The 72,089-nt window shown below is 36.0% G+C and overlaps 2 protein-coding genes across 2 annotated transcripts; both read left to right on the top strand.

The window, feature by feature from the left end:
- Positions 1 to 16,598: 16,598 nt before the first annotated feature.
- LOC120620553 (olfactory receptor 2L8) lies at positions 16,599 to 17,537 on the top strand. Its single transcript, XM_039885612.1, has one exon. It carries the CDS (start codon positions 16,599 to 16,601, stop codon positions 17,535 to 17,537), a length of 939 nt encoding a protein of 312 aa, XP_039741546.1.
- Positions 17,538 to 41,554: 24,017 nt separating this feature from the next.
- LOC120620521 (olfactory receptor 2L3-like) lies at positions 41,555 to 42,508 on the top strand. Its single transcript, XM_039885586.1, has one exon. The coding sequence runs from the start codon at positions 41,555 to 41,557 to the stop codon at positions 42,506 to 42,508; it is 954 nt and encodes a 317-aa protein (XP_039741520.1).
- The last annotated feature ends 29,581 nt before the right edge of the window (positions 42,509 to 72,089 follow it).

The following is a 72,089-nucleotide window of genomic DNA, read 5'->3' on the forward strand; positions in this document are numbered from 1 at the left end:
ACTCCCAAACTTCATTTAAATGTAACCTTTGCCAAACAAAAAGGAAAATACTTCACTCCTACTCTCTCTAGACATACTATTCCTTTCTGAGAGGGAGAAAGAAAAGCCTCTTTCAAAAATGTAGCTGGAAAATTGAAAAGCCACATGCAGAAAAATGAAACTAGACTGCTATCTATCACCATGCATCAAAATTAACACAAAATGGATCAAAGACCTGAATATTAGACCTGAATCAATAAATTACTTAGAAAAGAAAAATGCTATCAATTAAAAACTTGAAAAAAAAATTGAAAATCATGGAATAAAGAAAAAAAGAATGGTTAAATAAAACCTTTTATTTTTCTTATACTTGAACGATGTAGTTGATCACAACTTCTTCAAAGTAATAATAGCAACAGTGTAATATTTTATATATGATTTTGTATATATCAGGTATATACATATGTATGCTTATATGTAAGTGAAAACAATAGTATCAATAATATAAAGATGGGAGGGAAAAATTATAATTATTTTCTTATCATAAAGTGCCCACACTATTTTTGAAGTGGTATAGTGTTATTTGAAAGTGAACTTGGATTAATTATAAATGTATTTTGCAAATGCTAAGACAACAAAAAGAAAAAATTAATTGAAAAATTATGACTGGTATGCTAAAAAAGAAAAATGAGATAATAATAGCGCTCACTAAAAATGAAACATATCCAATTAAAAAATGGGGTTAGGACTTGAATAGATGCTTCTCCCAAGAAGACTTACAAACGTCCAACAGAGATATGAAAAGATGGTCGACTTCAGTCGCTATAAGGAAAATGCAAATGAAAACCACAATGAAATACCATCTCACACACATTAGAATGGATATCATCAACAGCCCACGTAATAACAAGGGTTGAAGAGGTTGTGAGGAAAAAGAAATGCTCATACACTGCTGGTAGGAATGTAAATTAGTACAGCCACTATGGAACACAGTATGGAGGTTCCTTAAAAATCAAAGAATGAATTACCATGTGAATCAGCAATCCCTCTTCTGGGTATCTACTCCCCAAATTTAAAGACATTTATCCACAAAGATATATGCACCCTGATGTTCATTGCACAATTATTCACAGTAGCCAAGACACGGAAATGACTACAGTGCCTTTCCACAGATGATTTGATAAAGAAGATGTGATACATTATACAACTAAATATTAGTTAGCCATGAAAATAGATAAAATACTGCCATTTGTGACAATATGGATGAATCTAGAAATTATCATGCTAAGCAAAATAAGTCAGACAAAAAAAATTGAGAACCATGATTTTACTCATATGTGGGACATAAAACTGAAAGCAACAAATGAACAAGAAAAACGGAAACTCACAGACACAGACCAGAGTGTAGTGGTTACCAAGGGAAAAGGGAGAAGAGAGAGTTAGATAAGGATAAAGGGATCAAATATATGGTCACAGAAGATGTGACTTCGTGTGGTGAACACACAATGCAATATGCATAATGATGTATTATTGACTTGTATGCTTAGACCCTATATGATTTTATTAACTAATGTCACTCCAGTAAATCTGAATAAAAGCCATTGCAATGATGGAAATAAAATTGACCAATTCCTTGAAAAACACAATTTTTCAAAACTCACACAAGCAGTGAACTATCTGAATAGGCCTACATCTACTAAGTAAATCTAATTAATAATTAATAAAACCTTCCAAAACAGAAATTACTGGCCTATTTCACTTCACTAAAATCACATCAGACTTTTAAGAAAGAAATTACACCAATTATACACACTATCATTCAGATGATAAAAGGAATATTTCCTAACACTTTCTATAGGGCTATAACTACCTTAATACCAAAATCAGACAAAGGCATTATAATAAGAGAAATTCTCTCTTATAAACATAGATAAAAAATCAAAATATTAATAACAAATAGATGCAATATTATATAAAAGTAATTATATATTGCAACCAAGGGCTATTAACTTCAGGTGTGAGGCTTGTTAAACCTTCAAAAATTAATAAATTTAGTCTATCACATCAATAGGTTGAAAAGTAAAATCACATAATCATAGCAGTAGATATACAAAAAGCATTCAACAAAATCCAACACCTCTTCATACTTAAAACTCCCAGTAAACTAGGAATGAGAAAATTTATTAACCTAATTTACAAAACACCTATAAATTATAACTAAATTATAGAATGATCAACCTGGAGAACCATCTGAAGACTAACTGAACAAAGTCCTCTAACTAAGGATATAAAGAAGAAACCATGTCAAGACAGGTAGGAGAGGTGAAGATGTGAAACAGCTTAACCCCACACCCATGTGTGGTGGTTGAGAATCAGTAGGGATATTTTGGATGCTGAGATCCTCTGCTGAGGAGGGAAGGTCCCAGCCAAGAGCTCCAGGACCAGGAAGAGGAGCCCCCACAACATCTGGCTGTGAAAACCAGGAATTCAGTCCATCTGGGTGAGATGGAGAGCAGCGTCCTCTAAAAGGGCTCGCACACAGACTCACTGGCTTGCAGGCACTCACCCTGGACTCCAGTGGAAGGATGAGGATGTGAGGATTGACAGAGACATATGGGGGAATTTGAATTGTGTGGCTTTAGGGCGAGGGCTGGAGGAATAGCAGTCAGTCTCCCACTGTTAAGTTCTCCTCTGACATGGCCAAATCTGAATCTGCATTGACTTGGTGAACACCACTCACCCCACCCTGGTGACTCCCTGAAACCCCCAACTCACCCAACTCGCACATCCCCGGAGGACAGTTCAGCAGCAGGCAGCTGGCATTCACCAGTGCTGCAGTCTTTCTGAAAAAAATTATCAAAGTTCTATAGTCCACAAGTGGATGATGATGGCCTCTGTGTGCCTTAAGCATTTTGCTGAGTGTCCTCTGGTTCAGCATTGGCACCACTATATTTTTTAAATCAACAATTACTTTATTTTTTTAATGTTTACTTTTTAATTAAAGTTGACATTTAACATTATTTTGTGTTAGTTTTAAATATACAGCATAGTAGTTAGACATTTACATAATTTCCGAAGTGATCCTCAAATTAATCTAGTGCCCACCTGGCCCCTTGCATAGTTGTTACAGTATTATTGACTATATTATTCATGCCATACTGTACATCCCATGACTATTTTGTAACTGACAATTTGTACTTCTTAACCCCTTCCCTTTTTTCACTCAGCCCCTCAACACTCCCTCCCATCTGACAATAACCAGTTTGTTCTCTGTATCTATGAGTTTGTTTTAATTTTCTTTCTTTGTTTTGTTCTTAAATTCCACATATAAGTGAAATCATATATTTGGCTTTGTCTTTCTGACTAATGTCACATGGCCTTGTACCCTTTATGTTCAAAATGTTGTCACAAATGAAAGCTTACTTTTTTTTAACACTGAGTAACATTTCATCATATATATGAACCATAACTTCTTTATTCAGTTGTCTACTGATGGGCGCTTAGGTTGCTTCCATTGGCTATTGCAAATAGCGCTGCTGTGGACATAGAGGTGCATAGATCTTCATGAATTATTGTTCTGCTTTTCTTTGGATGAATACCCAGAAGTAGAATTGCTGGGTCATAAATAGTTTTATTTTTAATTCTTTGAGGAACCTCTCAACTATTCTCCATAGTAGCTGCCCCAATTTGCATTCTCACCAACTCTACATAAGAATGCCCCTTTCTTTACATTCTCTCAAATTCTTGTTTTCCAATATTACTGATGATAACAATTCTAACAGGGATGAGGTGATATGTATTTGTGCCTTTAATTTGCATTTCTCTGATGATTAGTGACCTTGAACATAGTTTAATATGTCCATCAGCTATCTCTATATCCCCGTTTAGAGATGCCTATCCAGGTCCTCTGCTCATTTGTTAATTGGATTGTTTGCTTTACTGGTGTTGCATTCTATGAGTTCTTTATTTTGGGTTTCTTATTTAATTTATATTAGCTTTAAGTACAATGTTTAGACATTTCTATTATTTATAAAGTTATCCCCCGACTACTCTGGCACCATCCGGCACTACACTCTATTACAATAATATTGATTATATTCCCTATGTTGTATTCTATATCTTCATGATTGTCTTGGAACTACCAATTCATACTTCATCCCTTCATCTTTTTCAAAACAACTCCCCATCCCAACCCCCACTAGCAATCACCACATTGTCCTATGTATCTGTAAGTCTATTTTAGTTATTTTGTTCATTTCTTTTGTTCCTTGGATTCTGCATATAAATGAAATCGTATGGTGTTTTTCTTTCTCTGTCTGACTTATTTCACTCAGTATAATATTTTCTAGGAACTAAATGTCACAAATTTGTTTGTGTGGTGTATCTCATTAATAGATCTGCATACATTGAACCATCCCTGCATTCCTGAGATGAAGCCCACTTGATTGTGGTGTATAATCTTTTTAATATGTTGCTATATTCCATTCGTTATATCTTATTTAGGATTTTTGCATCTGTACTCGTGAGAGATATCGGTGTGTAGTTTTCTTTTTTTGTGTTATCTTTACCTGATTTTGGTATCAGGGTAATATTGGCTTCATAAAATGAATTAGGAAGTATTGCCTCCTCTTCGATATTTTTGGGGGAGAATTTGAGAATAGGTATTAAATCTTTGAATGTTTGATAGAATTCACTGGTGAAGCCGTCTGATTCTGGACTTTTATTTTTTGGTAAGTTTTTGATGATTATTTCAGTTTCCATACTGCTAATTGGTCTATTTAGATTTTATAGTTCTTCTTCATTCAGTCTAGGAAGGTTGTATTTTTCTAAGTACTGGTCCATTTTTTTAGGATATTAAATTTGACGTTATATACTTTTTCATTGTATTCCTATAAGATCCTTTGTATTTCTGTGGTGTCTGTCATTTATCTTCTTTCATCTCTGATTTTGTTTATTCGTGTCCTTTATCTCTTTTTTTAAAAATGAGTTTAGCCAGGGGTTTAGCCAGAAAGTCAATTTTATTAACCTTCTCAAAGAACCAGCTCTGTGTTGTATTTATTTTTTTCTACTGTTTTTTTGTTTGTTTATTTTCAATTTCATTTATTTCTGCTCTAATTTTGATTATATCTTTTCTTCCGCTGACTTTAGGCTTCATTTGTTCTTTATTTTCTAGTTTTCTAAGATGAAGCGTTAGGGTGTTTATTTGGGCTCATTTTTATTTTTTGAGATAGGCAGGTAATCATATGAACTTTCCTCTTATAACCACTTTTGCTGTGTCCCAAAAGTTTTGATATGTTGTATTATCATTATCATTTGTTTCTATGTATGTCTTGATCTCTCTTTTTATTTCTTCTCTGACCCAGTCATTATTCAGTAGCATATTGTTTAATCTCCATGCATTTGTGGTTATTCCTGATTTCTTTCTGCAGTTGATCTCTAGTTTCAAGGCATTATGACCAGAGAATATGGTTGGTATGATTTCAACCTTCTTATATCTGCTGAGGCTATCTCTGTGTGGTTAATCCTTGAGAATGTTCCATGTGCACTAGAGAAGAATGTATAAGCAGCTGGTTTGGCATGAAAGGCTCTGTAATGTCAATTAGGTTCAGTTGATCTAATATGTCATTTAAAGATGTTATTTCCTTATTAATTTTCTGTTTGGATGATCTGTCCATATCCGACAGTGGAGTATTTAGGTCCTCTACTATGACAGAGTTTTGGTCTGTTTCTCCCTTTAGTTCTCTTAGTAATTGCTTTATATATTTCGTGGCTCCCTGATTGAGAGCATAGATATTAATAAGTGTTATGTCTTCTTGGTGTATGATTCCCTTTATCATTATGAAGTGTCCCTCACTATCTTTCTCTACCTTTTTTATTTTGAAGTCTATTTCATCCGATATTAGTACCACTAGTCCTGCTTTTCTCTGAATGTCATTTGCTTGAAATATCATTTTCCACCCTTTCACTTTGAATCTATTTTGTCTTTGGAACTGAGATATGTCTTCTGGTGGCAGCATATGATTTAGTTTTGTTTTTTGATCCAATCTGCAACTCTGTGCCTTTGTATTAGTGAGTTCAGTTCATTTACATTTAGGGTGATTATTGAAATACGATGCTTTTCTATAACCATTTTATGTTTTGCTTTCTCATGGCTCAGTGTTTCATTGCTTCCTTGTCCTTGTGTGTCTGTTTTTTTAGTTTGGTTGGGTTTTATGGATTGTCCCTCTGATCTTTCTTGTTTTATGTTATATACTTCAATTCTGAATCATTGGTGTGTGATTACCATTACAAATATGTAGAGGATAGTTAAATATATGTACTAGTCCATTTTCTTCTGCAGGTGCCTTATCTCCATTCCCCTTTGCAAATTTGGATCTGAATCCTCCCTTTTTCAGTCATTGTTGTCTCAATTTGTCCCTACGTTTGCTGAACGTTCATTACTATCTTGCTATAGCAAATCTCTTCTTATTTAAACTTATAATGCCGTATTCTTAATAAGGGTTGTACTCCTCTGTTTCTATTTGCCTGGTAGTCACCTTAATACTAGTTATGATTTTTTTTTTCATTTTGTTTTAGGTGAACTGACTCCTTTCAGTATTTCCTGTAACACAGGACTTGTAGTGGAGAATTCCCTCAATTTTTGTATGTCTGGAAAGGTCTTTATTTCTCTGTCATATCTAAAGGAGAGTTTTGCTGGATACATTATTCTTGAATATTAGTTCCTTTCATTTAATAGTTTGAATATTCGATTCCATTTCTTTCTGGCTTGTAAGGTTTGTGCTGAGAAGTCCGACGTTAATCTAATTTTTTTATAGGTTACCATCTTTTCCCTGGCTGCCCTGAGAATTCTTTCTTTATTTTTATTTTTGATAATTTTAATATATTGTGTCTTAGTGAAGGCCTTTCGGGTTGAGATCATTGGATATTCTGTTCACTTCTTGAATTCCAAGCTCCAGCTCATTCCTTAGATTGGAAAATTCTCATTAACTATTTGTCTGAAAATGCTTTCTAATTTCTTCTCCTTTTCCTCCTCTTCGAGAATGCCTATTATTCTTGTTTCTTCTCCTGATGGTATCAGCTAATTCTTGTATTTCTCTTTCATTATTTTTCATTCTTTGGTTTCTATCTTCTTCATTCTGATTTATTTGTAGATTTCTGTTTCGTATATCACTGATCTTTTCCTCCATTTGGTCGACTATTACTCAAGTTTGATATTACATTTTTCATCTCTTGCAATGTGATCTTCTCCAGAAGTTCTTTTTGGTTTATTCTACCTTTTGCTTGGAGCACTTAATTCTTTTCCATTTGAGGTACTTGTTAATAGGAAGTAGTTATTACCATTCTTTATTTCTATTTTTGATACATATTTTTCTTCTTAAAGAAGTCCCTGCTACATTTCCTATAATACTGGCTTGGTGTTGATAAATTCTCTTAGCTTATTTTTGTCTGGGTAGTTCTTTATCTCTGCTTTAACTCTAAATGATATCTTTGCTGGATAAAGAATTCTTAGTTGTAGATCCTGGGTTTTCATCACATCGAATATTTTATGCCAAGCCCTTCTGTCCTACATAGTTTCTTTTGAGAAATCAGCTGCCAGTCTTATGGGTGCTCTCTAGTAGGTAACTAATTGCTTTTCTCTTGCTGTTTTTAAGATTCTATCTTTGTATTAAACTTTGGCATTTTAATTATGATGTGTCTTGGTGTGGGCCTCTTTGGATTCCTGATTTTTGGAATTTTCTGAGCTTCCTGGGGTTTTATGTCTATTTCCTTCACAAGGTTAGGGAAGTTTTCCATCAATATTTCTTCAAATATGTATTCAACATTTTCCCCTCCCTCTTCAGGTACCCCTGTGACATGGATTTGTTACTCTTAATTTTGTCCCATAGGCTCCATAAATTATTATTATATTCTTGATTACTTTTTTTCCTGCTGGGTTTCCTTGTCTTCCCCATCCTCTGTATCAGTGGTTCAATCTTCTTCTTCCTCCATGCTCTTGATTCTCTCTAATGTACTCTTCATCTCGAATAATATATTCTTCATTTCTGACTGATTCCCTTTTATAATTTCCATTTCCATTTTTATGTTTTTTTACTCTTTGTTAAAATTCTCACTGAGTTTATCTACATTTCTCTTAATTTCTTTGAATGTCTATATAACCAGTGTTCTGAACTCTGCATCTATTAGATTGCTTGACTCCATTACTCCTGGATCTCTGTTCTATTCTCTCATATGTTTTCTGCTTCTTTGTCTTCCCATTTTGGCTGCCTTTTTGTGTCTGTTTCTATGTACTAAGCAAAGCTCCTAAGTCTCCAAGTCTAATTACCGTAACTTTGTGTAGTAGGTGTCCAGCAACACAATCCTGAGAGGGTTTCAGCTGCAGGCCAAGTTTAGCCCCAGCTTGTGCCCCTCCGGGGTGACCTGTTAAGATTCAGCAAGCAATCCACAGATGCTGTGCTTATAGTTGCTTCAAGAAGGCATACCAGATGCTGAGATCAGCAGCCTACAGCATAACTCTTGGTGCTGCTAAGCAAATGGCACAGGACTTGCCAAGGACACAATTGAATGTGCCTTGAGTGGGGCTGTGAGTTGGGGAAGGCAGAATTTTGGGTAGCCTCTGGATGGAGCGACCTCTGTTATCCAGTTTGCTGACATCTCAGCTATGGCGGCACTGTGTCCATGCACTGGGAGGCTGGAGAGCTCTACACAGGAGCAATGGGTACTGCCCAAACTTCTTCCTGGTAGAAATCCTTGCCTCTGGCACTCTCTCCTACAACCCAGTGCCCCCCTGTAAGTCCCTGGCATCAGCCGAGCAGCCTGCCTAGCACTGGTGTTCAGAGTAAGAAAGTCTGTCACCGTGAAAGTCCGGTTGCTTACACGGCCCCTTTAAAGGTGTCTACAGCTTCTGTCCCACTCAGCTGCTTGGGACAAGGCAGCCTCACCTCTTCTCCCCTCCTCTCTTCAACCATTGCAGGGTGTTTTCTTATTTCTCTCCCTGGTTGTAGGGTTTCTGTTCATATAGACCTCCAGGTGACTATGCTTGCTCTTTGCTCCATGTTTCCATCTCAACTTTGATGTGGTCTCAAAAGAGGAAGAGCAAAGTGACTATTATGTATGGCATTTTTCTCAGTCTCCCTCTATTAATATTTTTAGTGTTTCACGTCAAAGTAGCCAAATATATATTTTTGTTCAAAAGTGCATGAAACATTTCCCAAGATAGACCCCATGGTAGGCCACAAAACAAGTTTCATTAAATTTATGAAAACTCAGGAGTGATGTCAGAAACATATAGGAATCTTGTTTTCTTATCCATTTAGCCACTCTATCTTTTGGTTGGAGCGCTTAATTCTTTTCCATTTGAGGCGCTTGTTATAGCGTTGTGTCCAGAATAACCAGACCCAACTTGAGTGCTCTTAACCAGGAGACAGTTTATTAGCCGGCGGCTGTCCTTGCAAAGGAGCAGCCTCGAAATGCCAAGATACAAGGTTTTTAAGCCCCAAATCCCATTCCTCATTCTGTCTTAAACACAAAGGTCCATCTTTCTCCTATTCACTACCTGTCAACCCACTGGTCAGGTATGCAAGCGGGAAGTACAGAAGCAGAAAGCTTGTGTTAGAATGTTATGTTCCTATGGGTGATTGCCTACGTTCCCATGGACAATAGCCAGTGTTCCCAAGGGCGATGGCCAAACAGTAATTTTCAGCTTATATACAATTGATTATTTTTCATGCCACGCAAGCAAGCAGGGTTACACAGGCTAAAATTGGCAGTTAGCGTATGAGCTCATTGTTGCAAGTTTCATGATTAACAGAATGTGGTTAGGGGTTCCAGAAACTAGGCCTAAGTTATAGACTTCCTTTGTCCAGTTTCAGGTTTTAATTATTCTTTAACCCTTTCACATTTCAGCAGGCCATTACAATAGGAAGGTAGCATATAAATGTGTGTGAATATGTAAATATATGTGTAAAATGATGTTTCTAATAAAATTCATCCCATTTTATGTTAATACATGTTTTGGTAAATTTAATAAAATGTACACAATTAATTAGTATGTGTGGGTGCAGTGTATCTATGTACTTAGTGGAAAGTAATATATAAATTATAAAAACGTAGAAAACCTCAACAAAATAATTCTTTCAAAAAATAAAATGTTAAAATAAATATCAGTTGTTTTTTAGTAGCTACCTCTCTTCTGGATATCTACACAAAAACTAGGAAACAATTATCCTTAAAGACATATGCACCCTGATGATCATAGCAGCAGTATTCACCATAACCAAGATTTAGAGATTACCTAAGTGCCCTTCCATAGATGACTAGATAAAGAAGATGTGGTACATATATACAATGGAATATTACTTAGCCAAAAGAAAGATAAAATGATGTTCATTTGTGACAACATGGATGGATCTTGAGATTATCATGCTGAGCAAAATAAGTCAGACAGAAAAAGTTGAGAACCATATGATTCACCCATATGTAGGACATAAAACTGGAAGCAACCAATAAGCAGTATAAAGCAGAGACTCATGGACACAGAACACACTTTAGTGCTTACCAGAGATGAGGAGTGAGAGGAAAGGTAGATAAGGATATAAAGGGTCAAATATATGATGATGAAAGGAAATTTAACTTTGGGTGGTGAACATGCAATGTAATGTACATAATACATATTATTGAATTCTCCATTGAAACCTATATAATTTTATTAAATAATGTCACCAAAATAAATATTTAAAAAATTAAAGAAAGAAAACATATGAATAACATTTGGCTTTTTCTCCAAGGACCGGGAGAAAACTGGGAGTTTTCTGTGGCCCTCCTCCAGGCTAGCCTGAGGTCACTCTGCTTTATTAATGACTTTCTCTTCATTATTCTAGTCTCAGAGGACATTCTCCAATGAACACCAATCAAACAACAAGTATTAGAAATAACATCCTCGAATTGAAACCTAGAGCGAAGGCTGCAGATGTATCTAAAATGAAAAGAATAGATTTGAGAGGTGAGTTTGCACTTTCATTAGAATATACTCATGGAAGTTTGATCAAGAGATGTGCAGGGCACTGCCCAGAATTTAGGAAGACAGAGACCCACTGCACCTAATATGTGTTTTTATCAAGAAGCATGCAAATGCTTTAGGAGCATTTTGATTATAATTAGTAAAGAATTTACCTTTATTAAGTAAAGAGATAAGAAACTGATAAATTCACATCTCATTAACAAGATTTCAAAAGAAAAAGTACATTATTGTTCTACAGTGTATCAAATTGCTATACGTAGATTTCGAAATAAAATTCAAAGAATTAGATGGCTACTTCTGGACATTTTTAAGAAAGTTTTATTTATATCTAAAACGTATATTATCTTCAGTTCTGATAAAATATTTTGTGATCACAAATATTATACACTAGACGAAAGGTGAAAAATGGTAAAGTGTTGATGTTATATGGGAATTTCTTCCTTGAATTGTGGGTACAGCACACAGCCCTCTCTCAGGGTTGCCACATTCATGAAATGTAGGCACTGGGAGCATAATGATATCAGGTGATGGATGTGAAAATAATAGAACAGGGGAACTAAGATGAAACCACAGACAGCAGGAGAATTTGTGTGTCCTGACTGACCAAAGGACCATATATAATAGGGTGTGATTAACAGGAGACTTAAAGTGTAAGACAGATTTAGTATATAAGACAATGAAGGAGAGAGGTCTCCAAGACCAAGGGAAAGGGTTTTTTTTTTTTTTTACAACTTTTTAAATAGGCTTCTAATAATAATGTTGCGATCGTATTGATCATGCTATCTTACTACTTTATTTAGTAATAATTTTCAAGTTTCTATATATACTATATGTTATACTTTTAATTACTGAAAAATATTCATGCTTATGTTTTGTGAGTAGTATGATGAAGCTAGAGCCCGCTACAGAACCTCTGACATAGAGTGGGAGTTGGCAGCAAATGAGAGAATGTGGATGTAATGCTTTAATTCGGACTTTTTACTCTAAGTAGTGGAGGTGTCCACATGTAGCCAGCCACCTTATATAAGAATACGCATTTTAATTACACTTTAAATCATCCTTTTGTTGGTGTGCTTGCATATCTGGAAGGCATGTCGCTGCATTCCAGATTTCAATTCACAGGCAAGTAGAGCTCAGAATTAGATTAGAGGTGGGTGGCAGGTTGGCTGCTTTTTATACCGTGTGGGGCAGAGTGCCTAGAGGACCAGCACAGACAACAGTTTGTTTTTTGTTTAGTTTGTTTTCCAAGCTAATTCACAGACAAGATGTCTAAATTGGAATAGAAATGAATTGAGGGTTAGACTGAGAGTTATTAAAATGTTTTGAGCTTATGCAGTGCTCTTGCAGGTGGGAACTGAATCAACTGGCTGCACAGCTGACCTAGAAGGTCAAGGTCACACCTGGAGCCATCTTCAGTAAAAACCCTGGAGGGTGTGGTTTCCTGAGCGCAGTTGTGCCAGTCAGGGCCGGTGGTCACAGGGTGCCCGGGGCCTTAGCTCAATACTGACTATCCCCCTGCTATTGGCCTTGTGCACTCACTGAACACCCAGAGAATGGATGCATGATGGCAACGCAGGCAACCTGGGACTGCTCTTGTGACTCAAATAGGAGCATAAAAAAAATAATAACACTTTATCATTGCATAGTCTTAGTAGAAGACAATGTGCAAATGATAAAGACAAAGATAAAAACTAATAAGATCAAAGCTATATTAATTTAGAGTTTTTTTAAACAAAACTGAACTTTGGGCCTGATAGTTCTTTGTCTCTGATTGTCCTGTGCATTATGTAATGTTTAGCAGCACCCACTATATGGCATAGTGACAGCCAAACACATCTCCAGACATTGCCCAAAGTACCCTGGAGAGAGGGCCGATTCACCCCTCAGTTAAGAACCACTTGCTTAACTGATAATTTATATATCAAATGGACTTAGCAGTCACCATGTAGTTTCTCATTTAATAATTTTGTACCTGTTCATGTGCAAGCAACAGGAAAGCTTAGAGAATAAAATTCACCAGATCAATGTCACATTCCTACTAAGACACAGTAGCAGACGAATTTCTGGTAAGGATTACTGCTGTTCTGCAAAGTCATACATAAAAGAAAGGAAGCCAAATTTTGAAATTGATTTTTATTCAGGACACAATTCTACATAGAGAATCAGAAAACAGGAATTCTCGAACAGCTATACATGGGGTTGCTGTGTAGTTTTGAAAAATGAATGCAAATTTTTGTGTTTGTGCTTTTTTTTTTTTTTTTTTTTAGGAGAGGCAACCCTTGGTCGACTTCACAGATTGCAAGGACCTTGTCAGTTTACAATCCCTTATTTTTTATTTTTTACACCTGGTCTTCCTAGGTGGTCTCCCATCCAAGTACTAACCAAGCCCACCCTTGCTTAGCTTTCGAGATCAGATAAGATCAGGCTTATTCAGGGTGGCATGGCCATAGACTGTGTTTGTGTTTTTTAACAAATCTGTGTAACAATGCAGGCACATTTTGAATATCTGTACCAACAATAAACACATAAACTTATAACTGAGACGTTTTTCTCAATACAATACTTCCACTCTTTCAAGGAAAGGCATAAGAAAAATGGAGCTATGCAAAGAAAGTAGTTACAGAAAAGTGATATGTGTCACTTTCAAACTTAGGAAACCACCTGAGGATAGAATGTGGGCGTCCGCAGCCCGAGTTACAGAGCCAGGGCGGGTGGTCTTTGGTAATCATAAATTCCTAGATAAGGACACTTTTTGTTTAAAATCAACATATGGTTCAACTTCAGTTAGAGTCCCTGAGGTATTACATATATAAGTGATACTGCGAAGCATGTATTATCCACTTACTAGAAGCTGGTGTGAACTCTTGGGTTGCTACAGCACACCAGTGAAAACACAGCAAGAGCAGAATAACTGAGGAAGTATGTCTCTAGGGAGATGTGAAATATGAAAGCTTTAAACTCTAAAACATTTTTATTGGGGCATAGAATAACTTATTAAATACATTTTCTGTTATCTACTTCCTAGTGTGAATAGAAAATTCATGTGTAAATAGTTTTGGGTGGCTAAAACATGAACCTCACATTTCTGATTCACCACTTCTCATATGGAAAGGGATAAGGATATGTTTTTAGCTTGTGATATAAGGAAAGTCACTTAAATTCTCTGAATATCAGTCAATTCTTTTACAAATATGGATGGTAATACCAAACTCAGAAGCTTGCTGTCAAGTTGGCATAATTCCTGACACTTGTCAGGATGCCAGCAGCAATAGATTCATGTCTGAGTCTTCCCTTACACTTACAAATTGCCCAGGAGCATGGTGTGCCCTTTATCTTACCCAGCGTATAACATCAGATAGCTGTTATCTGTTTTCTCCTGTTGTTGTAAAAAATTCTAATGCATAAGTGTCAACATTTTTAAGGTGAATAAAAGTAATCAATGGAGGTGAAAGTTTCTTTTAAATGAACTTTAAATAAGTTAGTTATTATTATTTAAGTGGCTTGAGGCCGAAAAAAAACCTCATAAAAAATAATCTAATAGTGGTTTCCCTGTCCATTCAATAATTCTCTTCTCTTCAAAATATACATTTAATGGGTATGAATGATCCCTTTATTTTAGTGAAGCCTTTTATTTTAGTGAAGCCTTAGTCTAAAAGGTATAAATAAAAATTGCACGCTCCATGGATGCAGTACCAGGTCTGATGAGTCACCTGCTATTTCCATGACCTCCTTGCATCCTTCACCTTCTTTGGATGTCTGTGATACTATGTTAATCATAATACCTGTTAAATCTTTCCCTGGAAAGTCCTTTTTTAGAAAACGAATGATAAGCAGCGATAGTAAAAGTTATTCCTAACACTGCCTTGGCAATAGGGTAAATAATTCAGACTAATGTAAATGTATCTTGATAGCAGCTTAATATGCTGTGTCTTCTACAGAAAACCAAAGAACATTTTCAGAAAAAAATGTTTGCTTTTTCTCAGTTAGTATATCATGTGTTATCAGAGTGGTTCTCATTTAGTTTGCTGGATTCTGTGAATGCTGTGTCAGTTGTGGCTCAGACTGTTCGATTCTTAGAAATAGTATGATAATTTAAGTCCCTATATTTTTTGTTCACATTTGTAGAAATATCCTAATCATACATAAGTACTCCTAATCAATTTTCTAATTACCAATCTCTTAATTTTTATATTCCTCCTTATTATTATTATAATTTCCTTTTTTACTAGCCTGTTTACATCAAACTTCCTGCAAGAGTTTTTGATATTTATTTTTCAAAATATTGAATGAATCATTTATATTGGCTAATCTTTTAAATTTTTGAGAACACTCATTTTAGTGGATTAATATTATATAGATTTCTAAAGATGTTACGTTTTATTTTTAAATATTTGTGTCTACATTTTTTTCCTTTTGATTTTTTGTTCTACGTATATTTTAATCCCCTCTTTCTTGACTTCTTCAAAAATCTCAGAATATATGGATTTAGAATTCTGTATGAGTCATACGATAATTTGCTCATCCCAGTTTTTCCAGGACTGGGATGAGCAAACGAAAGAACCCTTTTGTTTTGGGCATACCGGGATGATTGGAAGCATGATGTCAACATTTTCCTACCAGTAGATTTTTCTTTGCAATACAATTTCCTCCCATCCCCAAGGTTTATTGGAATGTCAAACCTTTTCCCCATTAATTGAATAACCATTTTTTCATTCAAATCCCTTCATCTAAAATGCGTTAAAATCTTCCATCTGACATTTCTTCCTTTATTTTTTAGTCTTCAGAGAATTAACATTTAATGATTTTGAGACTCTGAATAATGTCAGCTGCAGTGCACATGGCTTACAGGAGATCTGGAGAAGGGTCTCCCTTCCACGAAAGAATGAGCAATTGAAATGGAAGGATAAAAATGACGATAATAGAAGAATCCAATAATCTGAACTATTAATTTGTGCCTGATAGTATTAGGAAATAAACACTGTTTTTTTTCTTAGCTCATGCCACTTACTGACAACTGACTTTCAGGAGGGTTTACTCAACAATGTTAAACACATTCATATCAAAGAGCTAATCTAGCTTCCCAATGTGAGGAAAAAATGTTACAATTATGTTTCAAATGATGAGCAAAAACTAAAATCCTGAATATAGGAAAAAATGTCACCTTCTGTGTATCATTTAATTCACTAGTACAATGGACCAAACACTTATTCATTTAAAATGATATCCATTTGTGCTTATTCTTGGAATAAGAATTATGCTTATGTTTAATTAGAATATTTGCAATTTATGATATAAATTTATGAAGGGCAGACAACCATATCCTATTCAAGTTGGTAGAGATATTTTCCTTTCATTATTTCACGTAGTCTTAAAAAACACTTGGATGTAAATACATATCACATGACCTTATGACTTTGGATAACAGAATGGGATTCATTTTGTTTTTCAAAATAAGAAACTTTGATTATTTATCTAAGGAACTGGATATTTACTGAAATATTTAGAGTTACATTAAAAGCAATAAGTAAAAAGCTAATACACAGTTCACATTTCTTTATTTACAATGCACTCGTGCCTTTGTCTCTTTCAGGAAAGCCAATGAATGGAGAATTACAACCAAACGTCAACTGATTTCATCTTATTAGGGCTGCTCCCACCATCAAAAATCGGGCTGTTCTTCTTCTCTCTCATTGTGCTCATGTTCTTGATGGCTCTGTTTGGCAACCTGTCTATGGTCCTCCTCATTGTGCTGGATGCCCACCTCCACACCCCCATGTACATCTTCTTGAGTCAGCTCTCCCTCATTGATCTGAACTATGTCTCTACCACTGTCCCCAAAATGGCTTTCAACTACCTGCTGGGGAACAAATCTATCTCATTCATTGGATGTGGGGTTCAGAGCTTCTTCTTCTTGACTTTAGCGGGCGCAGAAGCTCTGCTGTTAACATGCATGGCCTATGACCGCTATGTGGCCATTTGCTTTCCTCTCCACTATCCCACTCGGATGAGTAAAAGAGTGTGTGTGCTGATGATAGCAGGATCTTGGATGATGGGCGCTATCAACTCCTGTGCTCACACTGCATACATTCTCCATATTCCCTATTGTCGATCCAGGGCCATCAACCATTTCTTCTGTGATGTCCCAGCCATGGTGATTCTGGCCTGCATGAACACTTGGCTCTATGAGTGTACAGTGTTTGCAAGCACCATCTTTTTTCTTGTGTTGCCTTTCATGGCTATTGTGTGTTCTTATGGCCTCGTTCTCCTTTCTGTTCTCAGCATGCGCTCAGAGGCAGGGAGGAAGAAGGCCTACTGGACCTGCAGTACACACCTCACTGTGGTGGCTTTTTTCTATGCACCCTTTGCGTACACTTACCTACGCTCGAGATCCCTACGATCTCCAACAGAGGACATGGTACTAGCTGTCTTCTACACAATCCTGACCCCAGTGCTCAACCCTGTCATCTATAGTCTGAGAAACAAGGAGGTGATGGGGGCCTTGATGAGAGTGATTCAGAGAATCTACTGTGTGAAAATGTAAACAGTTGCTTTAGTCCTGCAGCCTCACAGGGAGGGCACCACAACATTGTATAGTCACTAGGAAAAATATACTTCCAGGATGAGATCAGAGGCTGAAAATGATCTAGAGTATTAAAGTAGTTGAGATTTGACAAAATAATTGTATTTTCCCAACTACTGCTTTTTTTTTTATTTGTGGTAATATTTCAATGTGCACAAAAAGGCTTAATTTTACTTTAACGTGAGGCTGATAAGGTTTTACTAATATGTAGAAATAAAAATGAAAACTGCCAAACTTTATGTAATCATCGTGCAATAGTTATACTATACTTCATATAGCACACAAATGGCTAAAAAGAGATAAAAGATGACTAAATATTATATCACTGCTCGGTTCATTTGAAAGTATGCATTTGTGTTATTTCTATTATAGTTTTCTCTTAACTGATGCATACTGGTTCTTCAATTTCCTGATTTACAGAAGAGATGATAAATATAGAGATTAGGCAGAGGGCTCTGCAGGAAATTAGAAGTCCTTACTACACTATGAAACAAATACAACAAGTGAATGTCTTTCATAAGAGGGGCCCTGGAAATATATGGGTGAATCCTGAATAAGTAATTTATTTACATGGCAATTCAACCTGCAGAATAAATCATGATGGTTGGCAAAATAAAAAATGGGCTATGGAAGAACGAGAGTCAGTTTATAAAAGGATTCAAGCACACTGCATACTAATTAGTGCGGATTAATTTATCTGAGCTGTTCCCTATTTATCCCTCAAATCACTAAGTTTATATTTCATGTTGCTACTCTTGCCCTTTTATAACATAATTACTGTTGTGATCATTTTCTTCTCCAGTTACTATTCTCATAATTCTACAGAAAAAGTTTTGGGGAGTTGGCTTGGAGTGACCTTCTTAGCACCAGCATCTTTAATAGGTAAACCTGCTCAGTTCCTAGCCTACAGAGACCCTGCCATCACTCTCAGGTTATCTGTACACTTATATACTATGGATGGAGGGTCGTAATTGTCCAGGAGAATATTCTGCTATGTTCTTTATTCTCCGTGGACACATGAAATAAAAAAAAAATATATATAATGAGCATGTAAGAAGCCCTGAATTATCCAATTCCTGACATTGATGGATTACTGATGGATTAAAATTCAAAATGATTATTATTTTTCAAAATAATAGATTCCGTTTTATATGAGATGATATGAATTTGGATGTTTTAAAACTAAAACCAAATGAACATTTAGAGATTTCTTCGGTAACTGAATAAAGTTTGATTTTGAAATGTCAGTTGAGTAAGACTTGATTATGTCCTAATACATGATAGAGATTATTCTCACCAAAAGACACAGTATAATTATATAGCACTATTTTGAAAAGGATGGTTTTCTTGCTCTTAGAAGATGTCCCTCATATTATATAAATTAAGTTTGAAATTTTGAAGGAAAAAAAAAGACATTTACTGCTTAATATCAATGACCAACTATTTTCTAGCATTTTCCAGCAAGGCTTCTCAACTGAATTACAATGGTAACTAGAATATGATAAGGTACTTAGCTGAAGTAAAGGATTCCTTAACAGAAATAATATCAGTATAATTTAAGCAGAAATTATTATATTAAAAAAAATAGTTAGAAGATTATAGAATCTCCAGAAATTGTAGCCAGTCAGGTCTGAATATTCCATAACCATAAGCAAATTTTAACAGGCTCCTAAGAATAATTTGTGCGAGGACACCACAGTTGTCCCTATTGTGTGGCCTTTACAATACCAGTACCACATGATGGGCTCCTCTGGGGACTTGGTGAATTTTTTATTGTTGCAATAAATTCTTATTTATTTTTCTTATGCCAATTTCTTAGTGAACGTGCACATTACTGGCTCTTTTGAGTGATTCATTCTAAATTTAGTCTGGGACCTAACATTTTTAATGCCAAGTACCCTGGTCTTAGCTGAGAGTTAGATAAGTAAGTGAGTATTTTCGTCCTAGTATCTGTCTAAATCAAGTCAAGAGAGAGGTCAGACACAAAAAAATAATAAATGTTTTCAAGACACTCTGCTTAAACACTGTCCTGTTGCTCATTAGTTTTCTATTTGCATCACCAATTACATGTGAGGTTTAGGAAGGTGTGAAAAGTGTCATTTTCAAAATAAGCAAATGTGATTATTCTTGTAAAGAGCTGTGTGATTTCATTAAAAATCTATTTAGACTAAACACAGAAACTAAAAAAAAATATATACACAGAAAAGCTCACTATTATTGTTCAGCTACCAGCTCCTGATTCTTTCCTTAGAACACACCAAATGTCCTGGCTAGGTGCCACGTCCACTACTCTGGTGCCTCCTAGGGAAGGATGCAGTTCTCCATTAACATCCCATGCCACAGTGCTCTTGGGTAATGTAGAGTGCTCTGGGAGGCGTCACTGCTCTGATGGGCTCTCTCAGTACTTCCCTGATTGAACACATGGTCACCACACTCAGACAGGTTGGAATGATAGCTACCAGTGTACCATTGTTAAGCCCTCCTTTGACATGGCCAAATCTGAATCTGCACTGGCCTGGTGAACACCACTCACCCCACCCTGACTTATCCAACTCACATGCCCCTAGAGGACCATTTAGCAGTAGGCAGCCAGCATTCATCAGTGCTGCAGTCTTTCTGAAAAAAAAAACTATCAAAGTTCTACAGTAGACGGTGGATGGCTTCTGTGTGCCTTAAGCTTTTTGTTGAGTGGCTTGAGGTTTAGCCCTGGCACCAATATATATTTTTTTTAAATCAACAATTACTTTATTTTTTAATTTTTATTTTTCTATTAGAGTTGACATTCAACATTATTTTATGTTAGTTTTAGGTATACAGCATAGCAGTTAGACATTTATATAATGTATGAAATGATCCCTCAAAAACTCTAGTATCCACCTGGCCCCATACTTACTTATTACAGTATTATTGACTATATTTCTCATGTCATACTTTTACATACCATGACTATTTTGTAACTGCCATCTAGGACCTCTTAATCCATTTCCATTTTTACCCAATCTCCCAATGCCCGCTCCCATCTGGCAATCACCAGTTTGGTCTCTGTATTTATGAGTTAGTTTCCATTTTGTTTGTTTCTTTGTTTTGTCTTCAAATTCCACATAATAGTGAAATCGTGTGACATTTGGCTTTCTCTTAATTTATGGCACTTAGCATAGTACAATCTAGGTTTAAACTATTGTCACAATTGGTAGGATTTCATTTGTTATGGCTGAGTAACATTTCATTCTGTATATGTACCATGACTTAATCCAGTTGTCTACTGGTAGGCACTTACACCCCTATACACCCCTATGTCCAAGGCAGAGCTTTTGCAAATAGCTCTGCCTTGGACATAGGGGTGTATAGAGCTTCTCAAATTTTTTTTTCGATTAATATCCAAGAATGGAATTGTTGGGTTGTAAGTAGTTTTATGTTTAATTTTTTGAGGAACCTCCAAACTTTTCCCATAGTAGCTGCACCAGTTTGCAGTCTCACCAACAGTACATCAGAATTCCCTTTTATTCACTTTCTCTCAACCACTTCTTTTTTTCTGATTTATTGATAATAACAATTCTCACAAGCATGAGGTGGTATCAGATTGAGGTTTTAATTTGCATTTATCTCAGAATTAGTGACCTTGAGCATATTTTCATGTCTATTGGCTATCTGTATGTCTTCTTTGCAGAGATGTCTATTCAGGTCTACTGTTCATTTGTTAATTAGATTTTTTATTTTATCATTGTTGAGTTGTATGAGTTATTATAGATTTTGTTTACTTTTAAATTTTATTTTATATTAGCTTCTGATATACAGTAAAATGGTTAGTGATGATATAATTTATAAAGTGATTCCCTGATTACTCTAGCACCCATGTGACACTACATAAAACTGTTACAATAATATTGACTATATTCCGTATGCTATACTCTACATCCCCCTAACTGTTGTGTAACTACTAATTTGTACTTCATTCCTTAGCCTTATTCACACAGCACCCCACACCTCACCCCTCTAGCAATCATGACATTGTCCTCTGTATCTGTGAGTTTGTTTTCATTTAATTTTTTCATTTCTTTTGCTTCTTAGATTCCACATATAAGTGAAATAATATTGTACTTATGTTTCTCTGTCTTACTTATTTCACTCAGCATAGCAACCTCTAGGTAGAAAATGTCACAATGTTAAAGTTTATTTTATTTATTGCTGAGTAAGATCCCATTGTAAAAATGTACCATAATTTTTTTATCCAATCTTCTACTGATGGGCACTTAGGTTGCTTCCATATCTTGGCTATTGTAAATAGCACTGCCATGGACATAGGGGTGCATAGATCTTCACGAATTAGCGTTTTGGTTTTCTTTGGATAAATACCCAGAAGTGGAGTTGCTGGGTGATAAGTAGTTTTATTTTTAATTTTTTAAAGGATCCTCCACAATGTTTCTAATAGTAGCTGCATCAATTTGCAAACCGACTAACAGTACATGAGAGTTCCCTTTTCTTCATATTCTCATAAATACTTCTTGTTTTTTGATTTATTGGTATCAATTCTATTAGGTATAAGGTAATATCTGATTGAGGCTTTCATTTGCATTTCTCTGATGATTCGTGACCTTGAGCATTTTTTATGTTTATTGGTCATCTGTATTTCTCCTTTAGAGAGATGCCTATTCAGGTCCTCTTCTCATTTATTACTTGGATTGTTTGGTTAACTGGTGTTGAGTTGTATGAGTTCTTTATAAATTTTGACTTCTTTTATATTTTAATTTTTATTGGATTCAATGTTTGGAAATTTATATAATTTATAAAGTGACCCCCCGATTACTCTGGCATCCATCTGGCACTACACACAATTATTACAATAATATCGACTATATTCTCTATGCTGTACTCTATATCCCCGTGACTGTTGTGTAACTACAAATATGTACTTCTTCATCCCTCACCTTTCTCACATGGCCCCCCAAACCCTTTCTCTCTCACAATCAATAGATTGTCCTCCATATCTGAGTCTGTTTTAGTTTAGTTTGTTCATTTCTTTTGTTCCCTAGATTCACATATAAGTGAAATCATGTGGTATTTATGTTTCTCTGTTTGACTTATTCATTCAGTACAGTAACCTCTAGGTCCAAAATGTTGTCACAAATGGCAATATTTTATTTTTTATGACTGAATAATATTCCATTGTATATATCTACCACTACTTCTTTATCTAATCGTCTCTTGATGGGCACTTAGGTTGCTTCCATGTCTTGGCTATTGTGAATAGGACTGCCATGAACATAAGGGTGGTGTAGATCTTTACAAACTGTGTGTTTTTTTTGTTTGTTTGTTTGTTTTTGGATAAATACCCACAAGTGCAATGGCTGGGTCAAAAGGTAGTTGTTTCTTAAATTTTTTTGAGAAACCTCCATGTTTTTTTTGTAGTGGTTGCATTGATTTGCAATACCACCAAACTTGCATGAAAGTTCCCTTTTCTCCACAGTCTCACAAACATTTGTTGTTTTTGATTTATTGATAACAGCCATTCTGACAGGTGCAAGATGATATTACATTGTGGTTTTAATTTGCATCTCTTTGATGATGAGTGACCTTGAGCATGTTCATTGGTCATGCATTGCATGTATCTGTCCAGTTTTCCCAACATCAATTATAGACTGACTTTATGCCATTCTATATTCTTGACTCCTTTGTCAAATATTAAATGACCACATAGGCTTAGACTTATTTCTGGACTCTCTATTCTGTTCCGTTCATCTATGTGTCTGTTTTTATGCCAGCACTCTCCTGATTTGTTTAATATAGCCTTCGATTATTGTTTGATACCAAGTAACATAGTATCTTCAACATTGTTGTCTTTTCTTAACATAGTAATGACTATTCAAGATCTTTTACGCTTCCATATAAATTTTTGGATTATTTGTTCTAGGTTGCTGAAAAATGCCATTGGTATTTTGATAGGGATTGTATTGAATCTATAGATTGCTGTATGTAGTTTTAACATTTTAATGGTGTTAATTCCTCCTATTCATGAGCACAATATGTGCTGTCATTTATTAGTTTCTTCCTCAATTTTTTTTTAATGACCTATAACTTTTCAAACAGAAAATATTTTACCAATTTGGTTAAATTATTCTTATGTATTTTGTTGTTTTTGATTCAATTGTAAATAGGCTTGTTTTTTTAATTCCTCTTTCCGATAGTCATTATTGGTATATAGATATGTAACCAATTTCTGAACATTAATTTTATATCCTGCCACTTTTCTGAATTCATTTATCAGTTCTCACAGTTTCTTTGTTCAAATCTTTAGGGTTCTATAGGTATATTTAGTATTATGTTACTTGCAAATAATGACAGTTTTATTCCTTTCTTACCAATTTGGATACCTTTTATTTCTACTTCTTGTCTGATTGCTATAGCTAGGACTTCTAATACTGTGTTGAATAAAAGTGGTAAAAATGGAAATCCTTGTGTTGTTTCTGATCTTAAGGAAAATGCTATAAGCCTTTCCCATCGAGTAAGACATTAGCTGTTGGTTTGTCTTATATGGTTTTTATTATGTTGACATATGTTTCCTCTACTCCCACTTTTCTGAGAGCTGTTATCATAATTTAATGTTGCATGTTGTCAAATGCTGTTTCTGCATCTATTGACCTGATCACATCATGTTTATCTTTCAATTTGTTAATGTGGTGTATCAGATTAATTGCTTTGTGGTTATTGAACCAATCTTGCATCCCAGATCTAAATCTTCCTTGTCATGGTGTATGATCTTTTTAATGTATTGCTGAATTTAATTTGTTAATATTTTGTTAAGAATTTTTGCATTTACATTTATCAGGGCTATAAACCTATAATTTGTTTTATTTCATTTCCTGGTTTTGGAATAAAGGTATTGGTGACCTCATAAAATAACCACAGCAGCCTTCTCTCCTCTTGTAATACTTTAAGTAGAAAATGTGTTAAATCTTCTTTAAATATTTGTAAAATTTACATGCAAAGCCATCCAGTCTGGCCCTTTTGTTTTCTGAGAGCTCTTTGATTACTGATTTGATTTTGATTTAGGTTTTCTCTTTTGACTCAGTCTTGGGTAGTTGTATGTTTGTAGGAATGTATCCGTATCTTCCAGATTGTCCAATTTAATAGCATTTACTTGCTCAAAACATTTTCTTAGACAACTTTGTATTTCTGTGGTGTCTGTTGTCCCTTTTCTCTTTCACTTCTTATTAAGGTCTTCTCTCTTTTCTATTAATGAGTCTGTTTAAAGTTTTAACCATTTTGTCTGTCTTTTCCAAGAGTCAACTCTTGGTATCTTTAATATTTTGTATTGTTTTTTTTTTAGACTCTATATTGTTTATTTTGGTCCTCTGCTTCAGCTAATCTACTGTTGATTCTCTCTACCCTGTTCATTTCAGTTATTGCGGTTTTCATTTCTGACATTATTAATGGTTTCTATGTTTTTTTTTTATGCTAGCTATCTCTCTGTTGAAGTTTGCACTAAGATTATCTATTCGTTCCCAAAGTTCATTGAACATGTTCATAACCAACCAGTTTCAAACTCTGTATTTGACAGTTTTCTTGCCCTCAATTCATTTTTTTCTTTTTTTAAAGTTTATTGGAGTAACATTGATTAATACAATTATATAATTTTCAGGTGTATATTATAATTTGACAACTATATATTCTATTGTGTGGTTACCACCCAGAGTCTAGTTTCCTTCAGCTACCCTATATTTGATCCCCTTTACCCTGTCTAACTCTTCCCTCCTCCTCCATCCCCTACCCTCTGGTAACCACTAGTACATTGTCCATGTCCCTGAGTCTCTGTTTGTCCTGTTCATTTGTTGCTTTTAGGTTTATATTCCACATATAAGCTATATCATGTGGTTACAACTTTTTCCGTCTGGCTTATTTCGCTTAGCATGATTATCACTTAGCATGATTATCCAGGTTGTCCCAAATGGCAGTATTTCATCTCTTCTTATGGCTGAGTAATATTTCATTGCATATGAACCACAGCTTCTTTAGCCAATCATCTATCATAGGACACTTCAGTTGCTTCCATGTCTTGGCCACTGTGAATAATTTTGCTATGAACATAGGTGTGCAAATATCTTCTCGGATATAGGTTCTCAAGTCTTTGGGGTAAATACCCAGTAGAGGGATTGCTGGATCATATGGTAGATCAATTCTTAGTTTTTTGAGGAACCTCCATACTGTTTTCCATAGCGGCTGTATCAATTTGCAATCCCACAAGTAGTGTAAGAGGGATCCTTTGTCTCCACATCCTCTCCAATATTTGTTATTACTTGTTCTGTTGATTATAGCTATTCTAACAGGTGTGAGATAGTATCTCGTGGTTTTAATTTGCATTTCCCTAATAGCTAGCGATGTCGAACATATTTTCATATATTTGTTGGCCATTTGTATGTCCTCTAGGGAGAAATGTCTGTTCAGGTCCTCTGCCCATTCCTTGATTGGATCAATTGCTTTTTGGTTGCTATTGAGTTGTATGAGTTCTTTGTATATTTTGGATAATAAGTCCTTATGGGAGGCATTGCTTGCAAATATATTTTCCCATTCGAATGGTTGTCTCTTTACTTATTGATGATTTCTTTTGCTGAGCAGAAGCTTTTTAGTTTGATGTAATCCCATTCATTTATTTCAGCTTTTACTTCCCTTGCTTTTGAAGTCAAATTCATAAAATCTTCTTTATGTCCAGGGTCCTTGAGTTTAGTTCCTATGTTTTCTTCTATGAATTTTATTGTTTTGGGTCTTATATTCAGGTCCTTAACCCATTTTGAGTTAATTTTGAAGCGTGGTGATAGACGACAGCCTAGTTTCATTTTTTTGCAGGTGGCTTTCCAGTTTTCCCAGCACCATTTATTGAAGAGGCTTTCCTTTCTCCACTGCATGTTTTTGGCTTTTTTTGTCAAAAAGTATTTACCCATATAAATATGGGTTTACTTCTGGACTCTCAAATCTGTTCCACTGGTTCTTCTGTCTGTTTTGCTGTCAATACCATGCCTTTTTGATTACTGTCGCATTGTAGTATAATTTGAAGTTGAGTAGAGTGATGCCTCCAGACTCGTTCTTTTTTCTCAGGATGGCTTTGGCATTTCAGGGTCTTTCGTGCTTCCATGAAAATCTGATGATTTTTTACTCTATTTCTTTAAAAAATGCCAATGGGATTTTGATGGAGATTGCATTAAATCTGCATGATGCTTTAGGTAATATGGTCTTTTTAACTACGAATATCTTCCAATCCAAGAACACGGAATATCTTTCCATTTCTTTGTATCTTCTTTGGTTTCTTTTAATAGGGTCTTGTAGTTTTCATTATCTAGGTCCTTCACATGTTTCATTAGATTTATTCTTAGCTATTTTATTCTTTTTGTTGCAATTTCAAAAAGAATTATTTTTTCCACTTCTTTTTCTGACACTTCATTATTAGAGTATAGGAACGCTATGAATTTTTGAATGTTGATTTTGTATCCAGAGACTTTTCTGTATTTGCTTATTGTTTCTAGTAGTGTTCTTGTGGAGTCTTTAGGGTTTTCTAAATAGAGAATCATGTCATCCGCAAATAGTGACAGTTTGACTTCTTCGTTTCCTATTTGGATGTCTTTTATATCTTTCTCTTGCCTGATTGCACTTGCTAGGACCTCCAATGTTATATTGAAAACCAGTGGCAATAGTGGACAGCATTGCCTTGTTCCTGATCTTAGGGGGAAGGTTTTTAGTTTTTCAACAATAAGTATAATGTTGGCTGAGAATTTGTCATATATGGCTTTTATTATGTTAAGGTATTTTCCTATTATACCGATTTTGTTAAGTATTTTGATCATAAATGGATGCTGTGTCTTGTTGAAGGCTTCTGCTGCTTCTATTGATATGATCATATGATTCTTATTTTTTAATTGTTTACGTAGTGTATCACATTAATTGATTTGTGTATGTTGAACCATTCCTATGCCTACTTGATCGTGGTGAATAATCTTTTTAATATGTTGCTGTATTTGGTTCGCTAGTATCTTATTTAGGAATTTTGCATGTGTGTTCATGAGAGATATTGGTCTGTAGTTTTCTTTTTTTGTGTTATCTTTACCGGGTTTCTGTATCAGGGTAACATTGGACTCATAAAATGAGTTAGGAAGTATTGCTTCCTTTTTGACTTTTTGGAAGAGTTTGAGGAGAATAGGTATTAAATCTTTGAATATTGGGTAGAATTTACTGTGAAGCCATCTGTCCATGGACTTTTACATTTTGGTAGGTTTTTGATGAATGTTTCAATTTCCATACTGCTGATCGGTCTATTTAGATTTTCCAGTTCTTCTTAATTCAGTCTAGGAAGACTATATTTTTCTAAGTACTGATCTATTTCTTCTAGGTTATTAAATTTGTTATAACATACTTTTTCGTAGTATTCTTGTATGATCCTTTGTATTTCTGCGATGTCAGTCATAATTTCCCCTCTTTTATCTTTGATTTTGTTTATTTGTGTCCTTTCTCTTTTTTCTTTAGTGAGTCTAACCAGGGGTTTGTCAATTTTATTAACCTTCTCAAAGAACCAGCTCCATGTTTTGTTTATTTTAAAAAATTTTTTTTCAATTTCATTTATTTCTGCTCGAATTTTGACAATTTCTTTCCTTCAGCTGACTTTAGGCCTCACTTGTTCTTCCTTTTCTAGTTTTTTAAGATAAAGCATTAGGTTGTTTATTTGGGCTCTTTCTTGTTTTTGGTGGTAGGCCTGTAATGATATGAGTTTTCCTCTTATGCCCGCTTTTGCTGTGTCCCCGAAGTTTTGATATGTTGTACTATCATCATCTTTTGTTTCTGTGTATCTCTTGATCTCTCTTTTTATTTCTTTTCTGACCCAGTCATTCTTCAGTAGTATGTTGTTTAGTCTCCATGTATTTGTTGTTCTTGTTGATTTCTTTTTGCAGTTGATCTCTAGTTTCAAAGCATTATGATCAGAGAATATGGTTGGTAGGATTTCAACCCTCTCTATTTGTTGAGGCTATCTATGTGTCCCAGGATATTTTCGATTCTTGAGAATGTTCCATGTGGCACTAGAGAAGAATGTTTAAGCAGCTGTTTTGGGATGGAAGGCTCTGTATATGTCAATTATGTTCAGTTGGTCTAACATGTCATTTAAGGATGATATTTCCTTATAGATTTTCTGTTTGGAATATCTGTCCATATTCGACAGTGGGGTATTTAAGTCCTGTCCTGTGATAATGTTTTGGCCTGTTTCTCCCTTAGTTCTGTTAGTAATTGCTTTACATATTTCGAGGCTTCCTGATTGGGAGCATAGCTGTTAATAAGTGTTATATCTTCTTAGTGCATGATTCCCTTTATCATTATGAAGTGTCTCTCAGTATCTTTCTCTACCTTTTTCATTTTGAAGTCTATTTTGTCTGATATTAGTACCACTACTCCTGCTTTTCTCTGAATGCCATTTGCTTGAAATATCATTTTTCACCCTTTCACTTTGAGTCTGTATTTTTCTTTGGAGCTGAGATGTGTCTCCTGGAGGCAGCATATGGTTCGGTTTTGTTTTTTGATTCATTCTGCAACTATGTGCCTTTTTATTGGTTCAGTTCAATTATATTTAGGGTGATTATTGAAATATGAGGTTTTCTTATAGCCATTTTATCTTTTGCTTTCTGGTAGCTCGGTGGTTCCATTGCTTCCTTGTCCTTGTGCTTCTGTTTTCTTTATTTTGTTTGCCTTTTGTAGTTTTCCCTCTGCTTCTTCTTGTTTTTATTATATACTTCAGTTCTGAATCTTTGGTATGTGGTTACCATTACGAATATGAAAAGAATAGTTATATATATACAGTCGCCCATTTTCTTCTGCATTTGCCTTATGTCCTTTCCCCTTTGTGAATTTGGATCTTTGAATCCTCCCTTTTCAGTCATTGTTGTCTCAGTTTGTCCCTATATATGCTGAACGTTCATTACTATCTTGCTATAGCAATTCTCTTTTTGTTATTTAAACTTAATGACCTGTTATTGGTAAGAGTTGCACTCCTCTGCTTCTATATGCCCAATAGTCACTTTACTCCTAATTAGGTATTTTATTTTTTGTTTTGTTATTTTGTTTTAGAGGAGCTGACAACTTTCAGTATTTCCTGTAGTGCATGCCTCGTAATGGAGAATTCTCTCAATTTTTGGATGTCAGGAAAGGTCTTAATTTCTCCTTCTTATCTAAAGGAGAGCTTAGCTGGATAAATCATTCTAGGCTGGTAGTTCCTTTCACTTAATAGTTAGAATATTTGTTTCCATTTCTTTCTGGCTTGTAAAGTTTGTGTTGACAAGTCCGATGATAATCTAATGGGTTTTCCTTTATATGTTACCATCTTCTTTTCCCTGGCTACCCTGAGAACTGTCTTGGTTGCTGATTTTCAATAATTTTAATACAATGTGTCTTGGTGAAGGCTTTTTTGGGTTGTGATAATTGGGTGTTTTGTTCTTGAATTCCAAGCTACAGCTCATTCCTCAGATTTGGGAAATTCTTGTCCACCGTTCGTCTGAAATTGCTTTCTAGTCCCTGATCCTTTTCCTCACCTTCAGTAATGCCCATTCTTATGTTTCCTCTCCTGATGGTATCAGCTAGTTCTTAAATTTCTCTTTCATTATTTGTCATTCTTCAGTTTCTCTTTTTTTTCCTTCTGATTTATTTCTAGATTTCTGTCTTCAATGTCACTGATTCTTTCCTCCATTCGATCAACTCTATTTCCCAAGCTTGCTATTTCATTTTTCAACTCTTGCAGTGTGTTTTTCATCTCCAGAAGATCTATTTGGTTCTTTTTGAGGGTTTCAATCTTTTTACTCTGCTCATCTAGTTGTTTTTTTTCGATTCTTGAAATTGTTGATTTGAGTTGTTTTGGATCTCATTGAGTTTTTTCAGAAGTACCATCCTGAATTCTCTGTCATTTAAGTTGCATATTTTTATGTCTGTAAGCTTATTCTCTGGAGATTTTTCTCTTTCTTGCTGAGATGCCTTGTAACCTTGGTTGTTCTTGGTGTTTAATGGACTATTTCTCCGCCTAGGTATTAATGGAATTTTATTCTGCTGTTTTTCCAGAAAGAAGACTTATTATATAAAAGTCTCTCTTTAGCCTGCTGCAAAGAAGGCATTTTTCTTTTGGTTTCCTTTAGGTAGCATCTAAGCCTCCTGGATCCCTGCTTTATATAAAGCCTAAATATCTTTTGTTTTTTTTCTTGTAGGTATTTAATCACACTTGCTACTCTCAGTTTCAGTTTCAGTCCCTGTCAGTGTTAGCAACAGTTTCAGTAGCATTTGCTTAGATTCCCATGGGGCTCCATGGTGATTGGTCTTAGAGGTTATAGTAAGAGGGGACTTTTGGGTTGGGAGTTGGGGGCTGTGGCTCAGCCTCAGTTTTGCAATCGGGTTCGTTAAAAATCAGCTGTTGTTTCTCTGTGGTCCCGTCCAACTTCTCTGCTTTCTGCTATGATGACTAGGCCCTGGTTCCCACTGCTAGAAGTTCTGGCACTTCCAGCCAGGCTGATCAGGGAAGTGGCTACACCTTCACCCCTCCCCCTCCTCCTGTAAGGAGCTCTGGTGGCTGTGAAAAGCAGCTTCTTTATTTGTTCCAGTCCACCACCAGACACCCGGGGTTCAGACCTGTGGTAGTTCTTATGCACAGATCCCACGCTCAGATGTGCTGGTGTGCAGTTGGGTGTTTTTTGTTGAGTTTTAGTTGTTCAGCTTATTGTTGTTTCAAGAGGAGAGATCTGAGGATGTCTCTCACTCTGCCTCATTGCTGCCCACCAGCCAACACACCTCTCTAGACCACCACCACCAGTAGGCCCAAAAGGCCAAGCCTCCAGCAGCAGCCTCCACTGATCCCGGCTACCTCATTTTTTTTTCTTGAGTTTTCTCCTGGTATTTTACTTGGGACATGTTTTTTACTTTTTCATTCGCTTTTGCGTGCCTCTCTGTGCATGTTTCCAAGTGTTAGGTAGATCTGTTATGTCTCCTGTTTGGCCTATTGAACTTATATTGTAAGTGTCCTGTATGGCTTAGTGGCACAGTCTCCCTGATCAACTGTGCCCAGTGCTTCAAGAGTGTCTTTTGTGTGGGTAATATGTTACCCCCTGTTGTAGTTAAGCCTTGAGTGCTTTTGTCACATCAGTGGGTGGGACTGACTCTCAGGCTGACTGACTTTGAGGATTGGCTATATCCACAGGGTATGAGCCGCTGTGTTGGGGCTGAGCCCATAGAGTGGCATTTGTCTCAAAAGGCTCTTGTGCCTGTTGAGATCACTCGTTGAGTATTTTGCTTGCTAATCAGGTGGCTCTCTGTTGTGGTCTGAAGACAGCAACTGGGTATATTGTTTCTAGGGCATTTTGGGAGGGACTCCCATGCAGGCCAATGTTAGCTACGGTGTTACAAGTCTGAGGCTACCTGCTAAGAACTACAAACCTATCTGTGGTTGGTGGCTGCCTGTCTTGGAATTGGAGGCATGAGGGAAAAGCCATATAGTAACGAAAGCCAACAGCCACAAGCACTGGGGCTCTGGTAGCTCAACAAAAGGCCTAAGTCTACCAGGCTTGAGGGTCCTTGATGGCAATACCTAAGCCTCAGCAGTTGAAAGAGCCTCTGCTGAATGCAAATTGGGTAATTCAGGATCCCAGATAGCTCCACATCATGGCCAGTGGATTTCCCGGGTTAGTGAAGATTCAGATTTGGTGTTACTGCTTAGCCTGTGGACCCTCACCAAAGTCTTAGATCACAATAAGGCCAACTGCTTCTGGCCTCAAGTCCACAGCTCTCTGAGATATATTCAAGAATGTTCTTTTGTACTAAAGCCATTTAAGCTTTCTCTAGCATTAACTTACCAAAGCACAATGAAATGGGAATTTTAGAAACATCAGCTTCAGATCCAGGAAAGGATGATGAGGTGAGTTTCAAATGGTTAAATCAGCAGCAAAAACGTAATTTTTGTTTCCTTCTTTCAAGGAGGCAAAAAAGCAAATAACTGGTCATTTCAACATAAGGGGCACATAATCCAGTCTGTGAGCTGCTGGGAGGGGAATAAACATAACAAGGACTTGGTCTCTGACAGATGTCTCCCCTTTTTAGTCTTTCTGGTCCCTTCTGATGAAAAAAATAAAAACGAAATTGTCCTAAGATATCATTAATGTGAAAACCTAAACAGTCCATTTAATCGAGTAACTTCTAATTCTTTGTTTGTTAATGGGCCTAACAGAGAGCTTTCCCTCCTGGTTAAGATAACGGGATGGAATGGGAGACTATGGCCACCCAATATTTGGTTAATTTGGACAATCAGCTTACCTATACTCTAGATGAGCAACACAGAAGTGAGATTGCAAAGATTTTTAATTTTTAGACTTGGCAAATGAGGGGCCCAATGCAAAACCAAAGACTCCAACTCTTGCCATTATTGCAAAGAGTAAGGACACTGGAAACATGTATGCTGTAAGTATCAGCATTTCAGAGTTTCTCAGCCTTCTAAGCAGCCCTTTCATGGACCTTCTACATCCCAGTGATGGGGTGCAAGAGATCTTTAGGACTTTTTCCACCTTCCCCTCATCTGCCTAGAGAAACTACTCACATGATAAAGGAGCTGTTCTATTCTCACTGACTGGCGCTGCACTCTTAACGTTCAGCCCCACTGTCATAACTTGCCTCTGCCTCGGAGCAATAACACAGTTCAAAGGATGGGGATGTCAGATACACTCAACAGGTTTAGTCTCTGAACCTAAGCCTTTTTGCTCAGGTTTCTTAAGATACATTTTTTCGCTTGGTTCTTCTGCCGCTTCATATTTACTAGGCTGAGACTTCCTAAGGAAGTGTAATGCTGGAATGTTCTCTTCCTGAAAGGGAGAAATAATATTAGAGTTTGATAGTAACTATCAGAATGGACAATTAGTTGTATTAAATGGCCTTTCAACATTTTTAATTGTGTTCTCTTTTTGACAGTACTGGAGCTGAATCTGAGAGCACTGATCCATTGTCTTTATTGGACCAACTGTCATCTTCCATACAGGCAAATTCTCCAATTGATATTGGCAGAATCCACATTGCACTTTTTTATTAAGTTTCTACTTGATCCTTCAAACCTCTTCCAGAATTCACCAAATCCTTTAAGTAAAGAGACCTTTCAAGTTTCTAAACCCATAATAGAAGATGACATATCTTAGGGCCTTATCATTCCTTGCACTAGCCTGTGTAACACATCTACTTTACCTGTGAAAAAGCCAAAGGAATGAGGGTGGAGGTTTGTCCAGGACGTCTGACCAACAATCCATCTTGTTGTCCCTGACACCCTGCTGCTCCTACCCTCAACACTGCCAGCATCCATCCCCACTAGAAGAATATTTCTTATAGAAACTGATTCATGCACTGCATTTTTTGATGTTCCAGGTAATGAAACTAGCCGATACTCTTTTGTCTTTATCTGGAAAGAAAAACAATGTGTCCACACTTGGTATCAACATTTGGAACATCATGTCCACAAAGTTAAAATATAAACAATACTTACATGTGACTTTGGTCCCATAGCTGTGTTATGGCAGTATTACCAGCAACAACCTTTCTTGCCTCTATAGCCTTGCTGGTAATGGCATATAATCAGGATCTCTTCTTGTGGACCAAATGGCCCTATGGACATTTTGGGCAAGACCAAATGTTCACGAATTCTTTTATATAATATATAATTAGTACAAAACAATATAATATAGTATAATATATTTAATAAAATTAACACATGTGTGTGAATATGTGTATGTATAGATGTAATATGATGAGTCCATTAAAATTTGTTTTATTTTATTTTAATGAATGTGTCAGTAAATTGAATAAAATAAATTTAATTAGTATGTGTAGGCGCAGTGTAACTATGTTCTTAGTGGATAGTAGAATATAAATTTAAGAAATGTAGAAAACGTCAACAAAATAATTCTTTCAATAAAATAAAATGTTAAAATAAATAACATTTGTTTTTTGAACAAGTTGTTCTTTAGAATAATCCCTTTTCTGGATCTCTACCCCCAAACTAGAAAATATTCATCTCTAAAGACACGTAAACGCTGATGTTCACAGCAGCATTATTCACCCTGGCCAAGACTCGGGAACGACCTAAGTGCTGCGGTACATATAGAAAGAATGGAATATTACTCAACCATAAAAAGATGAAATGCTGTAATTTACGACAACATGGATGGATCTTGAGATTGTCATCCTAAGCGATGTAAGTTAGACAGAAAAATTTGAGAACCATATGGTTTCACTCATATGTGAGACATAAAATAGAAAACAACAAATGAGCATCACAAACAAATAGGAACTCATAGACATAGCCAACACTTCAGTGCTTACCAGAGGAATGCGGGGAGGAGAGGAGGTAGATAAGGGTAAAAAGGGTCAAATATATGATGATGAAAGGAAATTTAACTTTAAGTTGTGAATAACAATGCAGTGTACCTAGGATGTATTATTGAATTCCACACTTGAAACCGATATAATTTTATTAACTAATATCACCACAATAAATTCTTGAAAACTAAAGAAAGAAAAATATATAAATGATATTTGGCTTTTCCTCCAAGGAACTGGAAGTGACAAGCCTGAAAACAGCTGGGAAGTTTCTATTGTCCTTCCCATTGCTAGTCTGAGGCCACCCTACTTTATTAATGACTTTCTCTTCATTGTCCTAGTCTCAGGAGACATTGCCCAATGAACCCCAGCCAAACAATGAGTAATAGAATTAACATCCTTGAATTGAAACCTAGAGCGAAGGCTGCAGATGTATCTTCATGGATGTATTTGAAAGGAAAAGTCCAGATTTGAGAGGTGAGTTTGTACTTTCTTTAGAATATACTCATGGAAGTTTGCTCAAGAGATGTACAAGGCACTGCACAGAAGTTAGAAAGACAGGGACCTACTGCTTCTAATTTCTGATTTTATCAAGAAACATGCAAATGCTTTAGGAGCATTTTGATTATATTAATAAAGAATTGGTCTTTGTTAAGCAATGGGATCAGTTAGAGATAAATTCACATCTCATTAACTAGAGAACTTCAAAAGAAAAATTATACTTGTGTTCTACTGTGTTTCAAATTGCTAAATGTAGATTTAAAAGTAAAATTCAAAGAGTTAGATGGCTACATGTGAACTTTGTAAAGACAGTTTTATTTATTCCTAAAATATCCATTATCTTTATTTCTGATAAAAAAATTTGTGATCACAAATGTTATACCCTATGTGGAAGGTGAAAAATGGTGAGGTGTTGATGTTATGTGGGATATTCTTCCCTGAATTGTTACATGTAGTTTTAAAAATTAAAATGTAAAGATATGATAGCTACTCATGAACCTTTTTGACAAAATTTTATTTATGCCCACACATATATAATCTTCAGTACTGATAAAAAATTTTGTGTTCACTGATATATACTATAGATGGAAAGTAAAAAATGGTGAAATGGTTGATGTTATATGTAATCTTCTTCCCTGAATTGTGGGCATAGCACACAGCCCTCTCTTAAGGCTGCCGTATTCATGAAACATAGGCACTGGGAACATGACAATGGCGGGTGATGGATGTGAAAATAAGAGTACAGGAGAGCTAAGGTGAAACCACAGATGGCAGAAGAATTTGTGTCTTAATTGACCAAAGAAACATATATAATAAGGTGTGTTTAACAGGAGGCTTAAACTTTAAGAAGGATTGATGACATTAGACAATGCAAGGGAGGGTACTCCAAGACCAAGGGAAAGTCTTTTTTTTTTTTTAATTTTTAAAATATGCTTTTAATAACAATGTTCTATCAGGTTGAACATGCTATTTCACCCACTTTATGTAATAATATTTTTCAAGTTTCTACATACACTATATATTATACTTTTAATGGCTGAAAGTATTCATGGTTATGCTTTGTGAATGGTATGATGAATCTAGAGCCCGCTACAGAACCTCTGGCATAGAGTGGGAGTTGGCAGCAATTGTGAGAAAGAGGAATGCGATGTTTTTAAATGGACATTTTACTCTAAGCAGTGAAAGATTCACCTGTAGCTAAATTATAATTCCATTTTAAATCCCCCTTTTGGAGGTGTACTTGCACATCTGGAAGAGATGATGCTGCAATCCAGGAGTCAATTCATAGGCAAGTAGAGTTCAGAATTTGATTAGAGGTGGGTGCCAGGCTGGATGCTTTTTACACAGTGTGGGACAGAGTGCCTGGAAGACCAGCACAGACAACAGTTTGGTGTTTGTGTAGTTTGTTTTCCAAGCTAATCCACATGTGAGATATCAGAATTGCAAGAGAGATGAGATGAGGGTTGGACTGAGAGTTATTGAAATGGTTAGGGTGTGTGCAGTGCTCACCCATGGGAACTGAATCAACTGGCTGCACAGCTGACTCTGAGGGTCAAGGTCACATCTGGAGCCAAGTGTTCAGTAAAGACCCTGGAGGTGTTTCCCAAATGCAGTTGTGCCAGTCAGGTCTGGTGGTCACAGGTTGCCCAGGGCTGTAGCTCAGTGCTGATTGTCCCCTGCTGTTGGCTTTATGCACTTCCTGAATAGACACATGATGACAGCATGGGCAACCTGAAATTGTCCTTGTGAATCATTTGGGAGCATAAAAAAAAAGAAAACACATCATCATTGCATAGTCATAGTAGAAGACAAAGTGCAAATGATGAAGACAAAGATGAAAACTAAGAAGATCAAAGATACAGTGAGAGTTTTGTTTTGTTTTATTTTGTTTTTTAACAAAATTGACAATTTGGGATAGATCATTTATTGTCTGTGAGTGTCCTGTGTTTATTAGAATATTTGGCAGCACTGCTACATGGCTGTAGTGACACCCAAACACATCTCTAGACATTGCCCTATGTCCCCTGGGGAGAGGGCTGATTCACCTCCCATATAAGAACCACTTGCTTAACTGATAACTTACATGTCAGATGTGCTTAGTACTCACTATGTACTGCCTTGTTTAATGATTTTATACCTGTTAGATTGCAAGCGACAAGCTCACAAAGTAAAATTCACCAGATTAATATCACATTCCTAATAAGTGGCAGTACTAGAGGCAAATCTAAGTTCTGACAGTTAATTCTGTGAATGTATTGGTATCGCCCATCCTGAAACAGCACAAAAGCAGCATCCATCCTAGACTCTGTGTGTGTGTGCACATGCACTCGATTCTAGTCAATTCTAACTTATGAAATTGTGGGAACATGAACACGAGTATAAATTCTCACTTTGTACCTTATTATTGAAAATGTAATTTGTATAAATACTAAATAACATACTTAAACATTTAAATCACTCGAGGAATGCATGCTATTAATACATTGAGTGCACTTTATATCTCTTAGTCTGGCGCTGGCTGAGTTAAGCATTGCTGAATGAGAAACCTCACACTGGATGACACTCACAGATGCATAATTGTATAATGTAGGAAAGGTAGAGTGTCAGACTGTACATGTGAGCTCTGGCTGGTTAGACTCCCTAAAGGATTCCCAAAAACGTAATTTTTTTTCTATGAATAATGTATCTTTGATAAAGCAAGCTAATTTCTGGTAAGAATTATTGCTGGTCTGAAAAGTCACACAGAAAAGAAGGGAAACTGAATTTTCAAATAGTTTTGAATTGTGGACGCAACATTGCATAGAGAATCCAAAAATAGGAATTTTTGACTGGCTATCCATGGGGTCACTGTGTAGTTTTGAAGAAATGACAGTAAATCTTTATGTCTTAATACTTTTTTTCAATCTGTAACTATCAAGTGCATTTTAAACATTTTTTGTCAACAATAAATACATGAATTCTAAAAGTGAGAAATATTTCTCAATACATTACTTCCGAACTTCTGAAGAAAAGCATAAGAAAAATGGAGCTATGAAAAGAAAGTGGTTACAGAGATGTGATGTGTATCACTTTCAAACTTAGGAAGTAACCTGAGGATAGAATGTGTACATCTGCGGCCTGAGTTACAGGGCCAGTGCAGGTGGTCTTCGGTAAACATATTCCTAGATAGGGAATTACAACTGATTAAAAGCAACATATGATTTGACTTCAGTTAGCATCCCTCAGGTATTATGTACCTAAGTGATACTGTGAAGCCTTTCTTCTCCCATGTTCCAGAGGCTGGCGTGAACTCTTGGGTTGCTGCAGCACACCAGTGAAAACAGCAAGAGCAGGAGACCCAAGGAAGCATGTCTTTAAGGAGATGAGAAATATGAAAGTTTTAACTCTAAAACTTTTTTTTATTGAGGCATAAAATAACTTACCAAATACATTTTCAGTCATCTACTGCCTACTCTGATTAGAGAATTCATGTGTAAATAGTTTTGGATGGCTAAAATGTGAACCTCACATTTCTGATTCACCACCTCTCATATAGAGAGGGATAAGGGTGTATTTTTAGCTTGTGTTGTAAGGAAAGTCACTTAAATTTTCTGAATGTCAGTTATTACAAACGTGGACAGTAATACCAACCTCACAAGCTTGCTGTCAATTTAGCATAATTCCTGGATGCCAGCTAGAATGGGCAATAGATTGCCTGACACCTGAGTCTTCCTCACACAGAAGGAAATTGCCCAGGAGTGTAGCATGCCCTTTCTCTCACCCAGTGTACAATGTTAGACAGGTGATTTCTGTTTTCTCCTGTATATTGTGAAGTTGATTCTAATGCTTAAATGTCAACGGTTTTCAGGTGATAGAAAGTAATCAAAAGAGGTGAAATATTTTTGAAAATGAAGTATAGGTAGGTTAGTATTATTATTTAAGAGACTAGAAGCATAATAAAACTACATAAAAATAATCTAATAGAAGTTTAACTTTCCATTTAAAAATGGTCTTCTCTTTAAAATACACATATACTGGATCTGATTGAATCCTTTCCAGGAAGATCCTTTCATCTTAGTGAAGCCCTAGTGTAAATGTATAACTAAAATTGCACACTCCATACATACAGTGCCAGATCTGATGGGTCACCTACTATTTCCATGACTTCTTTATATCCTGCATCCTCTTATGTCTATGATACTATGTAAATAATAAATTCTTGTTAGAAATTTTGCCATGGAAAGTCTTTTTTAGAAAACCAATGATAAGCAGCAATAGTAAAAATTATTTCATACACAGCATTGGCAACAGGTAAATAACTCAGACTAATGTAAATATATCTTGATAGCAGCTTAATATGCTGTTTCTTCTACAGAAAACCAAAGGACGTTTTAAGAGGAAATATTTACTTTTTCTCAATTAGTATATCATGAGTTATCAGAGTATTTTTCATTCATTTTGCTGAACGCTATGAATAGTGTTTCAGAGGTGGCTCATATTGTTCAATTCTGAGAAATAGTTTATTAATTTAATTCTCTATATTTTTCTGTTCTTTTGTAGAAATACCGGAATCATACTTCTGATCAATGATCTAACTTCCTGTTTCTGATCAATGATCTAACTTCCTGTTTCTTACTGTTCCTTACTGTTAGATCAATGATCTAACTTCCTGTTTCTTACTGTCCTTCCCTTTTTCCTTTATTTATACTTTCCATTTCTTATTCACTTATTTGCTCAGATCAAGTGCATCAAACTTCTTGGAAGATTTTTTTGATATTTATTTTTCAAAATATTGAATGAATCATTTACATTGGCTAATTCTTTTAAATTTTCAAGAACACATATTTTTATAGATTAATATGTTATAGATTTCTGAAGATAAGACTTTTTATTTTAAAATATTTTTGTCTATATTTTTTCTTTTTTTCTGAATTTTTGCTCTGTGTATATTTTAATCCCCTCTCTTTCTCGACTTCCTCAAAAATCTTGGAAACTATGAACTTAGATTCTATGTTAATCATATGGTAACTTGCTGGGTACAGTTTTTCCAGGACATTCCTGGTGTTAAATCAGAAAGCCCCATTGACAAGTAGCCCCTTATTTGGGGAAAACCAGAATGGTTGGCAGCCCACCGACCTGGCATGATGTCAAGTGTTTTCTACCGGTAAATTTTTCCTTGGAATACAATTTCCTCCCATCAACCATAGTTTATTGGAATGTCAAAACCTTTTCCCCATTAATTGAATAATCATTTTCCTGTTCAAATCCCATTATCTAAAATATGTTAAAATCTTCCATCTGACATTTCTTCTGTATTTTTTAATTTCATGATAATTAATATTTTTTATTTCCTGAGCCTCTGAATAATGGCAGCTACAGTGCACATGGCTTACAGTACATCTAGAGCAGGGTCTGCACGAAACACTGAGCAATTGAAATGGAAGTATAAAAATGACAATAATAGAAGAATTCAACAATCAGGACTATTAATTTGTGCCTGATAGTATCAAGTAATAAAAACTGGTGTTTTTCTTAGCCCACACCACTTACTGAAAACTTTCAGGAGAGTTTATTCAGCAACATTAACATAGTGATATCAAAAAGCTAATCTAGCTTCCCAATATGAGGATAAAAAAGTTGCGATTATGTTTCAAATGATGAGCAAAAGTAAAGTCCCGAGTACTGGAAAAAATGTCACCCTCTGGTATCACTAAATTCATTGGTATAATGAGACAAACCCACATTCATTTAAATAGATATTAAATTCTGACTTAGTCTTGGCATAAGAATTATGTTTATGTTAAATTCAAAGATTTGATATTTTTGATATATGAATTTATAAGGGCAGAAAATCATTTATATCCCATTAGTAGGTAGAGATATTTTCATTTTGTTATTTCATGGATTCTTGGATGTCAATGCAGACCCCCTGATCTAGTGTCTGGATAAGAAAATGGGTTTTATTTTTTTTCAAAATATAAACTTCAATTATTTATTTAAAAATCTGCATATTTCCTGAAATATTCAGAGTTAGATTAAAAACAAAAATTAAAAAACAAAAAACAAAAAACAAATACACAGTTCATAATTCTTTATTTACCATACATGCATGCATATCTTCTCTCTTCTTTCAGGAAAGCCAATGAATGGAGAATTACAACCAAACGTCAACTGATTTCTTCTTATTGGGATTGCTCCCACCATCAAAAATCGGGCTGTTCTTCTTCTTTCTCATTATCCTCATGTTCCTGATGGCTCTGCTTGGCAACCTGTCCATGGTCCTCCTCATAGTGCTGGACGCTCAACTCCACACCCCCATGTATGTCTTCCTGAGCCAGCTCTCCCTCATTGATCTGAACTATGTCTCCACCACTATCCCCAAAATGGCTTTCAACTACCTGCTGGGGAACAAGTCTATCTCGTTCATTGGGTGTGGGGTTCAGAGCTTCTTCTTCGTGACTTTAGCAGGCACAGAAGGACTGCTGTTGACATGCATGGCCTATGATCGCTATGTGGCCATTTGCTTTCCTCTCCACTACCCCACTCGGATGAGTAAAAGAGTGTGTGTGCTAATGATCGCAGGGTCATGGATAACAGGCGCCAGCAACTCTTTTGCCCACACTGTATATGTCCTCCATATCCCCTTCTGTCAATCCAGAACCATCAACCATTTCTTCTGTGACATCCCAGCCATGATGACTCTGGCCTGCATGGACACCTGGTTCTATGAGTGCACAGTGTTTGCGAGCACCATCTTCCTCCTCGTGTTGCCTTTCATTGCTATTGTATGTTCCTATGGCTGGGTGCTTCTTACTATCCTCCGCATGCGCTCAGCGGCAGGGAGGAAGAAGGCCTACTGGACCTGCAGTACACACCTCACTGTAGTGACTTTCTTCTACACACCTTTTGCTTACACTTACCTACGCTCGAGATCCCTGCGATCTCCAGCAGAGGACATGATATTGGCTTTCTTCTACACCATTCTGACCCCAGTGCTCAACCCCATCATCTACAGTCTGAGAAACAAGGAGGTGATGGGGGCCTTGAGGAGAGTGATTCAGAGAATCTGCTCTGTGAACAAGTTAACACAGTTGCATTAGCCCTGCAGCCTCACAGGGAGGTCACGTCAACATTGTATACTCCCTAGGAGAAATATAATTCCAGAATTAGAACAAGGGCTAAATTAATATAGAGTAATAAAGTAATTTGACAAAATAACTGTATTTTCCTAATCACTGTTTTGTTTCATTTGTGGTAGTATTTTAATGAATATAAAAGGCATGTATTTTACTCTAACATATGGACATTATAGTTTCACTAAGATGTAGAAATAAAAATGAAAACAGCCAAACTTGATGTCATCATTCACTATAACAGTTCCACTATACTCATGTATCAAAATTATATTATCGCTGGGTTCATTTGACAGTATGTATATGTTTTATTTCTATTACAGTTTTCTCTTAATTGGTGCATACTGGTTCTATTTCCCAATTTTCAGAGGAGGTAATAAATATATAGATTAGTCAGAGGCTCTGCAGGAAATTAGACGTCCTTACAACAGTATAAAGTACATACAACAATTTTATAATTTTCATGACCGGGGCCCATAAATATATGGCGGAATCTTAAAAAGTAACTTATTTTCTGGTCTATACAACCTGAAGAATAAATGGTTATGGTTGGGGAAATGCAAAATGGACTCTACAAGAATGAGAGTCTTTTTATAAAACAATTAATGGAGGGAGATTCAAGGTGGCATAGAAGTTAAAGACCGTGTATGCCTCCTCTACTGACCACCCAAAAATTATAGCAAAACTACAGAGCAGGCAATACATGGAGTCATCAGAGTTCTGGCTGAACAAAAGTTGTGTGGCCTAGCCCCACAACTCTGAGTGGTGATGGTGAATTGAGAGGGCTATCAAAGCTGCAGAGCCACCTCTCCTATCTGAGGAGCAAGGAGTTTCTTCCATACACTGCGCTCTCCAGAGTAGAGTTCCAGTGCAGGGGAGAGAAGTCCCCACAACATCTGGCTGTGAAAAAGAGCTGAGGATATGGTTGAGTGAGACAGAGGGTGTAGGAAATGGAGACCTTCCTCTTAAAGGGTCCACTCCTGGCATAATCACTGAGAAATTTGCTCCTTCTTGAGCTCCAGCCTAGGGCAGTTACTTGAGGGGTACCATAAACATATGGGAAGGCATTGAACTGTTGAGATTCATGGCGAAGGCTGGAGGCATGGCTGGCTGCCGGACAGAGGTGTAGCCGTAAGCTATTGTTGAGCTCTCCCCGGTCCCAGCCTGCAGATATAGGCACCGTCAATCTAAATAGCACAAGTCACTTTGCCCGGGGAATTCTCTAAGACTTTTCCCCTCCAATCTTGTGTGCCCACCGAAGCTGCATCCATGATGTATTTTATACAAATGTATTGTCTTGGCTCCTGCTACAAAAATTCATAAAATCTCTCAAAGATTCACAAACCCCAAAAGAGGAACTTCTGACCCTGCACCAGTGGCAGCCAGCCCCAGTTTCTGACTTGGCTCCTTGAGGCACCTATAAGCCTGGCAAGAACGGCAGCCACATGTGAATTGCTTGGTGATTCTTACAATGTGGCCCCAGAGGTACATAGGCTGTGGCTGAACTAGACCTGTAGCCGTAATCCTCACAGGTCTGTGGCAAGGAGACCCACAGCATACCTAATAAATAAAGCCACTCTACTAAGAACGGGAGACTTAGAATCCCTACTTAATACATTGAAACAGACACTGGGAGGCAACCAAAATGGGTAGACAAAAAAGCATGCCTCACTTGAAAGAACAGAACAAAGCTCTGGAAAAAGAATTCACCAAAATGGAGACAAACAATCTACCAGATGCAGAGTTTGAAACACTGGTTATAAGGTTGCTCAAGGAATCTGGGGGTGGAAATAGATGAATTCAGTGACAACTTTATTAAGGAGATAAAAAACATAAAAATGGAGATGGGAAACATAGTAGAAAACCAGTCAGAAATGAAGAATACAATATTTGAGATGAAGAGTATATTAGAGGGAATCGACAAAGTGGATAAAGCGGAGAATCAAATCATTGATATAGAGGATTGGGGGAGGACACCCAATCAGAAGGGAAAAAAGAAAAAAGAATCCAAAAATAAAGAAAGTTTTAGAAGCTTCTTAGAAAACGTTAAGCACAACAACATATGCATCATAAAAATACTAGAAAGAGAAGAGACAAAGCAAAGAATTGAAAATCTATTCGAAGAATTAATGATGGAAAACTTCCCTAACCTGGTGAAGAATATGGACATACAACCCAAGGAAGTTCAGGGAGTCCTAAAGAAGATAAACTCAAAGATGCCTACTCCAAGACACATCATAATTAAGTTGCTAAAGGTTAATTTTGAAGAGAGACTCAAAAGCAGCAAGAGAAAAGTACTTAGTTACATACAAGGAAACACCCATAAGACTATCAGCCTATTTCTCAAGAGAAGCATAATAGCCAGAAAGACTTGGCACAAAATATTCAAAATGATGACAACCCAGGACCTACAACTTTACCCAGCAAAGTTAACATTTAGAATCGAAGGACAAATAAAGAGCTTTTCAGAGAAGAAACAGCCTAAAAGAGTTCATCTCCTCTAAGCCAATATTACAGGAAATTTTAAAGGGATTTCTTTAAGATAGGAAAAAAGTATGTATCAAAAGTTTAAATAAAAAATGGCAATACTACAAAAAAAAAGAATTAAAGCATATTGCTTAATCCATCTGAGCCAATCCTCGATCATCCCTCAAGACACTAGGTTTACTTCCTAAGTAGCTACTGCTACCCTTTTATAAAATAATTACTGTCATTTTATTCTTCAGTTACTACTCTAATAATTCTACTGAACAAGATTTAGTAGAGTTTAGGGAATTAGTTTGGAGTGATCCTCTCAGCACCAACATCTTTAATAGGTACACCTGCACAGTCACTAGCCTACAAAGGCCCTGACATCACTCTCAGGTTTACCTGTACACATATGCAATACGAATGGAGGGTCATGATTGTCCAGGACAATATTCTGCTATATTCTATATTCTCTGAGGACAGGTGGGAACAAGGAAGTTCTAATGAACATGTAAGAAGCCTTGAATTATCCAATTCATGACATTGATGGATTACTGACAGATTAGGATTCAAAATGAATATTTTTTCCAAAATATTCATATTTTGTAAGAGATGATATGAATTTGGATGTTTTAGAACTAAAACCAAGTGAATGCTTAGAGATTTCTTCAGCATTAACTGATTAAAATTTGATTTTGGATTTGCAGATGAGTAAGACTTGAACATGTCTTAATATATGATGGGGCATTTTCTCATCAAAATAAACAGCATAACAATATAGTACTATTTTTAAAAGGATAGTTTGCTTGCTCTTAGAAGATTTACTTCACATCGTATAACTTGATTTTCAAATTTTGAGAAATAATGAGACATTTACTGCTTAATTTCAATAACCAAGTATTTACTAGCATTTACCATTTTGTAGCAATTTTTCTTAATTGAATTAAAATGAGAACTGGAATATGGTTAGCTAAGGTCTTTAGTTGAAGTAAAGTTATTCCTTAACAGAAATAAATTCAGTACAATTTAAGTAGAAGTTATTTATTAAGAAAGAGTGAGAGGCTTGTAGAATCTCCAGAAATTGTAGCCAGTCAGGTCTGAAGATGCCACAACCACAAGAAAATTTTAATATGCTCTTGAGAATAATTTGTGTGAAGACATCATGATTGTCCCTACTGTGTGCCCTTTACAGCCCCAGTACCACGTGATGGGCTCCTCTAGGGACCTGGTGAATTTATTGTTCTTGCAATAAATTCTTGTTTATTATTCTTATGCCTGTTTCTTAGTGGATGAGAACATTCCTGGCTCTTTTGAGTGATATATTCTAAAATTGAAGTCTGGGACCTAATATTTTTAATGCCAAGGGCCCTACTCATAGCTGAGAGTCAGATAAGTAAGTGAATATTCAGGTCCTAGCATCTGTCCAAAACATATCAAAGAGAGGGCAGATACAAAAAATATAATCCATGTTTTCAATACATTCTGCTTAAACACTGTCCTGTTGCTATCAGTTATCTATTTGCATCACCAATACATGTGAAATTTAGGAATGTGTGAAAAGTATCATCTTCAAAACAAGCAATGTGATTATTCATGTAAAGAGCTATATAATTTAATTAAAAATATTTTTAGACTAAACACAGAAACTAAAAAAAAAAAAAAGCTTACTTTGTTCAGATTCTGGACTCCTGATTCTTCCTTTACAACACACCAAATGTCTTGGCTGGGTGCCACTTCCACTGTTTTGGTGTCTCCTAGGGAAATAGCATCACTCACCCACAGCCCCTGCTTACAATGCTCTAGGGGAATGTAGAGTGCTCTGGGAGTCTTCACTGCTGTGAAGGGCCTACTCAGTACTTCCCTGATTGAACATATGGTCACCACACTCAAAAGTGGTAGCTCATGGAGAAAAATTCTGTCCTGACACACAGGTGGCAGGCTCCATGGTATCACAGACTAAGTTCCTCTGAGTTTCTAACTTGAACTCCCACAGCTGTATCCATGTGCCTCTTCTGGCAGTTTTGAGCCATTAATTAAAATGTCTTTCTTTTTTTGTACAAATTATCTCCAACACCCTCTCCCATCACAACAGCAGATAAAGAATTTTACTTCCTCTTTCAGCACATGAGTGTTTTGTGCTCTAAAGAAAGAGCATTGTGTATTCACTAATACACTAAGGCTGGCTCAGCTCAAACACAGTTTTGTTTTGTTTTTAATTTTAATATTGACAGAAAAAGAAACCCTTTTAACTTTTCATATCTAGATCATTGAAAAACTACCTGGATTTCCAGGTAATTGTCTCTGCTAAAAATTAACAAAATAACTAGACTCCTGGTTTTTAGTTTCTTATGTAAAAAACCTGAAAGCCACTCTTTGTCCTAACGATAAAAGGTCAAACAGGCTGAAATATCAACAATTTCTTAAATCCATAAGAAAATGAAAGACTGGCAAACCATAGCTTTTGAGATTGGAGATACAGGCAAATATAGGGAGTCATAGTTTACCAAAGCAGAGATTCACTAGAGCAGACTGCAGTGGGAACCAGTGCTGGGGTAAGGAATTCCGAATGATAATTGACTATTTGCTGGAGTCTCAGTGTGGGCATCTCAGAGTTAAAATTCAAGGAAATCCAGAACTGGGGGTGGGGACACTCCTTTGTGGGATTTACCCCCAGTGACTCTACCAGAATAAAACAGTTAATTCTAGAAAAATCCACTCATGCTCTAACAGGCAGAAGATAAAAAATAAAATAAAATAAGCGTTGTAAAAATAGCCCAGAGCACTCTATTTTTCATATCAAGGCCTGCCTTCAGGAAAAATTAGTTAACCAGACCCTAACACGTGGGTCATTATCAGAGCCTGTCTGACCTGGGGAAATAGGAATTTCTGAACTTCATTTGGCCCTAACCTTTGCCAAGCCAGAAGGAAGATACTTAACTCTTGCTCTCTCTAGCCATACTGGTCCTTTCTGATGGCAGGAACAAAATGAAAAAAAAAATTTTTGAAGTTCACGGCTCACAGGCTGCATGCAGCTCATTAAGAGATAGAAACTGAATATTAGAACTAAAGAATGACTCCACTCTCCATACACCTCACCTTCACATTGCTAAAGGCCTATGTACAGCAGTTCTTTTTATCTAGCTCATATTGTTTGGCTACTAAATAAATAAACAAACAAATAAATAAATAACAACAAAGCATACTAAAAGGCAAAGACAACCCAATTAAAACATGGGCAGAGGTCCTGAACAGATACTTCTCTCAAGATATGAATGGCCAACAGACGTATGAGACAAAGCTCAATTTCACTAGCTATTAAAATAATGCAAATCAAACTCACAGGATACCACTTCACACCTGTTAGAATGGCTGTCATCAACAGGACAAGAAATAACAAGTGTTGGAGAGATTGTGAAGAAAAAGGAATCCTCATTTAGTGCTGGTGTGAATGTAAATTAGTACAGCACCTTGGAAAACATTATGGAGGTTCATCAAAAAATTAAGAATAGAATTATCATGTGACCCAGTAATCCTTCTTCTGGGTGTGTACCCCCAAAATTTGAAAACATTTATCCTCAAAGATGTATGCACTCTGATGTACATAGCGACATTACTCATGGCAGCCAGGACAAGGAAGCAACTGAAATATCTATCGAAACATGATTAGATTAAGAAAATGTGTTATATATATACAAAGGAATATTACTCAACCATAAGAAAAGATGAGATACTGCCATTTGAGACATTGCGTATGATCTTGAGATTATCATGCTTAGTGAAATATGTCAGACAGAAAAATTTGAGAACTATATGACTTCACTAACATGTGAAATATAAAACTAAAAGTCACAAACAATCAGGACAAAGAGAAATGCATGGAAACAGAGCGTGGATTAGTGGTTGCCAGAGGGAAGTGGGGAAGGAATAGGTAGATAGGGTAAGGAGGGTCAAATATTTGGTGGCAGAAGGTAATTTAACTATGAGTGGTGAACACAGAATGTAATAAACATATGATGTATTATTCAATTGTATGCTTAAGAATTACTTGATTTTATTAACCAATGTCACCTCAATAATTTAAATTAAAGAAAATAAACAAATGCTAGATATTTAAAAAAAACTGCAACACATATGAAGAATTGTCGGAAGCCAGCCGACCAAGTCAAACTGGGTACCTGAATGGGGGAGCGGGGACTGAGAAAAAAGAGAAGACAGACAGGGTGCAGGAGGGAGAACAGATCTCACAACTGTCTCTCCGAGTTTATTTCTTATGCTTCTTTTTATACATAATCTGTTCCTTTGTGTATCCCAAGATAACATAATAAAAGTTACATCCTGAAGATCTGAAGATTGAGGTACAATCGACACTTCCTTTGACACTCCCTTTGTCTATACTTAATCTTCTTCCTGGAATTCCACAGAACCAGCCTTTTCTTTTTTATGCAAGCAGGCCTCCCGAGATAATCCATGCACTCTTTTGAATTTTGGGAGCTTTAGCTCCCTACAAAGAATGCCTGAGAATAGTTTATTACTAGAATGGACATGGCTGAGGAAAGAATTTCTGAGCTAGAAAATATATCGGTAGAATTCTAAAAAAGTTAGAAAGACAAAACTTTAAAAAAATTAAATAATTGTGGGAGATACTAAAGATGCAGCACATGGAAAATGGGAATACCGGAAAGAGGAGGAAAAGAGAAAGAAAAAATAAAAGAAATATTTAAATACCAACCACAGGCCCAGGAAGCTCAGTGAACACCAAGAAGAATAAATGATGCAAACTCGAGAAGGAACAAATTAGACAGAATTACATCTGACTTCTCCTCAGAAACCATGCAAGGAATAAGAGAGTAGAGGTAATTATTTAAATGATTGAGAGAAGAAAAAAAAAACAAAACAAAACAGCAGCCTAGAATTTTGGATACTGAAAATTAAGGAAAAATAGAGACTTTTACAAAAATATTGAGAATATTTGTTGCCAGGAAATCTGCTTTCAAAGAAGTGTTAAAATACATTCTTTAGAGAAAAGAAAAATGGTATAAATTAGAAACTTGAAAAACATTTTTAAAAACCATGATTAAAGAAAAAAGAATGGTTAAATAAAACCTTTCATTTTTCTTTTTCTTAAACAATGCAGCAGATAACAAATTGTTCAAAGTAATAATAGCAATAATGTACTATTTTATCTATGATTATGTATATATCAGATATACAAATATAAATGCTCATATGTAAGTGAAAACAATTGCATCAAGAATAAAAAAGAAGTGTGGAAAAATTATAATTATTTTTTTACTATAAAGTACCCACACTACTTTTGAAGTGGTATAATGTTATTTAAAAGTAAACTTGGATTAATTATAAATGTATACTGCAAATGCTAAAGATCACAAAAAGAAAAAGTTTTTTGAAAAAGTATAACCGATAGACTAAAAAAGAGAAAAGGACATAATAAATACGGTCAAGTAAAATTACAAACAACTCAATTAAAAATTGGGCGAGGGACTCGAACAGATGCTTCTCCAAAGAAGACATACAAATGCCCATAGGACATATGAAAAGATTTCCAATTTCACTCGCTGTAAAGGAAATGGAAATCAAAACCACAATGAGATACCATCTCTCACCTGTTAGAATGGCTGTTATCAACAGGACAAGTAATAACATGTGTTGAAGAGATTGTAGGGGAAAAGGAAGCCTCATATACCATTGGTGGGACTGCAAATTGGTACAGCCACTATGGAAAACAGTATGGAGTTTCCTTGAAAAACTAAGAATAGAATTATCATGTAACTCAGCAACTTTTCCTCTGGGTATCTTCCCCCCAAATTTGAAGATGCTTATCTGGAAAGATATATGCACCCTGATGTTCATTGCAGAATTATTCACAGTGGCCAAGACATAGAAACAATGGAAGTTCCTTTGATACATGATTAGATAAATAAGATGTGATACATTATACAATGGCATATTAGTCTGCCATAAGAAAATGAGATACTGCCATTTAGACAACATGAATGGATCTTGAGATCATCATGCTTAGCGAAATATATCAGAAGGAAAAATTTGAGAACAATATGATTTCACTCATATGTGGGACATAAAATTAAAAGCAACAAATAAACAAGATAAACAGAAACTCATAGACACAGACAACTCTTTAGTGGGTACAAGAGAGAAAAGGGATAGGTGAGAGGCGTATAAAGAGGGTGTAATGTATGGTGACTGAAGGAGATTTGCCTTTGGATGGAGGACACACAATGCAATATACATAATGATGTATTATTGAATTGTACACTTGAAACCTGTATAATTTTATTATCCAATATCACTCCAATAAATTTAATATAAATAAATAAATAAATGTCATTGCAATAATGTAAAAAAATTCAATCGATTTTTGTTATAAAACACAATTTGCCAAAACTCACACAAGAAGAAGTGAACAATCTTGATAGGCCTAGATCTATTAAGTAAATCTAATTAATAATTAGTGATCTTCCAAAATGGAAATTGCTGGCCTATTTCGCTTCACTGAAAAATACTATCAGACATTTAAGAAAGAAATATATACCAACTGTGCACACAACCATTGAGAGGATAAAAAGAATGCTTCCTAACTCTTTCTATAAGGCTATGACTACCCAAATAACAAAATTAGACAGGTCATTACAATAAGACAGAATTATGATAATTATCTTTTATAAACAGATAAAAAATCATATATTAATAACAAATTAAGGGCAACACTGTATAAATTAATTATATGCCACAATCAAGTGTTTTTCATTCTAGCTGAGCAAAGCAGATTAAACCTTCAAAAATCAATAAATTTAATCCATCACATCAACAGGCTAAAGGAGTAAAATCACATAATCATAGCAAAAGATGTAGAAAAAGCATTTAACAAATTCCAACACCCCTCCACACTTAAATCTCTCAGTAAACAAGGAATATGAGAATTTTATGAACCTGATTGACAGAAATAATTTATTACTAATTATAGAAATATCAGCCTAGAGAACCACCTGAAGACTAACTGAACAAAGTCCATAACTAAGGATATAAAGAAGAAGCCACGTCAAGACTGGTAGGAGGGGTGGAGACAGGAATGGGCTTGCCTCGCTACCACATGTAATGGTTAAAAATCCCCTAGTGAAGAGAGAGGAGTTGCAGGACAGAGCTCTAGGACCAGGAAGAGAAGCTCTGATAACATTTGGCTGTGAAAACCTGCAGGGATTCAGTCCATCTGAGTGACTTGGGGGTTGCAAGAGCCATATGGGGGAATCTGAGTTGTGTGGCTTCAGGGCGAGGGCTGGAGGACCGGCTGCCAGTGTCCCTCCGATAAGCCTTCCTTTGATATGGCCAAATATGAATCTGCACGATTCTGGTGAATACAACTCACCCCATCATGACGACTAACTGAGACTCTAATGTACCCAACTTACATGCCCCCAGTGGACAGTTCAGCAGCAGGCAATCGGCATTCACTAGAGCTGCAGTCTTTCTGGAAAAAAAAAAAAACTATCAAAGTTCCATGGGCCACAAGAGGATGATGGATGGCCTCTGTGTGTCTTAAGCTTTTTGCTGAGTGGTCTGTGGTTCAGCATTGGCACTAATATATATTTTTTAAATCAACCATTACTTTATCTTTTTACATTTTATTTTTAATTAGAGTTGACATTCAACATTATTTTGTTAGTTTTAGGTCTACAGCATAGTGGTTAGATGTTTATATAATATATGAAATGATACCCCTAAATAATCTAGTATTCACCTGGCCCCATGCATAGTGATTAAAGTATTATTGACTATATTATCTATGCCATACTTTACATCCCGTAATTATTTTGTAACTGCCAAATTCCTTCTTAATCCCTTTCCCTTTTTCACCCTTTCTCCAAACCTTCTTCCCATCTTGCAATCACCAGTGTGTTCTCCATATCTATGAGTCTGTTTCCATTTTGTTTGTTTTTTATTTTTTAATTCCACATAATAGTGAAATCATATGATATTGGGCTTTCCCTTTCTGATTTATGTCACTTAGTCTAGTACACTCTAGGTCTAAAATGTTGTCACAGAAGGTAACATTCTATTTTTTATGGCTGAGTAACATTTCATTTTGTATATGTACCATAACTTGTTAATCTAATCATCTATTGGTGGGTACTTAGGTTGTTTCCATATCTCAGCTTTTGTCAATAGCACTGCCTTGGACATAAGGGTGCATAGATCTTCAAGAATTTTGTTTTTGTTTTGTTTTGTTTTAGACAAATACCCAGTAGTAGAATTGTAGGGTGTTCAGTAGTTTTTTAAAAAATTTTTTGAGGAACCTCCAAACTTTTTCCATAGCAGCGGCACCAGTTTGCAATCTCACCAATAGTACATCAGAATTCCATTTATTCACATTCTCTCAAACACTTCTTTCTTTCTGATTTATTGATGATAACATTTCTCACAAGTGTGAGGTGATATCTGATTGAGGTTTTAATTTGCATCTCTCTGAAGATTAGAGACCGTGAGCAATGTTTTATATGGTGATCTATATGTTGGCCATCTGTATGTTCTCTTTGGAGAGATGCCTATTCAAGTCCACTGCTCATTTATTAATTAGATTTTATGTTTTACTGGTGTTGAGTTGTATGAGTTTTTATATATTTTGTTTTCTTTTTTTATTTTATTTTATATTTGCTTCAGGAATACAGTACAATGGTTAGAAACAGATATTATTTATTGAGTGAACCCTCGATTACACAATCACCCATTTATCACTACACACAACTATTAAATAATATTGACTATATTCCCTATGCTGTACTCTGCATCCCCTGACTGTTTTGTAACTACTAATTTGTACATCTTCATCCCTTCACCTATTCACACTGTGACCCACACCCCATCCTCTAGCAATCACCGCATTGTCCTCTGTATCTGAGTCTGTTTTTTTTTTTTCAGTTTGTTCATTTCTTTTGTTCCTTAGTTTCCATGTATAAGTGAAATCATATGGTATTTATGTTTCTCTGTCTGACTTAGCATAGTACCCTCTAGGTCCAACATGTCAGAAATGACAAGATTTCACTTTTATGGCTTAGTATTATTCCATTGTATATATGTACCACAATTTCTTTATCCAATTACCTCTCGATGGGCACTTGGGTTGCTTCTATGTCTTGGTTACTATGAATAGAGCAGCCATAAACATAGTAGTGCATAGATCTTTACAAACTAGCATTTTGGTTTTCTTTGGGTAAATATCCTCACGTGCAATAGCTGGGTCAAAAGGTAGTTGTTTTTTAAAATTTTTTGAGAAAACTCCATGATGTTTTCCGTAGTGGCTGCATCAATTTACAATCCCACCAACCATGGACAAGAGTTCCCTTTACTCCACATCCTCACCAGCATTTCTTGTTTTTTGATATCTTGATGATAACAATTCTGACAGGTGTGAGATGATATCTCATCGTGGTTTTAATCTATATCTCTCAGATGATGAGTTATCTTGATCATCTTTTCATATGTCTATTGGTCATCTGCATGTTTTGTTTTGAGCAATACCTGTTCAGGCTGACTGCCAATTTTTTAATTGGATTGTTTATTTTTTTTGTTGTGAGTAGAATGAGTTCTTTATACATTTTGAATTTTAACTTCTTATCAGATGTACAATTGGCCAATACCTTCTACCATTTTACAGAATTTTTTTAAAATTTTGCTGATGGTTTCCTTTGCTATGCATAAACTTTTTAGATTAACATCATCCCATTTGTTTATTTTTTCTTTTGTTTTTCTTGCTTGAGGAGATATATTAGAAAAGAATATTACGAAGAGAAATGTCAAAGAATTTACTGCCTATTTTTTCTTCTAGGAGTTTTTGGTTTTGGATCTTATGTTTAAGTCTTTAATCTATTTTCAGTTTATTCTAGTAGACGGTGTACGAAGGTAGTCTGGTTTTATATTTTTGCATGTATTTATCCAATTTTTCCAACATCAGTTATTGAATAGACTGGCTTTACTTCGTTGTATATTCTTGACACCTTTGTCATAGATTACATGACTACATAGGTGTAGATTATTTCTGGACTCTCTATTCTGTTCCATTCATCTATGTGTCTGTTTTTATGCCAGTACACTCCTGATTTGTTTACTACAGCCTTGTAGTATAGTTTGATATCAGGTAACATATACCTTCAGCATTGTTCTCTTTCTTAACATCATCATGACTATTCAGGATCTTTTATGGGTCCATATACATTTTTGGTTTATTTGTTCTAGGTCTCTGAAAAATGACATTGGTATTTTGATAAGGATTACACCAAATCTACAGATCACTATGTGTAATATTGACATTTTAGTGGTGTTAATTCATCCTAATCATGAGCATGATCTATGTTGTCATTTATTTGTTTCTTCCCCATTTTTTTTAATGACCTATAAGTTTTCAAGCACAAGTTTTTTATCCATTTGGTTACATTTATTCCTAGGTAGTATGTTGTTTTTGATATAATTTTAATTAGGCTTGTTTTCTTAATTTTTCATTCTGATAATCATTGTTGATATATAGATATGCAATCTATTTCTGAATATTAATTTGTATCCTATTTTACTGAATTCATTTATCAGTTCTCACTGTTTTTTGGTTAAATCTTTAGGGTTCTCTATATATAGTAACGTGTCATCTGCAAATGATGACAGTTTTGATTCTTCTTTTGTAATTTGGTTGCCTTTTGTTTCTTCTTCTTGTCTGATTGCTATAGCTAGGACTTCCAATACTGTATTGGATAAAATTGGTGAAATTGGAAATCCTTGTGTTTTTCCTGATCTTAAGGAAAATGCTATTAGCCTTTCCCCGTCGAGTACGATGTTAGCTGTGTGTTTGTCTTACATGGCCTTTACTATGTTGACGCGTTTCTTCTATTCCCACTTTGCTGAGAGCTTTTATCATAATTGCATGTTGCCAAATACTTTTTCTGCATCAATTGATCTGATCACATCATGTTTATCTTTCAATTTGTTAATATGGTATATTGGATTAATTGATTTGTGTTTATTGAACCATTCTTGCATCCCAGACCTAAAGCTTCTTTGTCGTGGTGTGTGATCTTAACGTATTGCTGAATTTAATTTGCTAATATTTTCTTAAGAATTTTTTACATTTTTGTTTATCAGAGATATAAACCTATATATATATTTTTCTTATTCCATTTCCTGGTTTTGGAATAAAGGCAATTGTGGCCTTATAAAATGACTTTGGGAGACTTCCCTCCTCTTGTAATAGTTTAAATAAGTAGAAAAAATGTTAATTATTCTTTAAATATTTGGTAAAATTTGCCTGTGAAGCCATACAGTCCAGTACTTTTGTTTTCTGAGAGCTCTTTGATTACCGAATTGATTTCAGTTCAGGTTTTTTCTTTCTTTGTGACTCAGTCTTGGATGGTTGTACGTTTGTAGGAATGTATCCATACCTTCTGGATTGTCCAATAATAGAGTTTGCTTGCTCAAAGTATTTTCTTAGACAACTTTGTATTTCTGTGGTGTCTATTGTCATTTCTGATTTACTTATTAGGGTCCTCTCTCTCTTTTTCTCTTAATGAATCTGGTTAAATGTTTATCGATTTTGTTTGTCTTTTTCAAGAATCAACTTTTTGTATCTTTGATATTTTGTACTGTGTTTTTAGACTTTATATTGTTTATTTCCCCTCTAATCATTATTATTATTTTTCTTCTACTCACTTTGGGTTTTTTTCAGTTCCTTTACTAAGTCTTTAGGTGTAAGGTCAGATTGTTGGTTTGAGACTTTTCTTCTTTCTTGAGGTGCGCCTGTATTGTTATGAATTCTCTTCTTCGGACTGCTTTCGCTGTGTCCTGTCGAAATTTTGGGTCATTTCTTTTTTTTTTTTTGTCAATTTCATTTGTCTTAAAGTATTTTTGATGTCTTTTCAGATTTCACTGTTATCCCATCAATTGTTTAATAGCATGTTATTTAGCCTCCATTTGTGTATGTATTTTTTAGTTTTTCCTTGTAAATGATTTCTAGTTTTATACCATTGTTGTCAGAAAAGAGGCTTGATATGATTTCAATTTTCTTAAATTTAATGGGACTTGTTTTGTGGTCTACCATGAGGTCTATCTTGGAAAATGTTTCATGTGCACTTGAGAAAAAATTAATATTTGGCTGCTTTGATGTAAAACATTCTAAAAACACCAATTAAATTTGTCTGGTTTCATGTACCTTTCAAGACCACAGTTTTCTTATTGATTTTCTGGCTGGAAGATCTGTCCATTGATGTCATGGGGATGTAAAATTCCCTACTGGGACTGGATTACTGTGCTCTCTTCCTTTATGTCTGGATTACTGTGTTCTCTTCCTTTATGTCTATTACTGTGTTCTCTTCTTTTATGTCTTATGCTTTTAGGATTTTCTCTGTTTGTCATCTTTTCCATTTTAATGGTGATATGTCTTGGCATAGGCCTCTTTGGGTTCATCTTGTTTAAGACTCTCTGTGTTTCCTGACCTTTTATGTTTATTCATTTCACAAGGTTAAGAATGTTTTTCATCATTATTGTCTCAAATAGGTCTTCAGTCTCTTGATGTCTTCATTTTTTGGAAAATCTTATGATATAAATTTTGGTACACTTGATGTTTTCCCAGAGGTCTCTTATACTATTCTCGTTTTATTTATTTATTCATCATCCATTCATTCATTCATTTTACTCTTCCATTTGGTTGTTTTCTGCTATTTTTTCTTCCAAATTGCTGTTTCAGTCCTCCGCTTCATCTAATCTACTGTTGATTCTCCCTACTGTATTTATTTTAGTTATTGCAGTCTTCATTTCCAACATTTTTCATTGTTTCTATGTTTTTTATGCTTGCTCTCTCTTTGTTGAAGTTTACACTGAGATCTCTATTTTTTTCCCTAAGTTTATTAAGCATGCTTATAACCAATTTTTTGAACTCTCTATTTGTCAATTTGCTTGCCCTCACTTCATTTATTTATTTTTCCTTGAGTTTTCTCCTTGTCTTTCATTTGGAACACGTTTCTTAGTGTTCTCTCCCCACCCCTTTTGCCTGCCTCTCTGTGTTTGTTTCTATGTTTTATGTAGATCTATTATGTCTCCCAGGCTTGGCCTTGTGGCCTTATGTCATAAGTGTCCTGTGTGCCAGTGTCAGTGTCTTCTTGATCAACAGTGCCTAGTGCTTCAGGAGTATCTTTTGTTGGGTCATGTGTTACATTGTAGTTAAGCCCTGAGTGCTTTTGTCACATGAGTAAATGGCATTGACTCTCGGGCTGACTGACTTTGAGGATTGGCCATGTCCACATGGTATGAAAAGCTGGGTTTGGGTTAGCCCACAGAGTTCAGTCTCAGTGTTACAAGTCTGGAGTTACCTACTAAGAGCTACAAAACTATCTGTGGTTGGTGGCTACCTGACCTGAAACTGGAGGAATGTGGGAGAAGCAACATAGTGATGAAAACCAACTTCCACCAGCCCTGGGGCTGTGGTAGCTTAATCCTAAAGCATTCCCAGTCCTGAGGCTCCTTGCTGGCAGTGCTTAAGCCTCAGCAGTTTAAAGAGCCCCTGCTGTGTGCAAATTGGGTAATTCAGGGTCCCAGGGAGTTCCGAGTCAAGATCAGTGGTTTCCCTGAGTTAGTAGAGATTCAGATTTGGTGTTACTGCTTAGCCTGTGGACCCTTGCAAAATTCTCAGATCACAATAAGGCCAACTGCTTCCTACCTCAAGCCCAAAGACTCCCAAGATATGTTCAAGAAATACTTTTTTGTATGTAAGCTATTCAAGCATTCTTCAGCACTAACTGATACATAAGCACAATGAGATAACAATTTTAGAGATAGCAGCTTTAGACCCAGAAAAAAATGATGAGATGACTTTCAAATGGCTAAATTAGTGGTAAAAACATAGTTTTCTTGTCTTTCTTTCAAGGAGGCAGGAGAAAAAGTAACTGCTCATTTCAACATAAGGGCACATGATCTAGTCCGTGAGCCGCTGGGAGTGGAATAGACATAGATGTGGGACAAGGACTTGGTCTCTGACAGATGTCTCCCTCTTTTATTCTTTCTGGTCACTTCCGATGTTAAAAATAAAAACGAAAAGCCCTAAGACAACTTAAAGCTGAACATCTAAATGGCCCTTTCACTTGAGGAACTTTTAATACTTTGTTAATGTTCTGAACAGAGAGCCTTCCCTTCTTGGTAAGAGAATCTGGAAGAAATGGGAGACCATGGCCATCCATGATTTGGTTAATTTGAGCAATCAGTTTGCCCATCCTCTAAATGAGAAACTCAGGAATAATGTTGCCAAGATATTTAATTTTGAGACTTGGTAAATGAGAGGCAATATTTGAAACAGAAAGACTTCAAACTCTAGCCATTATTGCAAAGAGTGAGGACACTGGAAAGGGGTTGCTGTAAGTGTGAGCATTTCAGACATCTCAGTCTTCTAAGCGGCCTTTTCAGGGCCCCTCTACTCCCCAGCGATGGGGTGTTAGGGACCTACAAGACTTTTTTCACCTTTCTCTCATCTGGTTGGAAAAACTTCCTCTCAGAATGATAAGGAAGATTTTTCTATTCTTATTGACAGTGGTGCTGCACTCTTGGTGATCCACTCCACTGTTCGAACTTGCCTCTGCCTCGGAACAATAACATAGTTCAAAGGCAGGGATATCAGATACACTCAACAGGTTCAGTGTCTGAACCTAAGCCTTTTGGCTCAGGCTTCTTCAGATACACATTGTTTTACCCTTGGTTCCTCTGCCACTTTTTATTTACTAGGCTGAGACTTACTAGAGAAGTGTCACACTGGAATATTCTCTTCCCGAAAGGGAGAAATAATGTTATAGTTTGATAGCAACTGTCAGTACGATCAATTATGTGTATTAAATAACCTTTCAACATCTTTAATTTGTTTCATTTTTGACAGTTCAGGAACTGAATCTGAGAGCACTGATCCACTGTTCCTATTGAACCAACCATCATCTTCTTTCTGGGTAAAGTCTCCAGCTGATATTGGCTGAATCACATTGTATTTCTTATTAAAGTTCAACTTGATCCTTCAAACCTGTTCTAGAATTCATCAAATACTCTAAATAAACAGGCCCCTCACGGGTTAAAACCCATAAAAGAAGATGACGTAAGTCAGGGCCTTACTATTCCTTGCCCTGTAACACTCTTATTTTATCTGTGAGAAAGCCAAACAGATAAGAGTGGAGATTCACACGTGTCCTTTGACCAACAATCTACATCATTTTCCCTGAAACCCTGCTGCTCCTAACCCTCTTACCCTACCAGCATCCATCCCAAATAGAAGCATATTCCTTATGATAACAGATTCATGCACTGCATTCTTTGATGTCCCAGCTGATGAAGCTAGTCAGTACCTTTTTACCTTTACCTGGGAAGGAAAATAATGTGTTCACACATTTGGTTCAACATTTGGAACATCATATCAGAACAAGGACTACACATAGATCCACATGGGCTTCATGGAAGCTTAAGTTTCTCATGGCCTAAAACTAAGTGCCAGTTATGAGATTTCCTTGGGCTAGTCAACTATTGCTGAAATTGGATGAAAAATCTTTCTCTAATGGCAAATATCTATATGTATTACTAAAGAATGACAATCCTAACCCAATCTGATGGGAAGAACAAGATGACATAGCGTTTAAAGTCTTAAAAAAGGGTTTAATAAACCCACCTGTCCTTTGGCACACCAACTCCTCTTAGATTCCCTTGTTGTTCTTTGTGTATCAAAAGGAAAGGGAAGCACTTGAGTTACTCACTCAAAACATGAGGACCGACAGTGACCCCTAGGACACTATGGTCAACACCAAGACCTGTGGCGTGGGGTACTCCCTCGCCTTAGATCCACACCTGCCACTTCTCTCTTGGTCAAGACCACAGAGGAGTTGGTTGTGAGGTCTCTGTAACCATCTTTGCATTGTGCAGTAGAAGCCCTCCTGAATTCTCATTATGGCCAGCATCATCAGTCAGCCACCTCACCTCTTATGACATGCTTCTCTGTTAACCGCATCTCACATAACTCTTACAAACTGTAATAACCTTAACCTGCCACTCTTCTCACTTCTGAGACTGATGAAGCCCCACATGATGGCTTGACTCAAGGATCACCTGTTGTGAGGATTTGCAGGAGAATTCTCTGGGTAACACTAATTTTCATGATTCATGGATGGCTCAGACTTAAAAATGAGAGTGGTAAGTACTGCACTGGTTATGCAATTGTAACCCCTTTTGGAGTGCCTTTGGCCACTCCAGGTTGAATTGTATGCCCTCCCTTGGGCTGGCATTTTAGCCAAGAGTGAAGCTATCTAAATTCATACTGACAGTGGATAGGCCCTTGGTGGCTTATCGCTGACAATGCTGTTTAGAGGAAAACAATGTTATGGAAGTAACATAGTTTTCTTACTTCCAAAGGAGATAAAATTAAACATGGTCTACAAGTTCAAGATTTACTGGATGCTATACTTTCACCTGATGCTTTAGTTTTTCTTAAGATTCCAGGACATTCTAAATTTGCCTCCCTAGATGCTAAAGGAAATGAGCTTGCTGACATTTCTGTGAATAACATTTCCTCGAAAGGCATCAGCAGCTGTTAAACCTCTGTTATGGTCTAAAGAGACATTTCTTCATCTGATAACAGGAAAACTGGACATAGATTACCTAATATTGACTTCAGAAAGAGAAGAACAAATTGGAAATCCAACAATTGTTAGTTCGATAAGAAGAGAAAGCTCTGGTTAGAATGAAATAACAATCCTGTTTTACCAGAACTAAAATGTCCAATCTTCACTACTACACAGTATTAAACCATTGGTCCACTGATAAAATGACATCACTCATGACTCAGTATTGGTGGGAATATATGACCAAGGCTGCAAAAAGCGACAACTTTATGTTTCCCACCTGTCCAAGGTATGACCCAGGGAAGCCTATACACAAGGCACCTGGATATTTTCGGTTGTCTAAAAGATTATTTGAAGTTTGACAAATAGGCTTTATATAGCTTCTGCCATCTCATGATCTAAATATGTTTTAGTCGTGGTCTGTATGTTTTCTCACTAGACTAAAGCTTTCTCTCACAGGCAAGCTGCTGCCTCTGAGTGACTGAAGACCTACTAGACAACAGCATTCACATTTTGGGAACTTCTCTTGAACTCCACAGTGAGCACAAGTCAGATGATCCAACTGGTCAGTGCTATTTGGCCAGTTCTGCAACACCTGCACTGTTCCCACTACCTTGGTCTTCAGGTTGAATTGAGCATACTAATGGCATTGCTAAGATTCATCTGGAAAAAACTGTAGAAACTCTTCATGTACTTTGGCCAAAAGCTTTGTTGTTAGTACTCTTAAATCTCAGGTCTGCACCTTTGGGGCTCATTAGCTTTCACCATGCGATATAATTCCAGGATGCCCCTATGTATTTGACTCCTACTTCTTTGATCCACAGTTGATAAAGGGAGAAACACTTCAATATTATAAAGTGTAATTGCTTCTGTTGAAACTAATCACAGTCTGGTGGAACAACCTTTTCACAGTGCACTGCAAGGATAAGAAAACCTGGATGTTCACACTCTACCACCTGGAGACTTTGTTTGCTGGAAAAAGTGTCTTCACTAAAGATTGCCTCCAGCATTGCTGGAAGGACCTTTCTCATCTTCTGATGACTTACTCTGTGTTGCTAACTCCAGGGAGCAGATATGGATGCTCGTGTCACACCTAAAGTAGGTACCAAACCCTGATAGGAACTACACGATCTGACAACCTTAACCTAAAGCTGTCAAAATTAAAGTAGGTGGGACCTGAAGGAAACTAATTGCAAAAAGACTAAATCAGGCCTGTGCAACTCTTTTCTTGGTGTTGATGTTTATATCATTTTTCTCTTTCCATTGGAAAGAATGTGCCCTTGTTTGCATCTCCTAAGCTACTGTGAAAGGAGGGATGGTTTCTGTTTCTTGTATCTGTCATCGAGAAGGTTGATCTACCTAAGATAATAATGATCTTTCTTTCATTATCTACAGGTTTGAGCTCCTAGTTTAAATTCACCATATAGACTAGGTTGCCACATCGTTCTTATTCTATTTTGAATTCTTGTCTTCAAGCTTTGCACCTGCTACCTGTTGACCCTGGACACTAGCTGTCCATGATCCACTTTCCCTCTGATGAGAGAGATGTCACACAGAGAGGTCTTTCCTGACACCGAGAGACAGATGGCTACTGAGTTGGAAGGCCTGACTGTTCATCAGTGATTCTTTTGCATAAAAATATCAATCAAAAGAGGGAAAGAATGAAGACAAACTGGAACTTTAAACAAACATAATCATTCAGGAGAATCACTGGAAGAAGCCAGGGCTTATCGACATTCTTGTACTCTGCATGATTGTGAGAATGCTGTGGGAAGATTCTTTGCTTATAGGAAAGCTCAATAGTTCCAACTTTCCCTTCTCTATTCTTCCTTTTTCCTTCTATAAGTACTCCCATCTCGGCATGCAAGCTGGAGTCTGACGATACGTGTCTGCATGCTCTTGATTGCAACCTTTTCTTTTCAACAAATAGTTCCTTTTTGGTGACAAAATACCTTGTTGATGACAAATTTTCAGCTGGTAATATAATCTGAAATGCAAAGATTATGTAACAGTGACTAAATTTATGCAGTTATGAAAATATTTAATATTTTCATATTTTGAATCTCCTATCTGGCAATAACACAGTCAAATCATTTTTTTTGAATGGTGACACTGGTTAATGAAATCCAGTAAGTTTCAGTTGTATATTTTAACAGTAAGGCATATATATATTTACATTGTGTGTTCACCTCTCATAGCAAGACTTCCTTCTGTCACCACATATTTGACCCCCTTTACCCCATCGACGTCCCCCTACCTCCTCCCTCCACCCTCTGGTAACCACTAGCCTATTGTTCATGTCTATGAGTCTCTGTTTGTTTGTGCTATTTATTTGTTGCTTTTAGGTTTATATCCCACATATAAGTGATATCATATGGTTTTCAACTTTTTCTGTCTGATTTATTTTGCTTAGCATGATTGTCTTGAGGTCCATCCATGTTGTTGCAAATGGCAATATCTCATCTCTTTTTATGGCTGAGAAATATTCCATTGTATATAGGTACCACAGATTCTTTAGCCAATCATCTGTTGTAGGACACTTCGGTTGCTTCCGTGTCCTGGCTACTGTGAATAATGCTGCTATGTGTGTAAATGTCTTTTCAGATATGAGTTTTCAAGTCTTTGGGATAAATGCCCAGTAGAGGGACTGCTGAATCATATGGTAGATCAATTCTTAGTTTTTTGAGGAAACTCCATACTGTTTTCCATAGTGGCTGTACCAATTTGCCATCCCACCAGCAGTTCCTTTTTCTCCGCATCTTCTCCAACATTTGTTATTACTTGTCCTGTTGATTATAGCTATTCTAAAAGGTGTGGGATGGTATCTCATTGTGGTTTTGATTTGCATTTCCCTAATAGCTAATGATGTTGAGCAACTTTTCATATTTGCTGGCCATTAACACAGCCAAATCTTAAACTTCGCTGTGTGTATTAAGATTATCCTGGTGTTAATTTGTATTTTTTACTTCTGATTTTATTTGTTTTACTTCCTATACTTTACCCATCTCATCTGCTGAAATACTAGTTTACTTCTCTGTAATTGAACTCACTTTTGAGACCTGATTTTTATTCACAGAAGATAAAAATTAAAACAACACAAGAGCCCCTTCAAGGGACTGAAGCATTACTAGATCAACAGTTGTTCAGCCAGAGGTTTCTACTTTGTTCCATCAAGACTCTTGTGGCTTCCTACCCACTTGCTCCCCAAGACTCAGCACAGATGTGGGGCACATCCTTGATAGATCCAGCACTGTGACCATGCTGGGGCTCCACTGGGTCTTCTGGCTTCGTCAGTGAGACCCAAATTAGAAACCTCCCTGGGGTCAAAGAGCCCGTGTCCTTTATTTATACATTTGGTCTACAAGGTTAAAGCATAAACAATACTCTCCTGTGACACTGGTCCTATAATTGTGTTGTGACTGTATTGCCAATAACATTGTTTCTTATTTTTGTAGACTTGCTGGTGATGGTATATGATAAAAGGATCTCTTGTTGTGGACCAAATGGCCCTATGAACATTTTGGACAATATGAAATGTTCACTAATTATTTTAAATATAATATAATATAATATAACTTACCAAATTTAATAAAATTAGCATATGCGTGTGAATATATAATTACATATGTTTAAAATGATTTGTCTAATAAAATTCATCCCTTTTTTAATAGCTGTGTTGGTAAATTGAATAAAATGTACACAATTAATTAATATGTCTGAGCAGAATATAATTATGTATTTAGTGAGTAGTAGGATATAAAATATAGAAATGTAGAAAATGTCAACAAAATAATTTTTTTCAATAATGTAAGATTTTAAAATAAATAAAATTTGATATTTGACCAGCTGTTTTGGAAGCAATTTCTCTTCTGGATATGTACCCCAAAACTTGAAAACTGTTACTGGTAAAGACAAATGCACCCCAATAGTCATAACATCATTATTGACCATGACCAAGGACCTAAGTGCTCTTCCATAGATGACTGGATAAAGAAGATATGGTACATATATTCAATGGAATATTATTCAGTCACAAGAAAAGATAAAATACTGTCATTTACATGTTTTTTGAAAACATGGCGGAGTGAGAGATGTCCGCAGATCTCTCCCCTTGAAACTACAATAAGCTGAACATCTAAAACTCAACAAAAAACACCCAAACTGCACACCAGCACATCTGAGCGTGGGATCTGCGTGTAAGAGCTACCACAGATCAGAACCCTGAGTGTCAATCGGTGGACTGGAAGAAATAAAGAATCTGCCTCTCTCAGCCATGGGAGCTCCCTGTTGGGGGAGGGGGAGGGATTGCTGGATCATATGGGAGATCAAGAGAAGGTACAGTGACTTCCCTGAACGGCCCTGCCTGGGAAAATTTATGAGTTCCACGCAGCCAGAGGCAGGTCCCAGTAATGAGGGCAGAAAGCAGAGAAGCAGGATGGCAGAGAAACAACAGTTGATTTTTACTGGCCTCTGTTGCAAAACCAAGATTGAGCCACATCCCCAACAACATCCAACCCAGAGGGCCCCTCCCACCATAACTTCTGAGACCGAACACATGGAGCCCTAGAGGAACCTGAGCAAAACTACTGAAACTGTTGCTAACACTGAGAGGGATTGAAACTGAGGGCAGCAAGCGTGATTAAATATATATGAGAAAAAAAAAGGCATTACATAAATGCATTATTAAGGCTTTATATAAAGTAGGGATCAAAGAGGCTTAGATGTCACCTACAGAAAATCAAAAGAAAAGCACCTTCTTTGCAGCAGGTTAAAGAGAGACCCTTATATAATAAAACTTCTTTCTGGAAAAAAAGCAGAATAATCTTCCATTAATGACCAGGTGAAAAAATAGTCCATTAAATACCATGAAAAAACAATATGACAAGGCATCTCAGAAAGAAAGAAACAAAATCTCCAGAAAATTAGCTTACAGATATAGAAAAATGAGACTTAAATGATAGAGAATTCAGAATGGTACTTCTGAAAAAACTCAGTGAGATCCAAATGATTCATATCAACAATTTCAGGAATAGAAAAAACAACTAGATGAGCAGAACAAAAAGAATGAAACCTCAAAAGGAACCAAATAGAACTTCTAGAGATGAAGAATATACTGAAAGAGTTGAAAAATGAAATAGCAAGCTTGAGAAATAGAGTCAACCAAATGGAAGAAAGGATCAGTGATATCAAAGACAGAAATCTAGAAATAAATCAGAAGGAAAAAGAGAGAAACCAAAGAATGAAAAATAATGAAAGAGAAATTCAAGAACTAGCTGATACCATCAGGAGAGGAAATATAAGAATAATGGGCATTATCGAAGGTGAGGAAAAGGAGCAAGGACTAGAAAGCATTTTCAGACAAATAGTTGATGAGAATTTCCCAAATCTAAGGAATGAGCTGTAGTTTAGAATTGAAGAAGTCAACAGAAAATCCAATTATCTCAACCCCAAAAGGTCTTCACCAAGACACATTATATTAAAATTATTGAAAATCAACAACAAAGACAGAATTCTCAGGGTAGCCAGAGAGAAGAAAACAGTAACTTATAAAGGAAAACCCATAGATTATCCTTGGACTTCTCTGCACAAATCTTACAAGCCAGAAAGGAATGGAATCATGTATTTAATCTATTAAGTGAAAGGATCTACCAGCCTAGAATAATGTATCTAGCTAAGTTCTTTAGATATAAAGGAGAAATTAAGACCTTTCCAGACATACAAAAATTGAGGGAATTCTCCACTACTACGAGGCCTGCCCTACAGGAAATACTGAAAGAGATCAGCTCACCTAAAACAAAATGACAAAATAAAATAAAATAAAATAAAATAAAATAAAATAAAATAAAATAAAATAAAATAAAATAAAAAATAAAATAAAATAAAAACATAATTAGGAGTAAAGTGATTATCAGGCAAATAGAAGCAGAGGAGAGCAATCCTTACTAAGAACAAGGCATTATAAGTTTAAATAATAAGAAGAGAATTGCTATAGTAAGATAGTAATGAACATTCAGCATACATAGGGACAAATTGAGATAACAATGTCTGAAAAGGAGAGAATTCAAACATCTAAATTTGCAAAGGGAAATGGAGATAAGGCACACGCAGAAGAAAATGGACAACTGTGTGTGATGTGTGTGTGTGTGTGTGTGTGTGTGTGTGTGTGTAACTATCCTTTACATATATGTAATGGTAACCACATACCAAAGATTCAGAACTGAAGTATATAACATAAAACAAGAAGAACCAGAGGGAAAACCCACAAAAGCTAACCAAAATAAAGAAAACAGAAACACTAGGATAAGGAAGCAATGGAAACACCGAAATACCAGAAAGCAAAACATAAAATGGCTATAAGAAGATCTCATATTTCAATAATCACCCTAAATGTAATTGGACTGAACTCTCCAATAAAAAGGCCCAGAGTTGCAAATTGGATGAAAAAAACAAAACCCAACCGTATGTTGCCTCCAGGAGACACATCTCAGCTCCAAAGAAAAATACAGACTCAAAGTGAAAGGGAGAAAAATGATATTTCAAGCAAATGACGTTCAGAGAAAAGCAGGAGTAGTGGTACTAATATCAGACAAAATAGAATTCAAAATTTTTAAAAAAAGGTAAAGAAAGATACTGAGGGACACTTCATAATGGTAAAGGGAATCATGCACTAAGACATAACACTTATTAACAGCTATGCTCCAATCAGGGAGCCCCGAAATATATAAAGCAATTACTAACAGAACTAAAGGGAGAAACAGACCAAAACACCATAGTAGGGGACCTAAATACCCCACTGTCGAATTTGGACAGATCATCCAAAGAGAAAATCTACATCCTTAAATGACACATTAGACTAACTGGACGTAATTGACATATACAGAGCCTTCCATCCCAAAACAGCTGCTTATACATTCTTCTCTAGTGCACATGGAACATTCTCAAGAATCAACCACATCCTGGGACACATAGATAGCCTCAACAAATAGAGAGGGTTGAAATCCTACCAACCATATTCTCTGATCATAATGCTTTGAAACTAGAGATCAACTGCAAAAAGAAATCAAGAAGAACGACAAATACATGGAGACTAAACAACATACTACTGAAGAATGACTGGGTCAGAAAAGAAATAAAAAGAGAGATCAAGAGATACACAGAAACGAATGATAATGATAATACAACATACCAAAACTTCGGGGACACAGCAAAAGCGGACATAAGAGAAAAGTTCATATCGTTACAAGCCTACCTCCAAAAACAAGAATGAGCCCAAATAAATAATCTAGCACTTCATCTTAAAAAAAACCAATGATAAGCAGCAAGAGTAAAAATTATTTCATACACAGCTTTGGAAACAAGTAAATAACACAGACTAATGTAAATATATCTTGATAGCAGCTTAATATGCTGTTTCTTCTACAGAAAACCAAAGGATGTTTTAAGAGGAAATATTTACTTTTTCTCAATTAGTATATCATGAGTTATCAGAGTATTTTTCATTCATTTTGCTGAACGCTATGAATAGTGTTTCAGAGGTGGCTCATATTGTTCAATCCTGAGAAATAGTTTATTAATTTAATTCTCTATATTTTTCTGTTCTTTTGTAGAAATACCAGAATCATGCATAAGTACTTCTGATCAATGATCTAACTTCCTGTTTCTTACTGTCCATCCCTTTTTCCTTTATTTATACTTTCCATTTCTTATTCACTTATTTGCTCAGATCAAGTGCATCAAACTTCCTGGAAGATTTTTTTGATATTTATTTTTCAAAATATTGAATGAATCATTTACATTGGTTAATTCTCTTAAATTTTCAAGAACACATATTTTTATGGATTAATATGTTATAGATTTCTGAAGATAAGACTTTTTATTTTAAAATATTTTTGTCTATATTTTTTTCTTTTTTTCTGATTTTTTTTGCTCTGTGTATATTTTAATCCCCTCTCTTTCTCAACTTCCTCAAAAATCTTGGAAACTATGAACTTAGACTTCTATGTTAATCATATGGTAACTTGCTGGGTACAGTTTTTCCAGGACATTCCTGGTGTTAAATCAGAAAGCCCCATTGACAAGTAGCCCCTTATTTGGGGAAAACCAAAGAAATGGAAAGATATTCCATGTTCTTGGATTGGAATTATCAACAGAGTTAAAATGACCATATTACCTAAAGCATCATGCAGATTTAATGCAATCTCCATCAAAATCCCACTGGAATTTTTTAAAAGAAATAGAGCAAAAAATCATCAGATTTTCATGTAAGCACAAAAGACCCTGAAATGCCAAAGCCATCCTGAGAAAAAAGAACAAGGCTGGAGGCATCACTCTGCTCGACTTCAAATTATACTACAATGCGACAGTAATCAAAAAGGCATGGCATTGGCAGCAAAACAGACAGAAGAACCAGTGGAACAGATTCGGGAGTCCAGAAGTAAACCCATATTTATATGGGTAAATACTTTTTGACGAAAAAGCCAAAAACATACAGTGGAGAAAGGAAAGCACCTTCAATAAATGGAGTTGAGAAAACTGGAAAGCCACCTGCAGAAAATGAAACTAGGCTGTCGTCTATCACCACGCTTCAAAATCAACTCGAAATGGGTTAAGGACCTGAATATAAGACCCCAAACAATAAAATGCATAGAAGAAAACATAAGAACTAAACTCAAGGACCCTGGACATAAAGAAGTTTTTATGAATTTGACCTCAAAAGCAAGAGAAGTAAATTTGAAATAAATGAATGGGATTACATCAAACAAAAAGCTTCTGCTCAGCAACAGAAATCGTCAATAAGGTAAAGAGACACCGTCTGAATGGGAGAATATATTTGCAAGCAACACCTCCAATAAGGGCCTAATATCCAAAATATACAAACAACTCATACAACTCAATAACAACAAAAAAACAAATGATCCAATCAAAAAATGGGCAGAGGACCTAAACAGACACCTCTCTCTAGAGGACATTCAAATGACCAACAGATATTTGAAAAGATGCTCAACATTGCTAGCTATTAGGGAAATGCAAATCAAAACCACAATGAGATATCATTTCACACCTGTTAGAAAAGCTATAATCAACAGGACGAGTAATAACAAATGTTAGAGAGGATGTAGAGACAAAGAATCCCTCTTACACTGCTAGTGGAACTGCACTGGTACAGCTACTATGAAAAACAGTATGGAGGTTCCTCAAAAAACTAAGAATTGATTTACAATATAATCTAGTAATCCTCTACTAAGTATTTACCCCAAAGTCTTGAAAACTCATATCCGAAAAGATATTTGCACACCGATGTTCATAGCAGCATTATTCACAGTAGCCAGGACATGGGAGCAACCGAAGTGTCCTACAATAGATGATTGGCTAAAGAAGCTGTGGTACATATACACTATGGAGTATAACTCAGCCATAAGAAGAGGCAATACTGCTGTTTGTGACCTTGAGATAATCATGCTAAGCAAAATAAGCCAGACAGAAAAAGTTGAAAATCACATGATGTCACTTATATGTGGGATATAAACCTAAAAGCAACAAATGAACAGAGCAAACGGAGACTCATAGACATGGATTATAGACTAGTGGTTACCAGATGGTAGGGAGTGGGGGAAGAGCGGGGAGTTGGATGGAGTCAAGAGGATCAAATATAGGGTAGTAGGGGGAGAGTGAAGTGGGTAAATAGGATCAAATACATGGTAGCTGAAGGAAACTGGACTTTGGGTGGTAAACATACAATAGAATATACAGATGTCAAATTATAATGTACACCTGAAAATCATATAATTGTATTAACCAATGTTACCCAATAAACTTAATTTAAAAAAAATACTGTCATTTACAGCAACATGAATTGATCTTGATTTATCATGCTAAGCAAAATAAGCCTGACAGAAAAATTTGAGAACCATACAATTTCACTCATATGTGTGACATAAAACTGAAAGCAACAAATGAACAATATAAAACAGAGACTCATGGACACAAACAACAGTTTAGTGGTTACCAAAGGGATGGAGGAGGAGGGGTAAAGGGGGTCAAATACATGGCGATGGAAGGAGATTTGACTTTGGGGGATGAACACACAGTGCGATATACATATGATATATTATTGAATGGTACACTTGAAACCTATATAAATTATTAACTAATGACACCCCAATACATTTTTAAAAACTAAAGAAAGAAAAATATATAAATAACATTTGGCTTTTTCTCCAAGGAACTGGCAGACACAAGCCTGAAAACATCTGCCCTCCCCCTGCCTGGTCTGAGGCTTCCCTGCTTTATTAACGACTTTTTCTTCATTGTCCTAGACTCAGGGGACGTTGCCAATTGAACACAAACAAAATAAGGAAAATTAGAATTAACATCTACAAATTGAAGCCTAGAGTCAAGTCTGCAGTCCTGTTTCCATGGATGTATCTGAA

This window comes from Pteropus medius, unplaced genomic scaffold (assembly GCF_902729225.1).
Source record: "Pteropus medius unplaced genomic scaffold, Ma_sr-lr_union100, whole genome shotgun sequence".
Taxonomy (NCBI): Eukaryota; Metazoa; Chordata; class Mammalia; order Chiroptera; family Pteropodidae; genus Pteropus; species Pteropus medius.

Bases quoted from the DNA above. Each gene is read 5' to 3' on its own strand.
- LOC120620521 (XM_039885586.1), top strand. From the start codon at position 41,555: ATGGAGAATTACAACCAAACGTCAACTGATTTCTTCTTATTGGGATTG.
- LOC120620553 (XM_039885612.1), top strand. From the start codon at position 16,599: ATGGAGAATTACAACCAAACGTCAACTGATTTCATCTTATTAGGGCTG.